The sequence below is a fragment of the Nerophis ophidion genome, linkage group LG04, assembly GCF_033978795.1.
Source record: "Nerophis ophidion isolate RoL-2023_Sa linkage group LG04, RoL_Noph_v1.0, whole genome shotgun sequence".
Taxonomy (NCBI): Eukaryota; Metazoa; Chordata; class Actinopteri; order Syngnathiformes; family Syngnathidae; genus Nerophis; species Nerophis ophidion.
The window spans coordinates 28,036,559-28,108,647 of record NC_084614.1 but is presented as its reverse complement, the minus strand read 5'-3'; the positions used below and the strand labels follow the sequence as shown (position 1 = coordinate 28,108,647).

The 72,089-nt window shown below is 40.6% G+C and overlaps 3 protein-coding genes across 5 annotated transcripts in view; 1 reads left to right on the top strand and 2 right to left on the bottom strand.

The window, feature by feature from the left end:
• The window catches only part of rraga (Ras-related GTP binding A), a 10,139-nt gene extending 5,398 nt beyond the window's left edge, over positions 1-4,741 (top strand). The window contains exons 7-8 of the mRNA XM_061897776.1: positions 4,113-4,228; positions 4,298-4,741. Of these exons, the coding sequence (XP_061753760.1) occupies positions 4,113-4,228; positions 4,298-4,401 (220 nt within the window). The 3' untranslated portion in view covers positions 4,402-4,741. The remainder of the gene's footprint in view (positions 1-4,112; positions 4,229-4,297) is intronic.
• Positions 4,742-28,482: 23,741 nt separating this feature from the next.
• cnga2b (cyclic nucleotide gated channel subunit alpha 2b) lies at positions 28,483-39,824 on the bottom strand. Its single transcript, XM_061899517.1, has 6 exons — positions 39,468-39,824; positions 38,107-38,217; positions 36,839-37,015; positions 33,691-33,798; positions 33,191-33,297; positions 28,483-29,948 (listed from the first exon to the last, which is right to left on the bottom strand). Exons 1-6 carry the CDS (start codon positions 39,566-39,568, stop codon positions 28,483-28,485), a joined length of 2,070 nt encoding a protein of 689 aa, XP_061755501.1. The 5' UTR covers positions 39,569-39,824.
• A 10,413-nt stretch (positions 39,825-50,237) lies between these two features.
• On the bottom strand, positions 50,238-68,166 carry pls3 (plastin 3 (T isoform)). Of its 3 annotated transcripts, none has more exons than XM_061897773.1 (16): positions 67,827-68,166; positions 64,193-64,298; positions 63,959-64,110; positions 62,593-62,722; positions 59,581-59,713; positions 58,718-58,799; positions 58,481-58,646; positions 58,235-58,377; positions 56,935-57,030; positions 56,659-56,854; positions 56,405-56,483; positions 52,650-52,767; positions 52,439-52,569; positions 52,087-52,210; positions 51,876-52,000; positions 50,238-51,219 (listed from the first exon to the last, which is right to left on the bottom strand). In XM_061897773.1, the coding sequence occupies exons 1-16, from the start codon at positions 68,016-68,018 to the stop codon at positions 51,087-51,089; spliced, it is 2,106 nt and encodes a 701-aa protein (XP_061753757.1). In that variant the 5' UTR covers positions 68,019-68,166; the 3' UTR covers positions 50,238-51,086. The 3 variants fall into 3 exon arrangements, with proteins under 3 accessions (XP_061753757.1, XP_061753758.1, XP_061753759.1); XM_061897774.1 differs by lacking the exon at positions 67,827-68,166 and adding an exon at positions 66,833-66,950; XM_061897775.1 differs by lacking the exon at positions 67,827-68,166 and adding an exon at positions 64,435-64,453.
• Positions 68,167-72,089: the final 3,923 nt, after the last annotated feature.

Sequence of the window (72,089 nt, the reverse complement as noted above, 5' to 3'; positions counted from 1 at the left end):
GCAACACTTCCTATCCTACTCAGTGGCCTAGTGGTTAGAGTGTCCGCCCTGAGATCGGTAGGTTGTGAGTTCAAACCTCGGCCGAGTCATACCAAAGACTATAAAAAACGGGACCAATTACCTCCCTGCTTGGCACTCAGCATCAATGGTTGGAATTGGGGGTTTAATCACCATAAATGATTCCCGGGTGCTGCCCACTGCTCCCCTCACTTCCCAGGGGGTGACCAAGGGGATGGGTCAAATGCAGAGGACAAATATCATCACACCTAGTGTGTGTGACAATCATTGGTACTTTAAGTTAACTATCCAATCTGATGGGTGTTTGGGGACAAGGAGGAATGGGGAAAACTGCCCAAAGATAAGTGTGCAAAGGTTTTGGCATCATATTCGTAAATGCTTGAGTCTTAATTGTTGCTAAAGGTGCATCAACAAAGTATTAAGCAGCGGCTGTAAATACTTATGTACATGTGATTTGTTTAGTGTTTTATTTGTAATACATTTGCATAAATTAAATAAAAAAAACTTCACATTATGGGGAATTGTGTGTGGAATTTTGAGGACAACAATAACAACGTATTCTACTTTAGAATATGGCTGTAACATAACAAAATGTGGAAAAAGTGAAGTGCTGTGAATATTTTCCGGATGCACTGTATGTGTATTTACTATACCGACTCAAGTTCTTGTGAGTCGTTCGTTCGAGTGAATCTAATACCCCTTTTAAAAACATGTTATTTGTGCTATATTTAAATAACACCCACACAAAATAATGCTGCGCACTTTGTAGGTAAAAAAACGAGGAACATTACCTCTTGAGTGGACTCGAGCTTAATTGCCTCTAGTTAATGTTACAGTTTTCCATACCAACAAAGCAAGTCAGCCTGATAGAAAACTCTGTAACCTGAAGTAAGCCTCCAGTGATCCAAAGTGTACAAATTGGTACCGTTTATTACGGTATCAATTCAAATGTGAAAGCTACCCATCTCTACTCGTGTGTCAGTGAAACACACAGGATTCAAATATCTGTGAGTCCATGTGAAGCTTGTTCATCCAGCACTCGTGTGTCATTGAAACTCTGGGTGTCGAATACCAGAGAGTCTGTGTAGCTCACAGGCTTCATTCAGCACTCGTGCGTCTTTGTTTAGCACCTGTGTTACAGTGAAGGTCGCTGGCTGAGCGAGGGAATCATTAGAGTTTTTTTGTTGTTTGACGCATTACCTGCTCCCCCGTTTTCATTTAGCTATAGCTAACAGTGCAGATTAAGTAAAGAAATGTGCAAATTTTGAACATCTTTTTCATGCAGTGTAGATCTGAGGTCTTCGACAGTTGGTCCATGACACCAGGGTGAGGTTTGTAAAAATAATTAGCTGATTGGAATTTTTAATATACTGTATGTTAAGTTGAAATGTTTTTAAATACACAATAACATCAACCCAATACACTGTAGTGTTTATAAATAGCATTTTCATGGACACCCTACTCACCGTACCTTTTTAAAATGATAACATAAGACAATTATATTATTGTATTCATGTTAGTATTCAAGATAGCTAACGATTAGTGCACCAGTTTCTAGCTAGCGATTTGCTGTCTATTTGCTGGCTAGCAATTAGTGGTGTAGTTTTCAGCTAGCGATTAGCTCTTTAGTTTTCAGCTTGTGATTAACGCACCATTTGCCAGCTAGCAATTTGCGGACTAGTTGATAGCTAGCAATTAGTGGCACAACTGCTATTTTTTTAATATCTTGGTGCTATACCAATATAGCTATTTTTTTTTTTTGTATTGGACCAGAAGATGGCATAGTTTAACAATAAAATGAAGGACTGCACTAGAAACACTAATAATAACTTTTTGGGTTTTCCACCTATAAAACAAAGCTGAAATGTAAGACACACAAATAATTTTCACTTAAAGTGGATCTGCACTTTTTGGGGGGAATTTTGCCCATTATCCAACCTTCGTATGTGAGACAAGAACACATGTGTCGTTCCATTTTCTGTGCATTCTAAATAGTAAAAAACTGCTAGCAAGAGGCTGTTCACAATGCAGGTAATTGATTTATTCCGCATATAATTCCCTCTAAAAACCTCCAACATTTTATATACAGTATATAATAGCAAATAACATGTAATATTTGCAGTACTTTGGTGCATTCAAACATTAGTGAATTTCTATCCTGGGTGCATATATTTCACAAAGCGGATAGCAGCAAACTATACTTTCGTCAACAAAATCAAGAGTGTTCTGTGTTTGTTACCACAGACTTCGTAAGAAACAATCATTTTGGGACAAATAGGGATCTTAAACGAGAGAGTCGGCATGACTTGGTGTTGTAAATGTGGAGCTTGTCAAGCCATGCCGACAGAAATTGGCGACATACAGTGTTAATGAAAATGCGTCTAGATTCTGGCGGAGAGGACACTGAAAAATTATTTGCGCTAACAAACCCTGCAGTGGAAGAAACTGTTTTCCATCCAACCAACATCAACTGAAACATACCAGCTGGACCAGGCAGACAACTGTCTACCGAGAAAATCACCATGATATTGGTTCTGGTAGATGACGCACACTTCTCTTGATATCACAGCTGTATACACAGTCGAACTAGCCGAATACAAACAAAATAATGGAATATGAGCTCATTCATAGGATTATTGTTTCTCAGTCAGTACAAATTGTTGTCCTATCGCATTCTATTGTAAGTGAGGAGCAAGGCAATGTATCACTACGCCAGAAAAGTAGTTCCTCTGTGTTAGTTCTTACATTGTCGCATAGCTTGGTTAATATTCAGGTCACGCACGGCATGTCAATGGAGTGTTGTTGGAAGTTTTATTGGCGCAATAGATTACTAGTTTTTTCCTTTTTCTAGCAGTTTATCTCTATTTAGAAAGCACAGAACAAAGAAAGCCATGTGTTTTCGTCTCAAATATGGACTGGATAATTCCCCCAAAAAGACGCAGTTCCCCTTTAAGTGTGAAGTTTACTTAAGGGTTAAATCAGGTACTTACCCAGCAGATCCAACAAATGGAGCAGCAGTGAAAAAAACTTGCTGTGTGTGTGTGTGTGTGTGTGTGTGTGTGTGAGTGTGTTTGTTTGTGTGTGTGTAATGCTTTGTAATACTGCCACCCAATCATATGAACAGGATTGTTCTGACTTGGTGGACGTCTGAGTGACATTCTATTAAGGCTGCACAATTTTAAGAATAAGCCTAATTATGATTTTTCTCTCCAAAATTGCGATTGGGAATTGATTTGCGATTTTTATGTTTTTATGCATAAAAATGCGAAAATAACAAGTGAAGTTACGTTGAAGTTACATGTTATGTTTAGACTGTCAATTAACATATTCTTCTGTCAGGGTGCTACCCATTAAAACAATATATAATAAATTACTTTAAAAAATATTTGCCATTACGCAAACTGACTCGGAGGTTTTGTCTACATCATGCTCTTTAACTGAAGAAATAATTAACTACTATACAGTGTTTATAATGTAAAGTAATCATAATATATAATAATGCAAGTAACCATTTAAAAGGATATTAGCTTTAATTTTTCATTACTGTAGAATGTTTTGCTATTGTACTGTAGTTGTTGTCCTAAACAAAAAAAAGAACAAAAAATAAAATGGACTAATTTCTGTAAGCAAACATTTTCACTTAAATGAATATGTAAAACGAGGTCTGACGTTGACGTCATGTCATCACGGCATTCTCACTCGTTCGTCCGTGTTGGTTGGTTCATATTGCCCATCCTATTTGAAGCTGAGAGGTTACCACAACGGGACATATGGCTTTTTTGAAACATTTGTTTTCTCCTCATTTTTGTTACTCTGGCGTGAGTCGTAGTAGGGGGCTGTCTGTTTGTGCTTCCTGTGTGTGTAAACTTGTTTGAAGCGAGAGACGAACAAATGCGAGGCTCAACAGCTCAGTTTGGCGAACATGGCTGTTGCTCAAAAGCCGGTGGCGGTGAAGGAAAAAAAAACGTCTCTTGCGGTTATGCACTAATTAAAACCTTGATGTCGATTCGTTGTTGATTAACCATTCAGCTCTACATTCTACTAGTTCCATACTGTATATATGTAAAATTACAAGTATTTGTTCTGTATTTCAGTAAACTGGCGGCCTCGTTCCAGAGCATGGAAGTAAGAAACTCCAACTTTGCGGCCTTCATCGACGTCTTCACCTCCAACACATATGTCATGGTCATCATGTCAGACCCGTCTATTCGTAAGTAATGCATGATGAACGTCACACATCCGTTAAACACATCTTTACATCTTAGTTTTTTCTTGACAGCATCTGCAGCCACCCTCATCAATATCCGTAATGCTAGGAAACACTTTGAGAAGTTGGAGCGGGTGGACGGACCCAAACACAGCCTGCACATGCGTATGCGCTAGCATGCATATTTTTGTCCACAGCAGATCCTCTCAGCCAATCAGCTCACAGGTCGTCGTGAAGGAGTCCTGCATCCTCGCCTTACTTTATCCTCACATTCAATCACTCTTACTATGAGGAAGAAAACCCCACATTTTTCGGTCTAATTTCTTAAGTGATTTTGGGAAGGCAAGTTTATTTTGAAGGGTGGTATACGGTAATGTACCTCGCTGTTGTAGACAAAGACCCCAGTGATCAGGGCATCTCTTTTTCCGCATGAAATGCAACAGCTAGTACTCTTGCGTAAAGTGTGCTGTTCTTTGAAAATACAAGCAATATAGTTTTATTCAAAAATACCAACAATGTGTGTATGTTGTTATTACTCTTTAAGACACCACTGCATGATTTAAAACTGGCTTGTGTTTGAGCGTCATTTGATGCCATTTTAAGGACAGTATTGTATTGGAAGGTGTAGGAATTTCCAGAAAAGCCCATCCATTTCTAGTTTAGTGGGAAAATGAAAGATTAAAAAAAAATCTAATATACCCTTTGAAATGAGCAACAGTCAAGCGTTGACTCAAGTCAGATGGAAGAGGCTCCAGCAAACCTATGACTGTGATGAGGACAAGCGGTATAGACAAAGAATGAATGAAACGACACACTACAAATAAAGGTGAGCACTGCCACAAAACACCCCAAACATGACAGACAAGCTGCACACTTATTGCCACAAAAACAGTTTGTGCCTTTTGCTTGTAACTCTTAAAAATAAACATACATTTTTGTATTTTTTTGAAGGGGCCATTAGTAAGAATCTGGCCAGAAATGGTACCGTTATCACTGTCAAAATTCAGTGGTCCCCTCCCTCTCTCCCTGACTGAAGTTGCCAGATACGCAGCCAAATCCAGCTCAACCCAAAACTTAAGAGGAGACATTTTGCCAAGGTATGCTACTGTTTCAATATTTCAGATTGCCATGTAACTTGGTACATGTAGTCCACAATATGCAAACACAAATGAGGAATTATTTTATCATGTGATTTGGCTGTCTACATACGTTTCACATTGCCATGAGGAAAGCAGTGCTAATGTTGGAACCCATTTCTTATCATGTGATTTGGCTGTCTACATACCTTTCACATTGCCACGAGGAAAGCAGTGCTAATGTTGGAACCCATTTCCTCCGCATTTTAAGAACAAAATAGGCACTGACACTACCCATATCTACATAGGTTTTATTAGTCCAAAATATATTTTGCTCTCTCAGTTTGAATACACATCGAGATACATGCTAACGGGCATATATTTCCCCTTTTAGCCTATATGTTGATGTGTCATTGACCGGGCTAGCATTACACCAGTGTGATGTTGCTTCACTCATTCAAGCATTCGTTGCACGAACATACTAGCTTTGTTAGACAAGATCATAGACTGTATTGGACAATATATTTCACATACGAAATGTCCATATATCACAAGTCATAAAACGTTAATGCCTGACTTACCTATCAAGGAAGAAATTAGCAAGTTTGGCGTCAGATGTAAAAATCTTCTCCGCCTTCAATTGTCTCCATCTTTCAAAGACGTCCCCGATACAAATCCTTGTTTTGTTCTTGGCTTTGTTATGAATAAGTGGAGAATCGTAACAACGGCTTTTAGATTTACTAAGGTCTCTGACATGTTTAGTAACTTTACCAGTGGCAGTAGCTGGACGAAGAGGTCAGTGCGTAAATGGCAACCTGGATGTGACACACTTATAGACTTTCTTATTGGTTAAAACGATGGAGGGCGGGACATCGAAAAGAAAACAATAAGATTTCGGGGCTGTAAATCTAATTTTGAAATGAACATATCCTGGCTGAACTACTGTTATTAGTTATAGAGGTATTCAAAAAGAAAATGATTTATTAATGCCTTTTGACATATCAGGTCCATTTAATGATTACTTGACATGCAATTCTTACATATGGCTCCTTTGACTGCTAAAACACATATTGAACAACTCAAAATGAGTATTAGCCTGTGTCAGGCAACTTTTGTCATTTTTTACACGGTTGCTCTCCCATAAATGACTAAATGGAGTAACAGGTGGGAGTTTTATCATTAAATTAGAAAATACTATACAGTTGTCCCTCGCTACATTGCACTTTAAAGATAGCGGTTTCACTTTTTCTGCAGAATAACATTTTTTTTTTTTTTTTCATTTTAAGCACAGTCTTGTGTATTTTTGGCCATTTTAAAGCAAAAATGGCGAAACCAACTAAAAAATATCAATACTACTGTAGTATTTGTCATCGGAGGAGACCAAACCAATCAGAGTAAGCTGTTAAGTATTGTGGCCCCTGATTGACTCAGCCTCAGGCACCATAACTATATTGGATTAAAAGTGTTTAAAAGTGTGTGGGTATTATTTAAAGACAAAAGCGTACTTAGAATGTTGTAAAAGTTTTTTTATGCTCTATTTTGAAATTATTTAACCACAATTTAAAAAAAACAGCTGATGGATGAAATCAAGCCACATGGCATTTCCTGCTAATAGCATGCTGACACTAATTACTGTGATTTAACAGAAATATATAAAAATAATAAATGTAATTAATTTAATCAAAAATAATTTAGGTTACAGGAATTTGTATTTAATATGTTTTGGTGTAAATTCTGCTCCATCGCCCCATTCTTAACCTTAAGGTAACAGGACGAGATAAAAACAAGACTATAGTGTAAAATTTATATTGTTTTCAAGAAATTAAAAATAGCTGGGATAAGGAATAATACAAATGTTTAAAGAAATTGTTCTCAAAGATTTAAATTATATTTTAGAGTAATGTCAAATTTTATTACATTCCACTGTTCAATGTTCTTTCTATTAAATGTGCAATCAGATCTAAGTTTGCTTAGTAAAACAAATGTTTTAAAGTTTATACATTATGCAAACATTTTATTCAATAGAGATGCAAATGACAAGTTTATACCTACTATAGTGACCTCAATATATGATGTTATTTTACCAGAAAAAAGTTTGGGTTGGAGAATCCAAGATGGCGCCATGAAGGGTCTTACTTGCAGGAGTAGCATCTAAAAAGAATATAAACTTGAGAAAACGGCTCGTGTACGATTGAAAAGAAACCTGATAGTTTCCCAATAGTCTGTAGTTCCTTTTGTGTTTCGTTTGGCTGGACCTTGTAGGTTGTTCCTTTGAACTATCGTCGTCTTCTGGCTCGAAAAGAAAATGTGTGGCGAGGAAGATGGCGGAGAACTGGAGCCGCAAACCTGCTAATTGAGAACTGCCATGACTATTACATCGATGAGGACAGCATGAAAATGTGTCCCATGAATGAAGAAGACTTTCCTTCCCTGCCAGTAACAACGGAGAAGCCTCCCACCAAAAGAGGAAAGGATGGAAAGGACAATAGCGACATTGTCGCTACGCTATCCGCGCTAATCAATGCCCGCTCGGACGAGCTGTAGAAGTTAATCCAGACCAACACCACTTAAATTGCCAGCGTGAGTGTTTTAAGTCTGCAAACAAGTGAGCGAGGTTATTAGGAGAGTTTCTGGGCTGGAACTGGCTGTGGAGGGGAATAAGAAACTAATCTGTGTACTTCAAGATCATGCCAGAAACCCGAGGGTTCCTGGTTCGATCCCCACCTACTACCAATCTCGTCACGTCCGTTGTGTCCTTGAGCAAGACACTTCACCCTTGATCCTGATGGGTCGTGGTTAGGGCCTTGCCTGGCAGTTCCTGCCATCAGTGTGTGAAAATGTGTGTGAATGGGTGAAAGTGGAAATAGTTTAAAAGCGCTTTGAGTACCTTGAAGGTAGAAAAGCGCTATACAAGTACAACCCGTTTACCTTTTATAACTGAAATGGAGAGATGTTAATGACAATTCACTTGATAGATGGCCACCAGGCTCTCGAAATAGTGTCATCCTTTACCTGGTCTAATAAGTCAGGCTCAAGAAAATCTAGAATAGACATGTGGTTAATTTGTAACGCACTGCAAGACAATGTTACTGTTAGAATTCTCTCCACTCCTTTGACTGATCACAAGGCTATAAAAATTCACATCTCTCTATGTCTGTTTCACAATTGTCCAAATAACTCATACTGGAAACTCAATAATGCCGTTTTATGTCATGAAGCAGTTAAAATGAGGATTAAAGAACTAATATTTTTTTTTTAATAAAGCCAAGACCCCAAAAAAATATGGTAGTAATTGGAAAGGTAGAGGTAGGTACATTTATTAGAAAAAGCGATCTGAGAAAAAAAATGTGATTTCCATCATTACTGCATTATCCTCTATATGCCCTCCCGGTAACAGTTCGAGATGCCACCTCAGTAGAAGCATTTAAGTCTCACCTTAAAACTCATTTGTATACTCTAGCCTTTAAATAGACTCCCTTTTTAGACCAGTTGATCTGCCGTTTCTTTTCTTTTTCTTCTATGTCCCACTCTCCCTTGTGGAGGGGGTCCGGTCCGATCCGGTGGCCATGTACTGCTTGCCTGTGTATCGGCTGGGGACATCTCTGCGCTGCTGATCCGCCACCGCTTGGGATGGTTTCCTGCTGGCTCCGCTGTGAACGGGACTCTCGCTGCTGTGTTGGATCCGCTTTGGACTGGACTCTCGCGACTGTGTTGGATCCATTATGGATTGAACTTTCACAGTATCATGTTGGACCCGCTCGACATCCATTGCTTTCCTCCTCTCCAAGGTTCTCATAGTCATCATTGTCACGGACGTCCCACTGGGTGTGAGTTTTCCTTGCCCTTATGTGGGCCTACCGAGGATGTCGTGGTGGTTTGTGTTGTGGTTTGTGCAGCCCTTTGAGACACTAGTGATTTAGGGCTATATAAGTAAACATTGATTGATTGATTGATTGATGTCCAGATATGCCGGCAGAAGAAAAAAAAAAGCTCTTAGAGAGTCAATGTAAATAAGACAAAATGTATCAATCGAAAGCAGAAGGAGCCTTTGTAATATCTAGGAGACAATGTTTGGAGGAAGGTGAACACGATTCCGCGTACTTATTTTAATGAGAAAATTTGCGGTGTCAAAATAACAATTGATCAACTGAACATAAACGATATGGTTTGCAAATTATTGTTCTCAAGTTTACAAAAAATTATACAATAGTCAATATTGTGAAAGTGATGCTGTTTCGTTTATGGAAGACTTAACTGATACTGAATCAAGCAGCCCAGCTGACCAATAATTCTGTGACCGTCCAATCTGTCTCAAAGAGGTAGTTGAATCAATTATTAACTTAAAATATAACAAATCTCCTGGAGTGGATGGTATTACGTCTGAATTCTATAAATTATTTTCAGAGGAGCTAGCTCCCTTCTTACGAGAAGTGTTCTGTGAAAGTATTGATAAAGGTGTCCTTCCTCCAACTTTGACACAAGGCCTCATTACACTCATAACCAAACCAAACTAAGATTTGCTAGTCATTGATAATTGGCGTCCAATTAGCCTTCTAAACAGTGACTATAAGATTGTTGCAATTATTTTTGCTAAATGTTTAAAAATGGTTCTGGACGACATCACTGACGAGACACAGTCAGGAATTATGAGAGGGAGGCAAATATGGAATAATATAAGGCTTGTACTTGACATACTGGATTACCCAGAGGTCATTAATGATGAAGGCTTCATTCTTTTTTTGGACATCAACAAAGCCTTTGATTTGATCAAACATGAATTTATCTTCAGGACACTTGACAAATTTGGCTTTGGCAATTTTTTCTGCAAAACAATTAAGACTTTGTACTGCTATGGTAATAGCTCAATAAAGTTAAAATCTGGTACATATCCAAGGTTCAAATTAAAACGTGGGATACCGCAAGGGTGTCCTATATCTCCATATGTATTTTTGTTAGCCACTCAATTGTTATCTATTCATATAAAACTAGTCATTTAAAAGGGATCTCTATATTAGACAGATAAATAACTATCAGCCAACTGGCTGATGACACAACATTCTTTTTTTGAAAATCCCAATTAAGGAAAGTATTAATTACCTAGGAATAATTGTTACAAAAAATCAGAGTTCTAGATCAGTTCTGAATTTTACTCCAATGGTGAAAAAAAACGTGAACAAATTTAACCAATGGCTGCAGAGAGATTTATCCTTAAAGGGCATAACATTACTCTTCAAAGCAGAAGATATCTTTAGGCTTACATATGCAGCTATTTCTTTAGACGTAAACCAAAAAAATTGTACGACTTCTGACAAAATATGTGTTGACTTTATTTGGAAAAACAGCATTCCTTATATTAGGAAATCTGTTGTAATGAACAATTACAGTCAGGGTGGTCTAAATTTTCCTCAATTTTTACTACACTAAACAACACCTTCAAGATTAATTGGATAAAGTTAAAAAGTACCAATGATTCTCACACACATACTAGATGTGGCGAAATTATTCTCTGCATTTGACCCATTACCCTTGATCACCCCCTGGGAGGTGAGGAGAGCAGTGGGCAGCAGCGGTGCTGCGCCCGTGAATCCTACCTCAGTTTGCTCCTGTGTTTTCTTATCCTGGAGGCCTAAAACTTTAGTTATTGTGTAACTATAATAATAATAATAATAATAATAATGATAGGATTCCTGTGTCTCTTCCAAACTTCCATAAACAAGCCCTTCTGGCATGTTCTCTTCTCTATAACCACAATTTCTCACCTACAAAATGCTTCATTTGGCACATAGAGATATGTCACAAATGGAAATCACTTTTCCTCAACAATTGATTCAAGAATGGTATTGTTTTGATAAGTCAGCTTTTCAATAACGAAGGTAAACTTTTTATTTGCCAATAATTTATCAACCATTTTAAGGTCCATGTGACTCCAAAACAATTTTCCGTTGTATTTGATGCCATTCCAACAAGTGTTGTTATGTTGTACAAGGGTTATTAATTTCCTCTTTCTGCTGGAAAAATTGTGAATGAGCCACTTGACAATCCTGTAAGGAAACTTTGTTTTGATCAGAAAAATCAACAGCTTATTCCAAAATGATTGTGTGTCTGTCTCCTAGGTAATTGTGCTCTGGAATAATGTTGTGAAGGACATCTGCTGGGTCCGAACGTGGTCTTTGTCTAACAGGTACTTATCTACGAACAAATTCAAAGAGATTTCTTTCAAAATCCTTTATCGTTATTACCTTGTAAAGACTGTGATGGTTAGATACAAAAAGGACTTTGATGTTACTTGCACCATATGTAACATGCATCCAGAGACTGTTTACCACCTGTTTTGGATTTGTGAATGCACCAAATCACTTTGGCAAGGCATCTGTCATTTCATCTTGGACTATATTTGTGACATTTTTTTGTGCTTTGTCTTAAAGATGTGCTATTTGGATTTACACGGTATGACAAAACATCTGAAAATGAATTTTTATCTTTGCAACCTCATTATACTATTGGCTAAGTTTTATATTCATAAATGTAATGTTCTCAATACCCAACCTGTTTTTTTGCCTTTAAAAAGAGTTACAGCTTTACTTTAAAATGCTATCTAACTTTAACAACCAAAATAGCTGTGAAAACTATGATGCTATGCTCCAAATTTAAACTATTTACATAACTTGTGTGAGCCTATAACTATACACATTACTACATATATCTACATATTTATATTTTACATTCTACTATAATTACTTTATTGAATTAAAAATCCCCTGGCGCTGTATTGTACTGTTTTTGTACTTCTTTTAATTGTCCTTGTTCATATGTTTGTAAATGTTGAACTTTATATATAAAGGTATATAAAAAAAAAAGTTAGGGTTGTCTGATATTCGGAGGGAAGCCATTTATACAAGCACAACAACAGGTCACACCAAATGACCTCTCCAAATGAGTCAAAGCTTTTCTTCCTGTCACTCACATAAGCCAGTAGTGACACAGCCAGGACAGACCTACTCAATTCAGTGCAATATTTGCTGTCATTTGGTTGGGTGGAACCTTTTCAAGTAATGTCTGGGTTCCTGTTTGTACCAGATGCTACTAAATTCACAAAAAGACACAAATTAAAGTCCAAAGTGAGTGCACACACACACGCACACACACACACACACACACACACACACACGGCCTGTTGAGAACTGCACCAGTTGTTGTGTGTTCGCCATGTGGTGACCAACGGTTGACATGCTTGTGTGAAGAGGGGGGAAGGTATCGACACCTGTTGAAGGGTTCACCAGTGCCCCTGCAGCAAGTAACAAGCTCATTTGAATGAATTACACCAAATAACAGCTGCATGTCATTCAGTATGCGTGTGGGTTTTACCTGATTTAGTTTAGTGGAAAGTTTGTGACGAGAGCAGATGCTGAAAAGTGCAGGACATATCTGAAGATTTTGGACGGATTATTGGACTGCCAAATATAATCTGTTTTGGCACGTGAAGTGACCTTCTTGAATAGAAAAATAGCTTGCACCTAGATTCACCACACCTAGTGTATGTATGACAATCAGTGTTATTTTAACTTTAACTCCTTTGACAGATTAATCGCTCATCCGCGCGGACCGGACAATGGCTGGTGGGCAGTTTAGGACGGATTCGGCTCTCTTGGTTACTTTGTTGGGTTTGTTTCGTCTTGGGCCGTGTGGCCCCCTCACTTCTACATATGATGGAGTTAAGCACTGCGGAGGCCACCGTAGTGTTGTGTTTTTGTTTTGTTGTTTGTCTGTGCTTGGTGCAATCGTATGTGCGCAATATGTATTATGTATTGCGATTTAGGGACACGCAGTAGAAAATGGATGGATGGACTTTGTAGCTGTATGTAGAAATGGCACCGCTGAAGCTCTATGTGCTTTTAATTATTTTTTTATGTCCTTTGTGATCTTTGATTTTTCTCTCATGTTTTAATATTAACATTTCAGAGGCTAATTGTGAATACACCTCTTTATGTACACATGCACCTTATGTGTCTCACTAATACAACTACTCCATCAACTCCAATTCCTCCTAGATGTCTGTGAGCATGCATTTTAAAGCCCATTGAATTCAGTCTGGCTGTTTGACATTTGAGCCAGCCATCATCTTCACTTGTCATTTATTTGCTAAGACAGTAATTTATTCAAACTGTGGCACACAGGCACTATCTAGTGGTAAGCCTAAGACTCACCTGATTAAAGTACAGTGTTTTATTTTCCTATATTCAAACACAGTGTTACTGTTCTAACTGCGTAATGTTACAGTGGCCAAAATGTTAAATATACTGTAATTGTTAAATAAAATCGCTGCCTTGTTTTTATTGAATACTCGGGCCTACTACGCTACTGCATTTTATTGTTGCTCATTATGGTGGTACTTGGAGAGCCAAGAATTTCTGAGTTGGTACTTGGTGGAGTAAGTTTGAGAACCACTGTTTAAGACGACGGACAAGAGATGAAGGTATGGTCCCTGGTTGACAGTCCTGCAGTACGAGACGATCTATCTGTGATCTCTCAGGCTGCAGAGATACATTACCTCACTCATTACTGCTGCAGACATTTTGTTGCAGCTGTGCTTATCGACACAGCTTGTAAGGTTGAGTTGCATCCTGGAATGTCAAGGCTTAAGTCCAATGGAAATTCCCCAGTCATGGTTTTCAGAGGGAGAAATTGCAATTAGACTAAATGTAGAATGAAAGTCAGTGGAAACACACAAGTAATCAATGCCTCTCTTGACATTATTTGTATTCTACAGTGTTGGGAACATTATCTTGGATCATGCTCTAATTTTAATAGATTTACGCTTTAAAAACCTAACAATAAAACATGCGCCGTTGCATTTTAATACACGATTACTCTTAAATGAGGACTTTGTGGATTTTGTTGTGTATCAAATAGATTTCTTTTGTGTATCAAATAGATTTCTTTATACTCTAGACAAGACCCCCGGACTGTCTTTGCTCCGGGAGACGCTGAAGGCGTACATTGGGGGGGTGATAATCTCTTATATAAGTTATGAGAAAAGACTCAGGAAGAATAAATTGACTGAGCTGACACCAGAGGTGGGTAGTAACGCACTACATTTACTCCGTTACATCTACTTGAGTGACTTATGGGATAAATTGTACTTCTAAGAGTAGTTTTATTGCAACATACTTTTACTTGAGTATATTTATAGAGAAGAAACGCTACTTTTACTCCGCTCCATTTGTCTACATTCAGCTCGCTACTCGCTACTGATTTTTACCGATCTGTTAATGCACGCTTTATTTGTTTTGGTTTGTCAGACAGACCTTCAAAGTTGAATCTATTGCAGACCCGGGAAAATTAAGGCCCGGGGGCCACATGCGGCCCGTTTAGCTTTTCAATCTGTCCCGCCGACATTCCCAAATAATTATTTTTAGATGTTTAAGATGGAAAGTGGAGCTGCCATTATGATGTGCAGTGATATTTTCTAATGACCAGAAGTCTTCAACTATACAAAGTATTTCAATGGTTGGAATCAGCACTTTTGCATGATATTTTAGTGACTAGTGTTGTCCTGATACCAAAATAATTCTTATACTTTTCGGTACTTTTCGATACTTTTCTAAATAAAGGAGACCAGAAAAAATTGCATTATTGGCCTTATTTTAACCAAAAATCTTAGGGAATTGATTTACGTGGACAAAATTAGGAACAAGTTAAAAAAGTTAAGTTAAACAAGTTGAAAAACTTATTGGGGTGTTACCACTTGGCGGTCAATTGTACGGAATATGTACTGTACTGTGCAATCTACTAATAAAAGTTTCAATCAATCAATCAATGGCGGACCGTTGCTTTTCAGAGTACCTAATATGATTAATTGGTATCACAGTACTATACTAACACCCGTATACCATACAACCCTACTAGTTACTATGGTAATCTACATCACAGCAGGTCAGACGAAGCACCAAGCAGTGTTGGTGGGGAATGTTTCAGGGACAGACGCGGAAGGAGATTTTTACAAAAAAGTTCTAAAGCTAAGTGATGTATCAGATTGTAGATGTTTTTTACCTTTTGCTTTCATATTTCGCCATGTTTGTTGCATTTTTGTTCCTTTTGATTGTAAAATATGGAGATGGAGAGGGGGTGTGACGTTCATATGTTCTCAATATTCAGGGTTTTATCCTTCATAGAAAAAAATTAAATTCCATTCCGTTTTTAAGGCAGTCTGTTACAACATGTTTAGCATTCAATCAGACATTTTTGTGAGGTTTTGTATTCATTTTCCTAAAAATAGATATACCGGCCCCCAGACACATTTTTTCTCTAAATTTGGCCCTCAAGTCAAAATAATTGCCCAGGTCTGATCTATTGCATGCCTGCGTTTCACCAATCAAATGTCTTCACTGGTGACGTTGGACTCCGTTTCACCAATCAAACAGAGCCAGGCGGTCACATGATTAACTGCACATAAGGTTTCAGCGGCAAAAAACAACAACAATGGCAGAGACAACAACGAACGCAAACACCTCTGGCCTCACATAAAATTGATGTTCACGCTTCAGACAACAACAAAAAAACATTTATGTATTGCGTTGTCATATGTGTCTCCCCAAACAAGTGGATATTTCAGCTTACATGAACTCAACGTCAAATTTGAGGAAGCACATCACGGTAAGTAACGTTAGTAGATATTTTAGCTGGTACTGTAGGCTAATGTTAGCTTCCCTGCTATGAATCACTGTCAAATGTACATCGTGTGGGGACATTTAACGCACTGCAGCTGTCATATACAGACAGACAGACAGAGACACACTCACGCATGCATATAAACACCAATCAGAAGTGCACATGTGTTCCCAGGTGCAGCCCACACCTATCAGAGTTTATGATTTGCGTAAAGGCTAACTTGTTATTTTCCTTTGTAATCTCTGCCTACTGAGCGTATGGTTCTGTAAAGTTATTGTGGCCCAATTGGCCTTAATTTTTTTTTTTTTAATGTTTTTTTATTTAATATATATTATTGTCTCCTCTCTGAGCTGCAACCTTATCGTGGTAGAGGAGTTTGCGTGTCCCAATGATCCTAGGAGCTATGTTGTCCGGGGGCATAAAGCCCCCTGGTAGGGTCTCCCAAGGCAAACAGGTTCTAGGTGAGGGATCAGACAAAGAGCAGCTCGAAGACCTTTATGAAGATGAAAAACCATGGACCCAGATTTCCCTCGCCCGGACGCGGGTCACCGGGGCCCCCCTCTGGAGCCAGGCCCGGAGGTGGGGCACGATGGCGAGCGCCTGGCGGCCGGGCCTGTTCCCATGGGGCCCGGCCGGGCACAGCCCGAAGAGGCAACGTGGGTCACCCCTCCAATGGGCTCACCACTCATAGCGGGCCATAGAGGTCGGGTGCATTGTGAGCTGGGCGACAGCCGAAGGCAGGGCACTTGGCGGTCCGATCCTCGGCTACAGAAGCTAGCTCTTGGGACGTGGAACGTCACGTCACTGGGGGGGAAAGAGCCTGAGCTAGTGCGCGAAGTCGAGAAATTCCGGCTGGATATAGTCGGACTCACTTCGACGCACAGCAAGGGCTCTGGAACCACTTCTCTCGAGAGGGATTGGACCCTCTTCCACTCTGGCGTTGCCGGCAGTGAGAGGCGACGGGCTGGGGTGGCAATTCTTGTTTCCCCCCGGCTCAAAGCCTGTACGTTGGAGTTCAACCCGGTGGACGAAAGGGTAGCCTCCCTCCGCCTTCGGGTGGGGGGACGGGTCCTGACTGTTGTTTGTGCTTATGCACCGAACAGCAGTTCAGAGTACCCACCCTTTTTGGGAACACTCGAGGGAGTACTGGAAAGTGCTCCCCCGGGTGATTCCCTTGTCTTACTGGGAGACTTCAACGCTCACGTTGGCAACGACAATGAAACCTGGAGAGGCGTGATTGGGAAGAATGGCCGCCCGGATCTGAGCCCGAGTGGTGTTTTGTTATTGGACTTTTGTGCTCGTCACAGTTTGTCGATAACAAACACCATGTTCAAACATAAGGGTGTCCATATGTGCACTTGGCACCAGGACACCCTAGGCCGCAGTTCCATGATCGACTTTGTAGTTGTGTCATCGGATTTGCGGCCTCATGTTTTGGACACTCGGGTGAAGAGAGGGGCGGAGCTTTCTACCGATCACCACCTGGTGGTGAGTTGGCTGCGATGGTGGGGGAGGATGCCGGACAGACCTGGGAGGCCCAAACGCATTGTGTGGGTCTGCTGGGAACGTCTGGCAGAGTCTCCTGTCAGACAAAGTTTCAATTCCCACCTCCGGAAGAACTTTGAACATGTCACGAGGGAGGTGCTGGACATTGAGTCCGACTGGACCATGTTCCGCACCTCTATTGTCGAGGCGGCAGATCGGAGCTGTGGCCGCAAGGTAGTTGGTGCCTGTCGGGGCGGCAATCCTAAAACCCCTTGGTGGACACCAGCGGTGAGGGATGCCGTCAAGCTGAAGAAGGAGTCCTATCGGGTCCTTTTGGCTCATAGGACTCCGGAGGCAGTGGACAGGTACCGACAGGCCAAGCAGTGTGCAGCTTCAGCGGTCGCGGAGGCAAAAACTCGGACATGGGAAGAGTTCGGGGAAGCCATGGAAAACGACTTCCGGACGGCTACGAAGCGATTCTGGACCACCGTCCGCCGCCTCAGGAAGGGTGAAGCAGTGCACTATCAACACCGTGTATGGTGCGGATGGTGTTCTGCTGACCTCGACTGCGGATGTTGTGGATAGGTGGAAGGAATACTTCGAAGACCTCCTCAATCCCACCAACACGTCTTCCTATGAGGAAGCAGTGCCTGGGGAATCTGTGGTGGACTCTCCTATTTCTGGGGCTGAGGTCGCTGAGGTAGTTAAAAATCTCCTCGGTGGCAAGGCCCCAGGGGTGGACGAGATCCGCCCGGAGTTCCTTAAGGCTCTGGATGCTGTGGGGCTGTCTTGCTTGACAAGACTTTGCAGCATCGCGTGGACATCGGGGGCGGTACCTCTGGATTGGCAGACCGGGGTGGTGGTTCCTCTCTTTAAGAAGGGGGACCGGAGGGTGTGTTCCAACTATCGTGGGATCACACTCCTCAGCCTTCCCGGTAAGGTTTATTCAGGTGTACTGGAGAGGAGGCTACGTCGGATAGTCGAACCTCGGATTCAGGAGGAACAGTGTGGTTTTCGTCCTGGTCGTGGAACTGTGGACCAGCTCTATACTCTCGGCAGGGTTCTTGAGGGTGCATGGGACTTTGCCCAACCAGTCTACATGTGCTTTGTGGACTTGGAGAAGGCATTCGACCGTGTCCCTCGGGAAGTCCTGTGGGGAGTGCTCAGAGAGTATGGGGTATCGGACTGTCTTATTGTGGCGGTCCGTTCCCTGTACGATCAGTGCCAGAGCTTGGTTCGCATTGCCGGCAGTAAGTCGAACACATTTCCAGTGAGGGTTGGACTCCGCCAAGGCTGTCCTTTGTCACCGATTCTGTTCATAACTTTTATGGACAGAATTTCTAGGCGCAGTCAAGGCGTTGAGGGGTTCCGGTTTGGTAACCGCAGGATTAGGTCTCTGCTTTTTGCAGATGATGTGGTCCTGATGGCTTCATCTGACCGGGATCTTCAGCTCTCGCTGGATCGGTTTGCAGCCGAGTGTGAAGCGACCTGAATGAGAATCAGCACCTCCAAGTCCGAGTCCATGGTTCTCGCCCGGAAAAGGGTGGAGTGCCACCTCCGGGTTGGGGAGGAGACCCTGCCCCAAGTGGAGGAGTTCAAATACCTAGGAGTCTTGTTCACGAGTGAGGGAAGAGTGGATCGTGAGATCGACAGGCGGATCGGTGCGGCGTCTTCAGTAATGCGGACATTGTACCGATCCGTTCTGGTGAAGAAGGAGCTGAGCCGGAAGGCAAAGCTCTCAATTTACCGGTCGATCTACGTTCCCATCCTCACCTATGGTCATGAGCTTTGGGTCATGACCGAAAGGATAAGATCACGGGTACAAGCGGCCGAAATGAGTTTCCTCCGCCGTGTGGCGGGGCTCTCCCTTAGAGATAGGGTGAGAAGCTCTGCCATCCGGGAGGGACTCAAAGTAAAGCCGCTGCTCCTCCACATCGAGAGGAGCCAGATGAGGTGGTTCGGGCATCTGGTCAGGATGCCACCCGAACGCCTCCCTAGGGAGGTGTTTAGGGCACGTCCAACCGGTAGGAGGCCACGGGGAAGACCCAGGACACGTTGGGAAGACTATGTCTCCCGGCTGGCCTGGGAACGCCTCGGGATCCCCCGGGAAGAGCTAGACGAAGTGGCTGGGGAGAGGGAAGTCTGGGTTTCCCTGCTTAGGCTGTTGCCTCCGCGACCCGACCTCGGATAAGCGGAAGATGACGGATGGATGGATGATGGATATATTATTGTTTTAGTTGCTTAAGAGATATTCCTGGCTCTAAATTTGTTCATTGCTATTTTTATGTTTTTGTGCATTATTTATTGCCGTTATCATTAAACGAACAGGTTACTCATCAGTTACTCAGTACTTGAGTAGTTTTTTCACAACATACTTTTTACTTTTATGTCCGATAATGGCTTTTTTTCCCGATATCAGATATTCCGATATTGTCCAACTCTTAATTACCTATACGGATATCAACCGATACCGATACATACAGTCTTGGAATTAACATGGAATTAACACATTATTATGCCTAATTTTGTTGTGATGCCCCGCTGGATGCATTAAACAATGTAATAAGGTTTTCCAAAATAAGTCACCTCAAGTTATGGAAAAAAATGCCAACATGGCACTGCCATATTTATTATTGAAGTCACAAAGTGCATTATTTGTTTGAACATGCCTCAAAACAGCAGCTTGGGATTTGGGACATGCTCTCCCTGAGAGAGCATGAGGAGGTTGAGGTGGGCGGAGTTGAGGTGGTGGTGGGGGGGTTAGCGTGGGTGTATATTGTAGCGTTCCGGAAGAGTTTGTGCTGCAAAGGGTTCTTGGTATTTGTTCTGTTGTGTTTATGCTGTGTTACGGTATGGATATTCTCCCGAAATGTGTTTGTCATTCTTGTTTGGTGTGGGTTCACAGTGTGGCGCACATTTGTAACATTGTTAAAGTTGTTTATACGGCCACCCTCAGTGTGACCTGTATGGCTGTTGATCAAGTATGCCTTGAATTCACCGCAAAGGCAGTGCCTTTAAGGTTTTTTGGCGCTCTGCCATTGAGCCTCTGTTAATAGCGCTTCTTGCCAATCTGCGTATTACAGATATATGTAGGCAGGATGTGCAGGTGAAAGTTTCTCTACGCAGAGGACCTCCTCTTATATGTCATAGACCTCTCTGTCTCGGTCCTGGCTTCCCTAAGTACTCTTCAAAGTTTTGGTCATGTGTCCAGTTAGAAATTACTTATGTAAAAGTGAGATATTTCATATGAACTATGCTATTAAGAAATATCCTCTGCACAATTTTCCCTTTAAAATTGCTTCACAAAATTTCCCATACTTGGGTGTCCAGGTTATGCGATTGCTTGCAGAACTTTATAAAGCCAACTTTGCTTGCTTTTTGTCCAAAATCCAGGGAGACTTTGATCGCTGGTCTTTACTTAATTTATCTACAGTGGCTCTATGTTTGTTTGTTGTACAGATGGAGCAGGAATAGCAAAATTGAACAATATATCAACCTGTCATTGATCAAAAGACACAATAATCATTTTCCCACGTATCTAGGATTTCCTTCTGGTTCCTGTCTACGGCGGTAAGCTCTCTGGGTAATGTAGTATATAAACATTTAGCAACACATTGATGTCCTGACTTCCTAATTGACCTGTAATTATATATTTTTATTTAACCTTTTTTTTTTTTATCCAGGATTAGGATCATTAAGAACAGATTTTCATTTGCAATGCTGACCTAGCAAATTTACATTTCAGAGATGCTGATTTGTGATGATAATCTCTCAACATCTCTCAAATGCAGAGGACAAAGTTCACCACACCTAGTGTGTGTGTGACGATCATTGGTACTTTAACTTTAACTTTTAATTTACCAACAACAATTGGCGCTTTAGATTGCTCTAGTCTCTACAGTTCACAGCTGATCCTTATGTGCAGGGTTGAATGTGTTAGAACATGAAATTAATGTTTAAGAATGGCAAACACTTTTTAAGCATGAAACATACGCGGAGAATGTTTGCAACTTGTGGACGACGGAGCAGACAGCGGACAATAAGGAAGCCTTTGGTGATGTTTCTTTCTCTAATTAATTAAAACACCACCGTGGTCTGACAGTGAGTTCTGAATATGTGCTTTTACTGCTATTCAGTGTCAACTTTTAAGTCTGAGTGGTATAAGGTAGGTAGGTAGGTTTTTATTGTCATTGCACAAGTACAACGAAACTTTGTTTTCAGCACAAACCCGTTCAAGATTAGACAAACAAACAGTGTACAGGGTTACAGAACAGGAATGCTGATGGGTCGCCACAAGCCGCCCCGTAAAAGATGGGAAATAAGTAAACGCTGGGGGAGGATAAGTGAAAAAAAAAAATACAATCAAGACTGGGCTCCTAAAGGGGCCAAGTCTGGAGTGAGAAAAACAACAACTCCATAGCAAAGCACATACACATATTACGACATACATCTCGAGACTTGCAACAGAGGGTAGGGAGTGGGGGCTACAGTGGAAGACTACAGCTCTTCAGGCGCTGCCCAGTCTAAGGGATTCGTGTCAAGGGCGTTGGATGCGGGGTGGGGAATGTGTGTGTGGTGTATATTTTTTGTGGATGCATGTGTGTGTGTGTAAGCCTGCCGCACGTCCTTGTTCCATTGCCTTGGTGTTTTTGCTCGTCAGTCCAAAGTCAACAACAAGTGTGTGTCCATGAGACGAAAGAAAGGAGTTTGTTGTGTCTTTGCTGCACTGTTCGTCGGGAAAGTCTCGAAGCCAGGGAAATAATCCAAGTTGGAATGTTTTGTTTTGTATGCGAGTGAAAATAGAATTGGCTTTTCACTCCAAATTGTCTATAACTGGTCCTCAAATTCATCGTGCAGGGCAGACAGTCCGATGTTATCCAGATCACAAAGCGTCCACAGCTCTGCCCGCATCCTCCAATCATTTGTGGCAGCTTCGGGGTACTTTGAAGACTGCCAGCAACTTCCAATTTGTCGTCAAACCAGAGCAACACTTACTCCAATCAGCAGATATCCTGTTGTCATAATTCCGAATAGGTGGATATCTTTACGTCCTCGACTGAAGGGTCGCCAGGCACGTGGCACTCCTTCTTCTCCCTAAGAGTCCGTCGTGTGTCCAGCAACAACAAGCACGACAAGCAGGCTCCCGCAAACCCAAGATCTTCTCAATTTCGTTGAGGCCAGTTAAATAGTTCCAATGGTTAGATTTGTAGAGCAGTGCAAAAAGAGGTAACAATAAAGTTAAGACAAGACAAAGAAGCAAGCAGGAGAGATAAGGAAGAGGACAGGGGAGCGTCCGCCCTCGATGAGTGCCAGTGAGAAATAAAACGAGTACAACATCAATACAGTATTTGTTTACCAATTTGGGTGTGCTTTGTAAGGTTAATGTTACAAGGAACACTTAAAACATTAATATAAATTTATAAATTCACAAGTTTATTCAATGTTATTGGAAAAAACATATGCCTCAAAACATTGCAACTTTTGTCCCAACTTTCTGAAAAGGCTGCCATGAATTCTTGCATTTTAAGCAACAATCACATAAAAAGCCATTGAAATCCTGAAGGAACAGAGTAATGACTTCTTCCCTTTTCCTGTGTTTTATTAGGCTCGTTTCAGTGGGGTAGGGTATTGTTCCTCTATTAAAAAATATATACTTCAAAACAAAATAAAGTGCCTCAAAGCATCTCTTAACTGCTCGGGATTCCCATATAAGTGACACGTTTCACTGTAACGCTGCTATAGTCCACTTCACGGTTAGATACTCCCCCTGCTTAATGCCAAAATCCGTCATTCTTTCGACGTAGCTTTGTTGTCTTTGTTGTAGGCGTGACCTGGAAACTAATTGTGTTTGTGAACTCAAAAATCACCTTCCACTGACTCCCCTTATGGACTCGGTCCCCAAGAGGGCCAGCCAGCGATGAAGTGTTCAGGGTGTCTTGAGAACTAAATCTCTGTGCTGATGCAACCAAACATTCTGTGTTTACGTAAGCGGCACAATCGACTGGACCCAAATGATCACGGTCATAGTTCCTGGTTGACTGGGTCACTTACACTTTTAAAAAATCCTGCACTGCGAGGTTGGACACTTTGAGCAAAAAAAACACATCACTGATGCAATACTTTTACTATTACACAATGGGGACCTTGTGCTTTGTGATGATTCGCGCGCACACACACACACAAAGATGATCTGTTTTTCCAACATTAAGGAAAAACTGAACTTTTAAAAAAATGTTTCCTATCGTTCTTAATCATTATGAAAGACATGATGACAGATTGAAGAGTGGCCGTGTGCAACCCGAGGGTCCCTGGTTCAATCCCCACCTAGTACCAACCTCGTCACGTCCGTTGTGTCCTGAGCAAGACACTTCCCCCTTGCTCCTGATGGGTGCTGGTTAGCGCCTTGCATGGCAGCTCCCTCCATCAGTGTGTGAATGGGTAAATGTGGAAGTAGTGTCAAAGCGCTTTGAGTACCTTGAAGGTAGAAAAGCGCTATACAAGTACAACCCATTTATCATTTAAATGTTAAATAAATGCGATCAAAAGTAAACTTACATTGACGCCTATGAGAGCCACTCTATTCTGCCTATAAAGCCCTTAAAAACATCCAAACACCTCCATTACGCTTTTTTGTACATGATGTAAGTATATGTAATGTAGTAACAGGCACATTCCCAATAACTTTGATGTTTACTTATTCTCTTTTTAAGCATACGCGGCGCATTCATTTAAAAACGCATCACGACATTCGTTTTTTTCCCAACAACATCACTTATTATTACCGTATTTCCTTGAATTGCTGGCAGGTATATAGTATGCGCCTGCCTAGAATTACTGCCGGGTCAAACTCGTTTCGCAAAATAATTTGCACATGCTTAGCATTACCGCCGGCTCAGGATTAACGCCGGGTCAAACTCCATCCATCCATCCATTTTCTACCGCTTATTCCCTTTCGGGGTCGCGGAGGGCGCTGGCGCCTATCTCTGCTACAATCGGGCGGAAGGCGGGGTACACCCTGGACAAGTCGCCACCTCATCGCAGGGCCAACACAGATAGACAGACAACATTCACACTCACATTCACACACTAGGGCCCATTTAGTGTTGCCAATCAACCTATCCCCAGGTGCATGTCTTTGGAGGTGGGAGGAAGCCGGAGTACCCGGAGGGAACCCACGCATTCACGGGGAGAACATGCAAACTCCACACAGAAAGATCCTCAGCCTGGAATTGAACCCAGGACTGCAGGACCTTCGTACTGTGAGGCAGACGCACTAACCCCTCTGCCACCGTGAAGCCCCCGGGTCGAACGCGTTTCGCAAATTATTATTTTTATTAGCGCATGTTTAGAATTTCTGCTGGTTCAAACTCGTTTCGCAAAATAATTAGCATATGCCTAGGATTTCCGCCGGGTCAAACTCGTCATGTCACGAGTGACACTTCACCTGTCATCATTTTCAAAATGGAGGAGGCTGATTTCAATAATTTGAAATCGCATAAAGGGAACACGATTAAGAGCTATTGGGAAGGATTTAAGATCCAAGCTATATATGCTAAAAATAACAGTAAGCAACTATGTATTATTAATAAATGTCAAATATGAGTCATTAAATGACTCCTGCCTCCTGGTGGTAGAGGGCGCTAGTGATCCTTCTTGCGACTACTCGCCTGCAGAAGAAGTGACAACAAGCAGCAAGAGTGAGCAGCGTGTGTTTATTTTTTCCTCTCGCTTGCACTTTTAACATGGAGGATTACATATCTAAAATAAAACAGTTTTCTAAACTGGGCTTTCAAACAAAGCAGGAGGTAATAAAGGAAGATCTCCATCGAGACAGAGAGACTTTTAAAACTGAAGACAGATAAGGAAGACTTCTATAGACAAGTTATCGATGCTTTTGATCAGAAGGAGCTGCGCATGGACTTTATAAGTAAAGGTAAGACCATAATAACTTTTTTTTTAAATTAAATGTGCCTTTCATGATGTTATACTTACATCACACTCAAATTTTTAAGCGCAGGCCTAAATTTACCGCATGCCTTTGGTAAGTGTCAGAGTGATAAGAGGATTTAAAATAATTAGCGCATGCTTGCCTTTACCGCATGCCCTTGGTAAGTGCCGGAGTGAGAAGAGGTTTTAAATTAATTAGTGCCCATTTCCGGGTCTACATTGGCTGTCAAAGTGGACCAACTTGTCGATTTGTATCCTCATCCTTCTATTGCCCAGGTTAGAGGCAATTTCAATGATCAACAATACAGTTTGACGAGCAAAGAAAGGAGGAAGCAGCTGATTAATCGATTGTGTCAACACTGATTGACACACAAGGTCATGATCACGGTGCTATCGTTTGTCTGCGTTAGCATAATAACAATATCACTAATACTTGTTAATAATCAAGTCACGGAATGTGAATGGAGTAATTTTGGGGGGGTTTTGGGTGTTTTTTTTATTTGGGTTTTATGGGCAGAATATAGGACCTCCCATTGGCTTCGCTGTAAACTGAGTTATATTTACGAATTAGAATGCATTAAAAATGTATATCTGTTGTCATGTCTTGAATAATGATTGTGAATTAATTTTCCCCAAAAAGTACAGTTCCCCTTTAAGTCTAAAAGGGCTTCGACCATATAAGACAGGTTTATTCAACTGGCGGCTGGGGGACCAAATCTGGCCCGGTACTGACAACATACCAGCCCTTGAGTTCAGTTTAAAACTTGTGAGACAAACATTTTTTGCAGCAAATTCCTAAAAATGCCAGAGTGCTCCTGTTGTATAGAGGAATTTACACAAGGACAGATCTTTGCATTGACATTTTAATCTGGCTAGCAAACATAGAACACTTGGATCCAAATGTGTGATTTACATAACTAAGGTGTTCCTCAAGGCACCCCATTAAAGGCCTACTGAGATGAGATTTTCTCATTTAAACGGGGATAGCTGGTCCATTCTATGTGTCATACTTGATCATTTTGCGATATAGCCATATTTTTGCTGGAAGGATTTAGTAGAGAACATCGACTATAAAATTCGCAACTTTTGGTCGCTAATTAAAAAGCCTTGCCTGTACCGGAAGTAGCAGACTATATGCGCGTGACGTCACGGGTTGTGGAGCTCCTCACATCCTCACACTGTTTACAATCATGGCCACCAGCAGCAAGAGCGATTCGGACCGAGAAAGCGACGATTTCCCTATTAATTTGAGCGAAGATGAAAGATTTGTGGATGAGGAAAGGGAGAGTGAAGGACTAGAAAAAAACAACAACTAGACGGCGGAGCGATTCAGATGATATTAGACAAATTTACTAGGATAATTCTGGAAAATCCCTTATCTGCTTATTGTGTTACTAGTGTTTTAGTGAGATTATATGTTGTTCGTGTACAACCTGAAAGTCTGAGGGGTGTGGCCACGGGTGTGGTGAACGCCAGTGTCTCCGAGGGAAGCCACGTTTCTCGACGAAGCGAAGGCTGCCGGTGGGGCCGGACTGAGATTTTTTTCCCCCCCTCCTCCACGGTGGAAGCATCTGACGGTCGGGGGTGGCCGGTGGGAGGAGGCAAGAGGGTCAGCTGCCTCTTTGAAAGGTGAAGGAGGAATGACGCAAGCTCTCCGCTCATGTCTACGGTAAGAGACGACTTATTATCACCATTTTCTCACCGAAACCTGCCGGTTGACATGTGGTAGGGAACCATGTTCGCTTGACTGCTCTGTTCCATAGTAAAGCTTCACCGTCATCTTTCGGGAATGGAAACAAAGAAACACCGGCTGTGTTTGTGTTTCTAAAGGCGGCCGCAATACACCGCTTCCCACCTACAGCTTTCTTCTTTGACGTCTCCATTATTAATTGAACAAATTGCAAAAGATTCAGCAACACCCATCCATCCCATCCATTTTCTGCCGCTTATTCCCTTTTGGGGTCACGGGGGGCGCTGGCGCCTATCTCAGCTACAATCGGGCGGAAGGCGGAGTACACCCTGGACAAGTCGCCACCTCATCGCAGGGCCAACACAGATAGACAGACAACATCCACACACTAGGGCCAATTTAGTGTTGCCAATCAACCTATCCCCAGGTGCATGTCTTTGGAAGTGGGAGGAAGCCGGAGTACCAGGAGGGAACCCACGCATTCACGGGGAGAACATGCAAACTCCACACAGAAAGATCCCGAGCCTGGATTTGAACCCAGGACTGCAGGAACTTCGTATTGTGAGGCAGACGCACTAACCCCTCTGCCACCGTGAAGCCCCGTTCAGCAACACAGATGTCCATAATACTGTGGAATTATGCGATGAAAAGAGACAACTTATAGCTGTGAACGGTGCTGGAACAAAATGTCCTCTACAATGCATGACGTCACGCGCACGCGTCATCATACCGCAACGTGTTAGCATGATACTTCCGCGCAAAATTTAAAATTGCAATTTAGTTAACTAAACCGGCCGTATTGGCACGTGTTGCAATGTTAAGATTTCATTATTGATCTATAAACTATCAGACTGCGTGGTCGGTAGTAGTTGGTTTCAGTAGGCCTTTAAGTCCTCTCCTTTTTGCCAGTTGCTAATTTTTTCATGATGTGATTTACATAAATAAAGTCTTGAGGTTGCTTGTTAAGTTTGGATGCAGTCAGTACTCATCTGTTCATCTTCTTTAGTTACACTAGAAGTGATCCTCAAGGTTCCATCTAGGTCCTTTCTTTTTTATCAAGTGAGTTAAGTTAAAAAACTTGAGAGGCTCACATTTTTGCAGTAGATTCTTAAAAACAAAAGAGTGCTGTCATCGAGAGGATCTTTGACTGGCTTTTATGCAGAAGGTCCTTAAAAACAGCAGAGCGCTCCTGTAGCTCTGGAAAAATATATTTGCAGAATTTACGTACAAAATAGGATTGATAGTAGAGGAATAATCTGGCCCTCGGTCCTTAGATTTCTGGAAAAATGGCCCCCAAAACAATTGAGTTGAATATCCCTGATACATGGTCAACAAGCTCATATGATTATATCATCACTGTCTGAATCAGTACATGTTAAAAAAAAATGTTTTTACATTGGGCTTTTAAGATTTTTGACTTGCAAGTTATTCCCACGAGGAGAACCATCGAGGTGAACCTCACTGGCTGATTCCGTATCCGCACCAACGTCATGGCTGGCTTCTGTGCCGCAGTCCGTTTGATTCATCTGCCTCTCCAGCAGCGTGATGCGCTGCTTCAACTGCTGCTGAGTGTGCACATACTCGCCGAGAAGACGCGAAAAACGAGTCTGCAGTGTGTCGAGAGAAGACTCCAGCCTTTCCACCTTCTCCTCAGTGTCCTCTTTGTGGAGCTCGCCACTTTCGCCATTCTCATCTAGGAGACCCTCTTTCATCAGGATCTCGCGGCCCCTCTCCTCCAGGACCATCTTGGCGTCTGGATACTCGGTAACGGCCTCCATTAGGTCGTCCTTTGAGAGGCAGAAGAGGTCAGAGTATCCCAAACTGCGAATGTTGGCGGTCCGACGGTTTCCCATCTTACTGCCCTTGATATTCAAAATGCTGATCTCTCCGAAGCAACTCCCGGCCGTGAGGAGGGCGTACTGCGTGATGCCATCATCTCCCACCACGGCGAGCTTGCCTTCTTTTATGATGTACATCTCCTTGCCGATGTCGCCTTTCCTGCAGATGTAGTCTCCTGGACTAAAGACTTGTGGGCGTAACTTGAGCACCAGCTCCACCAACAATCCTGCCTCACAGTCTTGAAAAATACGCACCTTCTTCAAGGTTTCCAAGTGGACGTTGATCGCGATCTCCGCGCGGAGTTTGTTCGGTAAATTCTTCAACACTTCCTGCTCGTCCACGGCTTGCTTGTTGGTCCACAGGTAGTCGAACCACTTGATGACGCGTGTCTCTAGGTCTTTGCTGACTTTGCGGAAGTGCATGTAATGTTTGATGGCGTCAATCCGAGCTTGAAACTCAGCACGGGTTGCGTTCATGTTGGCAATCATTGAACCCACATTCCCCACAATGGTGGCAAAGATCAGCACGCCAACTAAAAAGTCAAAGACCACAAAAACGTACTCTTCATCTCGCACTGGTGCGGGCATCTCTCCAATAGTGGTTAGCGTGAGAGTGGACCAGTACAGACAGTAGACGTAACTCCGAGTGAGAGAGGAATATTCCGGTTTGGAGATGTTCGGGAACACCCAGGTGTCTGAACCAAAGCCTAAAGATTTGGATATAGCGTAGTAGATGCAGGCGTTCCAGTGAATGATCACCAGGATGTAGAGCACCAAGTTGCAGATGCGGAACATATTGGGGTAGTTGGTACGCGTCTCGGTGCGGTCGAAGAATTCGAACATTCGAGGGAAACGCAGCAGACGGTTGAACCTGAGTTGGGGCGTGTGGATGCCGGTGTAAAAGTAGAACAGGTCTGTGGGCAAGATGGACGCTACGTCCAGCTTGAACTGTAACGTGCGCATGTAGCTGTCCCTCAGCTTTGTGTGGTCCTTCACCAGAAGACCTTGTTCTAGGAACCCTGAAACCCAATAACAATGTTGTGATGATGGTTCACATCTCTACTGCTTATCTTGTTCAGGGTTATGACGGGCTGTCGTCTATTCCAGCCACCCACTGGGAGCCCATCATACACAGGGCACATAAAGAAGACATAGTTGCCAATCCAAAATTAAATGCACAGAGATTTTCCAGTACTGCCAGTCGCTACCTTACCCGATTTAGGTATCACTGGGATAGGCTCCAGCCACACCCGCAACCCCGAGAGGCACAAGTGGTAGAAAATGGATGCAATGTGCATAATTACAATGAAATATTTTTTTCAAGTTACAGCACTTTTAAGGGATACAGGAGTGTGACTCGCACATTATCGTCTCAATTTAAATTCCCGTCTCTCTACTGTCATTGCACAGAATGAAGCATGTTGGTGCAACTGAAGTCTAAGAAGTGGATTTTTCTTAAATGTAAATTTTTCAAACAAACCAGTTCACTCAAACTTATTAAAAAAAATAGACTTTGCAATTGGCAGTATTGTTAATTGAGAAAAAAGATTGATAACTTTGTTTAATTTTCGTTCAAGTTTCTTTCGTCGTAACTGTATTCTTGAGACAGTATATAATGTTTATTTTGAAAGTAACGTCCTTCCATGTGGTGGTGGGGGGCTGGAGCCTATCCCAGCTGCACTTGGACGGCAGGGTTCACCCTCAACAAGTCGTCACATTATCGCAAAGCCAATGTTTTATATTTAATTGTTATTGAAATCAATATTAATAAAACAAATGGAACCATGGTAACATTAACAGAGTGCAGGAAAATAACAGCCGTACAATAAGTTGACAGGAAGTGACGATGCGTGGCTCGATTGTGACTTCTAGTTCTAATCGTGTAGCTACAGGGATGTCAGTAAAAATATATAATTTTCCAGAAGTCTTCCACTGAATCCGAAAGAGTTGGCAAGTCTGAGCGTGCGTGTGAAAACCAAGGTTTCTGAGCATGCCTTGTTGTCTTTAAAATAACAACTTTTGACTGTATTGTCGTGCATTTTAATGTTATTTTCTGTAGTGTTTTCTCCTAGCCTGTTTGGTACACTGGGCAAGAACCCCCTCTGTTTTATAATCATTACACAAATGATCAAGGACTTATGTTGACGGTGGCTATGTTTTTTCCATTAAACTTGCTGGAATGTTACACACATGTGCTTGTCACCCCTCTAGAGTTACAGTTATCGTCAAGGTTTGAACCCAGCCGTGATCGCAATGCATACTTGGAAATCGGCGATGCTTACAACAATCTTAGTTTAAGGGGAACATTATCACCATTTCAGACGGGTTAAAACCAATAAAAATCAGTTCCCAGTGGCTTATTTAATTTTTCGAAGTTTTTTTCAAAATTTTACCCATCATGGAATATCCTGAAAAAAGGCTTTAAAGTGCCTGATTTTGGCTATCTTTAAATCCATCGTCCATTTTCCTGTGACGTCATTTAGTGATGCCAACATGGCGGATAGCACAGCAAGATATGGCGACGTTAACTCGGATTCAGACTCAGATTTCAGCGGTTTAAGCGATTCAACAGATTACGCATGTATTGAAACGGATGGTTGGAGTATGGAGGCAGACAGCGAAAACGAAATTGAAGAAGAAACTGAAGCTATTGAGCGGTTAGCTATTGAAGCTATTCGGTGATCGCCTTCTAACCAACGATTGAGTGTCGCAGGGTATCCATACATCTCTGTGCCATGTCTGTCGTAGCATCGCAGGTAAAATGTGCAGGAGCAACTTAAATCTGTCGATTGGTAAGTGTTTGTTTGGCATTAAATGTGGGTGGAGTGAAAGGCTGGATGCAAATATATCTACAAATATACATACAGCGTGCTTAAATAGCCTCTTAGCATCGATTAGTTGGTAGTCATGCTGCGACCAAATATGTCTGATTAGCACATAAGTCAATAACATCAACAAAACTCACCTTTGTGATTTCGTTGACTTTATGGTTGGAAATGCATCTGCTTTGAGTGTTGCAGGGTATCCATACATCTCTGTGCCATGTCTGTCGTAGCATCGCCGGTAAAATGTGCAGACGAGGGACTTTCGGATTTTTTGACCACTGGTGTACTTGAATCCGTCGATTGGCAAGTGTTTGTTTGACATTAAATGTGGGTGGAGTGAAAGGCTGGATGCAAATAAACTACAAATGTACATACAGCTAGCCTAAATAGCATGTTAGCATCGATTAGCTGGCAGTCATGCCGCGACCAAATATGTCTGATTAACACATAAGTCAATAACATCAACAAAACTCACCTTTGTGATTTCGTTGACTTTATCGTTGGAATTGCATCTGCTTTGAGTGTCGCAGGGTATCCATACATCTCTGTGCCATGTCTGTCGGTAAAATGTGCAGACGAGGGACTTTCGCATCTTTTCGACACTGGTGCAACTTGAATCCGTCGATTGGTAAGTGTTTGTTTGGCATTAAATGTGGGTGGAGGAAAAAGCTGGATGCAAATATAGCTACAAATGAGGCATAACGATGCAATATATATATATAGCTAGCCTAAATAGCATGTTAGCATCGATTAGCATGCCGTATTAATCGATGCACACTCCACGTAAGTCAACTTGAATCCGTCCCTGATCGTGTTGTTACACCCTCCGACAACACACCGGCGAGGCATGATGTCTCCAAGGTACGGAAAACAGTCGAAAAAACGGAAAATAACAGAGCTGATTTGACTTGTGTGTGTAATGGCGGATTGACTACCTAGGTGACGTCACGTGACGTCATCGCCCCGAGAGCGAATAATAGAAAGGCGTTTAATTAGCCAAAATTCACCCATTTAGAGTTCGGAAATCGGTTAAAAAAATATATGGTCCTTTTTCTGCAACATCAAGGTATATATTGACGCTTACATAGGTCCGATGATAATGTTCCCCTTTAAAAGTCAAAATGATTTCTCTGAGAGAAGGGAGGGCACTGATGTGATGTTGCATTTTTTTTTCTCCTGATCTTTCAGGATTGGCCTATAAAGTCCCAAAGACCGACTGTTTGATGGCAATCGGCAGGTTGGTGGCCCTTGCCTTAGAGTTACATCGGGAGTTTTATACATCGCGTTGAGCTGTGTGAGAACACTTCACTGTTCACTCAACACGGACGCCATAATTTCATCAAAGCTCACGTTTATGCCCTCTGGGCATGTGTGTAAATATTGCAAACAGCCCCTTTAATAACCGCATTAGAAAGTGTGTTGTAAAAACATGTCACCTGTGCGAAGTCGTACACACGTGTCCATGATGTACACCGTGTCGCAGATGTAGTCCAGCACCAGCCAGCAGATGTAATTGGTCACCTGTAATCTATCAAAACACGCCCTGTGAGTAAAAAAGACAAAGACTAATTAAGTGATAGAGGTGGGTGATTAATTCGATACCATGTAAATACAGCGCCAGTATCGTCGATACTTTTCACTTGGACATTATTCAAGATCTTTGAATGACCTCGTGATTTTTTTCACCCATCTATCAATCAATCAATCAAAGTTTATTTGCATAGCTCTTAATCACAAGTGCCTCAAAGGGACACACTTATTATTACATTTTTTCTAAACATAACTATGTGTAAATCATGCTGGTCCGGTTTTCACCTGGGAAATATATACCACATTACTGGTATCAATAATATAAATATTTCGCATAATATGCCCGTCGCCCACCCCCATGGATTTATTTAACCACTGAGGTGGGACATGACGTGTCTGTTATTACCTTGCAACAACAAGGAACCAGTTGTAGAGCACGGCTGCGGCTATGACAAACAACCAGCGATAGTACGCATCATCAGATGGGGAAACCACAAAAACATCCCAATTGTTCCTGAAAGCATCAAAACATTAGGAGTTAGCTGGGCGTAAAGTGTCATTCCGCCAAATCATTGCCACTTGCGTCCCCAGGAAATAAGGTAGAAAAATGCACTGTAAAATTTACCGTGAAGTAAAAAACATATTTTATAAAGCTAAGTTTCCTGCACATTGATCCAATTGCATTTTTAATAAATGCATTTTTAAAAGATAATATTTTTGTTTAAAACATCATTAAACGACCTCGAATAAAGGGAACATGTGTCACATTTGACTAAAATTAGTATCTACCATATAATATATTCATTCTAATCCTACTGGAATGTTATACTTTTTTATACATTTCGGTTAGGTTACTCCTTATTTTAATGATTATCATCCTTAATTCACATTTAAGTCTTGTGCTTGGGTTTTTGCTCAGTCCTGTTACCCTAATACATTTGCCCCCACAACCTTGTATATTTCTGTATATTCAATATTTTAATTATGGCAGACTGTCCTGTTACTTACATTTTTTAAATATCATTTGCTTATTTGTTCAATCACTGTAATGTGTTTAGTGTCAACAATCCATTAGCATTTACAGTGGGGCAGAACACAGTAAACAGTAGGTCTGGTGTTCTTGGGGTGCAACTCAGTATTCTTCTTCCTCCAAACACAACGAGTTGAGTTTATACCAAAAAGTTCTATTTTGGTTTCATCTGACCACATGACATTCTCCCAATCTTCTACTGTATCATCCATGCATCCATTTTGGTATAAACTCAACTCGTCGTGTTTGGAGGAAGAAGAATACTGCGTTGCATCCCAAGAACACCACACCTACTGGGAAGCATGGGGGTGGAAACATCATGCTTTGGGGCTGTTTTTCTGCTAAGGGGACAGGACGATTGATCCGTGTTAAGGAAAGAATGAAAGGGGCCATGTATCGTGAGATTTTGAGCCAAAACCTTCCATCAGGGAGAGCTTTGAATGGTTGACCAAATACTTATTTTCCACCATAATTTACAAATAAATTCTTTCAAATTCCTACAATGTAAATTCCTGGATTTTTTTTTCACATTCTGTCTCTCAGAGTTGAAGTGTACCTATGATGAAAATTACAGACCCCGTCATCATTTTAAGTGGGAGAACTTGCACAATCGGTGGCTGACCAAATACTTTTTTGCCCCACTGTATGCCATGTGATTATTATATTTCATGTTTTACCAATTCAAAACTAAAAATTCACCGCTGTTACTTTCAGCCCTGTTACTTAAATTAGTCATCTTTATCTTAGAATCCTTCTAAAAAATATAAAATAATGTTGCCTGAGATAGGCCAGTATACATTATTGATGAGTAGTGATGATTAATAAATGATTTACAGTGTTTCAAAATGTGTATTACCACATTTAGAGTTGAAAAAAAGACAGATATGTAAGTTTAACTTGGAAAAAGTTACAATGAGCAAATGGCACTGTTTTGGTCCAATACATCTTAAAACCACTGTGTTTTAAGGCTTTCCTTGTTTCTTTTTTCTTGTTTTTTTTAATGTACAGTCATGGTAGAGTATTTAAGTTGTATTGTTTTACACAACACACAGTTCCAAAGAAATGTATTGTTATTTTCTATATACAAATCAAAATGGCACTGGGTCACTTGTATTAGAAACTAGTTTAACACTTTTATTTAGATATAATTCTACAACTCTTACAAAAAATACCAAGCTTATGCTAACAATGCTAAGCCCCTATGTGCTAAACCCTGTTGAAATAGCAGAAATATTCATTGTTATATTTTTTTGTCATATCCTGAAATACAATAGTTTTAGTGATTGTACATCTACTACATACAACTCTAAATAGTATTGTTAGCACTGATGCTAGCGCTAGCGCAACACGAAAGCTGTCATGGCACCAATTTAGTTTATTTAACGTCCCAATGGAAATGAAAGATATAGTTTCATTGTGAAACTTAAAAGTTAACAGATAATTAGCTCAAAATGATGTTTTAAAACACAGGGATTGTATTTACTTTTATGACAGAAAACTGCAAAACATGTAGGCTACTTTAACAGAATGTAAATATTGTCATATGTTTTACATTTATATATATATATATATATATATATATATATATATATATATATATATATATATATATATATATATATATATATATTTTCCACCGCCAAAAACAAGCACCTGGGGATAGGTTGATTGGCAACACTAAATTGGCCCTAGTGGGTGAATGTTGTCTGTCGCTGAGATAAGCTCCAGGGACCCCGAACGGGACAAGCGGTAGAAAATGGATGGATGAATGGATATATTGTAGCGTCCCGAAAGAGTTGTGTTGCAGGGAATTCTGGGGATGTGCTCTGTTGTGTTTAGTTTTTTGGTGTGTTGTGGTTCAAATATTCTCCCGAAATGTGTTTGTCATTGTTATTTAGTGTGGTCTCACTATATGGCGCATGTTTATCACAGTGTTTGCGTTGTTGGGAGAGTTGCCGTGCCAGCAATCTGAGGGTTACTGGTCCGATCCCCACCTTCTACCATCACGTCCGTTGTGTCCTTGAGCAAGACACTTCACCCTTGCTCCTGATAGGTCCTGGTTAGCGCCTTGCATGGCAGCTCCCGCCATCAGTGTGTGAATGTGTGTGTGAATGGGTGAATGTGGAAATACTGTCAAAGCGCTTTGGGCTCCTTGGTAGAAAAGCACTATACAAGTACAACCATTTACCATTTACCATTTGTTTATACTGCCACCCTTAGTGTGACATTTATGCCTGTTGACTAAGAATGTCATTCATTCACTTATATACCAGATTGTGGTCAAAATTAAAATGACCATTAAAAAGAACTAAGATCATTTCGTGTGACAGCTTTTCATGATATTTTCAACTAAAGACCATTATTACCCAGTCTAACGCTACAGTATATTAAGGTGAAAACTGATCTATTGTTTTAATTCACTTTATTTCCTCGACAGGACTGGAGCAGCCCAGCTAAAGGTTTTATTTACCTTTTCATCCTCTGATGTGAAACATATGTTGAAGTGCTTTGCTGTGGTACATACCTAAAAGTTCCTTTGGCATTGTTGCCGTTGGCGTCTGTTTGTGTGTTGCTTGCACGACTGGGTGCATTTCTCAGTTCAGGGCCTCTGAAGCGCTCCAGAAAGGAGTCCGGTCTCTCCTGCTCCTGGACCAAACTCCTGTGAGCCCATTCCCTCAGTCTCACCACAATGCTCACCAGTCTAACATACACCAACAAAGTAGGACTATTATACCCATTCGAATATTGTTAAAACATTTGCATTTTTCATTTTCACAAAAGAAAATATTTTTCGTGGACATGTCGAATGTTGTCTGTCTATCTGTGTTGGCCCTTTGATAAGCTGTCGACTTGTCCAGGGTGTACCCCGCCTTCTGCCCGAATGCAGCTGAGATAGGCTCCAGCACCCCCCGCGACCCCGAACGGGACAAGCGGTAGAAAATGGATGGATGGATGGATGGATGTCCACTTAAACCATCTAGATGTCTTTAGTGTCTTGTTTGTTATTCACCATTCAGAAATGTTCCAAAGTTGTCACGGCCCGGGCACACTCCAATACGCATTTATCTGTGCGCTGCGCTACTCCGGCGGCAGCAGGCGGCTGCATTCAATAGCTAATCAGTCAGCACTCAACACACCTGCCGCTGATGAGCTCCTTGGGCTTCTTAAGCCAGTTCAAACCTGCGATCCAGGCCAGAACATAGCGACCTGTTTCAGTACAGTAAGCCGTAAATCTCTAGCTCTATGCACACTTTCTCTCTCTGTGTTTCTCCCCCTCCGTGTTCATTTGTCTCGTATCCCTTGTCGTCATCCAGCAGCGTTCCACCGTTCCCGCGTCACAAGCTGTGTGTCTCGTCTCCCCGTGTTACCTTTGGTTCCCTACCTGCCTCTTGGATCTTGACCTCCCGCCTGGACACGGACCTCCGAGCGCGTCTTGCCCCCCTTTGACTTCAGCACCTTGCTCAACACTCCTGGTAACACTCAACCGCTAATCACTATACATAGTCACACACACTCCATACTCTATGTAAATATAATAAATAGTGCTAAACTACGTCCTGCATTCTTTGCCATCTTCTTCCCTTGTACCGCAACAAAAGTCTTAATAGGTAACCACAGCATTATTGTCTTTTAAATCCACAGCAGTCTTGTTGACATAAAAACATAATTAGCCGTACAGATGCAATTTGCAACTTTTTCAAAGATTAAAAAAATGTTGTAGTCTGTTAATCTAGAGAAACTACCGTGGTTGTTTTTTGTTCATCTTCTATGGTTTTGTTCGTGTAGTGTTACCTGGAGACGGCTCCGGTCCTTTGAAAGGAATTCCTGGAATTGCAGCCATGAGGGTCAAGAGCAGCAACCCTTTGAAGCTCCGAGGATGTGTCATCGCACACCGATGGAACCCTGAAAGGCAGGTTGGAAAGCAAAACGCGCTGAAATCTAGCATGTGCAAATATGGCTGAATATTCACGACTGAGATCGACTTTCAATCTGTCGTCATTTCAAAACAATGACTTCAACAGGTATCAGTTATATCCGTTCATCTGTAATATATCTGTTCATTTATTAATCTGTTAGGTGTTTAAAAAACTTGTTTTAACTGATCTTGGTATTAAAAGTAATAAACAGTTTGGCTGTTACTGTACAAGTTCAAATGTAAATATTCGCGTGTCAAACAGGGGAGTTACACTCTCACTTATTGAGGGCCACATCGCTATTATAGCTGCTATTAGAGGGCCGTATGAAACAGTGAATATATAGGAATATAAACGTGTAATAGCCTCGTTACATAAATTACATGACATGCCAAGTAAAATAATGTGCGGACAACATAAAATTATGTGACGAGCCAGATAAAAAGATGTGGTAGGCGTTGTTAAATTATTTGGCCGACCACATAAAATAACACGGCGAAACACATACAATGTCATGCAGGCTACATAGAAGAATTTGAAAGACTACATAAAATGGCATGGCGGGCCACCATCAGTGATATGGCGGGCCAGTAAAATGATATGGCGGAACACATAAAATTGTGTGGCAGGCCACATTAAATGATATGATGAGCGACGTTAAATGAAGTGGCGGGCCATATAAAATGACATAGCGGAACACATAAAAAGGCATGGCGGCTCACATAGAAATATTTGGAAAACAACATAAAATGATGTGGCGGGCCTCAATAAATGTGATGGGCCAGTAAAATGACATCGTGAAACACATAAAAGGGCCTGGCGGGCCACATAAAATGATGTGGTGGGCGACATAAAAAAGATCAAATGGCGTGGCAGGTCACATAGAAGAATCAGGAAGACAACATAAAATGACAAGGCGGGCCACACTAAATGATGTGGCCGTAACTACCATTGAGGACGCCAAGGTCATGTCCTCTGTATTTTTTTTTAGGTGACAAAGGGTCATCATCACACTTTCACTGGCACACCTAAAACACAATTTAATAGATGCTTGTTTTGTCACACAAAGTTTGGTTGCATTCCAAGTTGCATGACTTTTGGTGCATTTCACAAACAATAAATCCTGCATTTGGAAGAAAATCTAGAATTTGTGCCAGTTTAGAAGCTTCCAATCAGACCGCCCCCCCCCAAAAAAAATAACAATGACACAAATGTCTAATACGTATTTGTTCTTCTCACCTGCTTAGAATACTCTCGGTTCTTTCGATCTCCTCCTCCAAACTGGTCTTGACTGACAGGTTGTGGGGTGAGCGACCTCTTTCAGCTGTGTGGCCTGTCATCCTCAGACTTGATGAGGCGCACACACGCACACGCACACACACACACACACACACACACACACACACACACACACACACACGCACACACACACGCACACACACTGAGTGAAAAATGTTCCTTGTGATGTCAAAGGAGGAGAGGTAATATGTTGAATATGTCAGATTCCATTCGGGGGACAAAGCAATGTCTACCACAGTCACTTCTCAAACTGGTTACCATGGTGACCAAGGAGAAACACTGAAAACATGAATTATTTAAATCACATGGAAAAAAAGAAAAGTGGAAACAAAACAGCAGCTCACGTCTTGTGAGGCGGGAGCAGTCAGCTTCAGAGTTTACCAGAGCGGACTGACGGGTGTTAAAGGATTGTTACCACCGTGTGACTAATTGGAGCATCATTAATGAAAACACACACTGTCGTCTTGAAGCTCTGTGGCTCCGAGAGCAAATCAGCTGCTCTCCCTCGGGTGCTGTGTCACTTTGGTAACCACTTTTCTGCGTATACTCCAGTCAGTGTGTGAGCATGACAAGTCTGTCACACACACTGTACTGTATATACAGTATCCTCACTGCCATGAGACAAACATAAACAAACTATCTGCAATAACCAAGCTATAACTTGAATCTGTGGGTCGCAAGTCATAAAACAATCACATCATTTCAAATTAAAAAGGAAGGTAGAATAGTACATTTTTAACTAACATAAAATAAATTCAACTGAATAAAAACTTAGTTCACAGTAACCAATTACTTCTGAATTCTGCATTTTTGGGGATGTGTTATTATTATCATGATGATTGTATTGTACCGTATGCCGATTGTATTGTACCGTATGTCCCGGCAAGAAATCTGCGTTCAAAAGACTCCGGCTTATTAGTGATTCCTAGAGCTCAAAAAAAGTCTGCGGGCTATAGAGCGTTTTCCGTTCGGGCTCCAGTACTCTGGAATGCCCTCCCGGTAACAGTTCGAGATGCTACCTCAGTAGAAGCATTTAAGTCTCATCTTAAAACTCATTTGTATACTCTAGCCTTTAAATAGACCTCCTTTTTAGACCAGTTGATCTGCCGCTTCTTTTCTTTCTCCTATGTCCCCCCCTCCCTTGTGGAGGGGGTCCGGTCCGATGACCATGGATGAAGTACTGACTGTCCAGAGTCGAGACTCAGGATGGACCGCTCGTCGGGACCCAGGATGGACCGCTCGCCTGTATCGGTTGGGGACATCTCTACGCTGCTGATCCGCTTCAGATGGTTTCCTGTGGACGGGACTCTCGCTGCTGTCTTGGAGCCACTATGGATTGAACTTTCACAGTATCATGTTGGACCCGCTCGACATCCATTGCTTTCGGTCCCCTAGAGGGGGGGGGTTGCCCACATCTGAGGTCCTCTCCAAGGTTTCTCATAGTCAGCATTGTCGCTGGCGTCCCACTGAATGTGAATTCTCCCTGCCCACTGGGTGTGAGTTTTCCTTGCCCTTTTGTGGGTTCTTCCGAGGATGTTGTAGTCGTAATGATTTGTGCAGTCCTTTGAGACATTTGTGATTTGGGGCTATATAAATAAACATTGATTGATTGATTGATTGATTGATTGATTGATTATGATGATGATGATGATGATGATGATGATTATCATCATATGATTTACTATGAATTGGAAAAGAGGTAACAACAAATAAGCTCTGCTTCTTCCTACTCCTTTTTTGGAAATGTTGAAATGAGCACCCGGAATAATGTCATTATGTATGCATGTTTGACCAACATCATTATTATTAACCATAACTGAATAGCTGAATAACTAAATATTATTATTATTATCATTGATAATAATAATATAATTGTTGGTTGTTTCTGTCATTATTATTGTTATCTTCATTTTATTATTTTAGATGTTTTATACTTTTTAAACAATAATAATATTGTTAATAAGAATATTTGTGGTTTTTAATTCATTATTTTTGTTTTAATGCAAAAAATTCAATAATATTATTATTAAAGAATGTTTTTATTACATAAAAATGATAATAGTATTAAATTGTAATAATAATTACTATTTAGTTTAATAACAATTATATTACAGGTTTTAATTTCCTGTCCTGTTCCAGTGAGAATCAAAACAATAGTTTTAACTACTAATATAATATCAGATAATTGTCAATATTTCGCAAACTAAATATTCATTCACATTTTTGTAAAAGTAGAAGACAAAACAATATTGCACATAAGATGTATGTAAAGAAACAGATTAGGTATTTTTACATGCAGAAATCACCCGAAAAAAACAAACCACACCCCTATTATTAAAACATAACCAGAGGAATAAAATATAATCATGAAACTATTTAGGCCAAATGTCTGAAATGAACACATCCCAACATAGTAGTTCCTACCTTTTATTGACTTGCTGTTAGTCCAATAAGTAACATCTCCATGGTGACTTCACACAGGCACACTCCATCAAGCAGTCCATACTGGCTGGAGTGAAACTATACAACTCCCAAATTCTATCAAATAACTCCAATTGCATCTCCTGCAACATTAGCGCTCCTCCTGCTCATCCTCTTCAGGAGTTCCACCTGATGCGTGGGGGCAGGAAGGATAAGAGGTGCAGCATAACATGTACATGAAGGGTGGGGAGGTGGCTAAAAAGGTGGCGAGAGAGCAGGTTTAGACGGTGTAGGAACACCATCGTGTCTCTTTGTGCTCTGTTTCGGGGCGACTTACTTCGTAAATGTCCGAATCTGGACATTTAAGTTTTAATCTCAGCTGAAACATTTTAGATTGTGCACGTTTCTGACCTGTGTGAGATTTGTCTTACACATCCCAAATATATGTTAGGTTATTTGGAGACGCTAATAAATTATTCATAGGTGTTTAAATGTGAATAATGGTTTTATGGGCCAAGCTGTTACGGTGTGTACAGGGGAAAAAGACGCCACAGACAGCAGGGACGTCGTTTAACTCTATATTTATTTACATACAATAATATGAAGTGTGAAGTAACCAAAATAGGTGTATGGTGTGCGACTATGTGTGGGAATTAAATGTTAAGTGTTACCAGTAGTGTTGAGCAAGAGACAGAAGTCCAAAAAGGGCCAAGGCTTGCTTGGAGGTCTGTGAGCAGGCAGGGAATCTGGGGCAATAGAGTGTTGTCAAAGTCTGTGTCCAAGCAGGAAGTTAAGATCCAAAAGAGGCAGCCAGAGAACCAGAAGGGAACAAAGGGAGACGAGACACACAGCTCGTAATGTAGGAATGTAGGTAGGCTGCTGGAAGACGACAAGTGGGACACAAGACCAATCAACACGGAGGGGGAGAAACACAGAGAGACAGTATGCATATAGTTTGTAGAATTTCGGCTTACTGTACAGGAACAGGTAGCTACGTTCTGGCCCCGGATAGCAGGTTGTGTTGGCTTAAGGAGGCGGGTCTTCTCCTCAGTGACAGGTGCATTGATTGCAGACGATTGAATGCAGCCGCTTGCCGCAGCCGGAGTGACGTGCGCCCAGCGCAGCGCGCGAATAAATCTGCACTGGTATGCCCCCGGGCCGTGACACAACCGATTCAGAAAATGGGTGGTTTAGGTTAGTTTCTGTTTTGTTTTTGAACACACTTAAAAAAGTATTATTGAAGTACAGCAGGCCCACTGCAGGCTAAATTATGACCCTAAACAGAATTTTATTTGAGCCCCATACCCCATCACCTTCACATTACCAAATTTTTTCACACTTTTGTACATGGGAGACTATTTTTATACTTTATCGAATCAAACTTACATCCATCCATCCTTCCATTTTCTACCGCTTATTCCTTTTGGTGTCGTGGGGGGCGCTGGTGCCTATCTCAGCTACAATCGGGCGGAAGGCGGGGTACACCCTGGACAAGTCGTCACCTCATCGCAGGGCCAACACAGATAGACAAACAACATTCACACTCACATTCACACACTAGGGCCAATTTAGTGTTGCCAATCAACCTATCCCCAGGTGCATGTCTTTGGAAGTGGGAGGAAGTCGGAGTACCCAGAGGGAACCCACGCATTCACGGGGAGGACATGCAAACTCCACACAGAAAGATCCCGAGCCCGGGATTGAACCCCAGACTACTCAAGACCTTCGTATTGTGAGGCAGACGCACTAAATCCTCTGCCACCGTGAAGCCCCCTCAAACTTACATTTTCAGGGGAAATAATTTGTTTATTTCAACATCATTCAAACAGAGCTGAGATAGGCTCCAGCACCCCCCGCGACCCCGAAAGGGACAACCGGTAGAAAATGGATGGATGGATGGCTCAAACAGAGATTTATAAACCTTACTACATCAGCTCGGACTAAGACTTAAACCAAGTAAATTCTGTCTTACAAGCACAATAAGATCCACACAGACATCTGCCATTATCTGATTGTCAATGACAGAGCAGGAAGTGGCTGGGTATACGTTTGCGGTAACATTTCATAGGAGGCGCCCTGTCATTCATCAATTGACATTTTACATGCACTTATTCACACAAACATGGCCCCCAACGGTTTTACGCACAGTGCGTGGCATGCATTTAGGGAGGCGCACATGTTTAGTGGGAGTAGAAAGAAGCAGGTTTAAATCATGAGCTCCCTTAGTGTGTTCAACATGTACCAGGTTACGTTGCTTTAATAGTGCAAGAGAAGGGTATAAAGTGTAACAGCCAAATTCATAGTTTGCAGAATAAAATACGCTGGGTGTGCAAAATTATTAAGCGAGAATAAACCTTTTTATTGAACCACTACAGTGCTCTCAGTCAATCCAAAATATTAATGGACCTAAACCTGAATGTTTAGGAAAGTAAAAATTAGGTTTTGTCTTATTTTTATCAGGCAACTATTAGTTTGAAGAATTATCATGCAATGAAATGAAACAATTTGGATTCCGGCCCAAACATTCTACTGAAATGGCGGTGGGCCAGTTCACCGAAATGATCAAATGTAGTTTGGACAAGGGTAAATATGTTGGAGCAGTATTTTTACATTAAAAAAAAAACTTTCGACACTGTAAATCACAGAGTTGTGATGACAAAAATAAAAAAATTTAATGTATCAAAGCAAACTATAAATTGTTTCAAATCTTTTCTTGAATTGCGACAACAGTGTGCTCAAATAAATGGTGTAATAAATTCGGATTTTGGTGTGCCACAAGGATCTATTTTGGGCCAGCTGCTTTTCACTATATATATATATATATATATATATATATATATATATATATATATATATATATATATATATAAACTACCTCCCCAATAATTGCAAAAATACAATTTGCCAAATGTATGCAGATGATACAATCATTTATGTGGCAGCCAACAACCCCGCAACAGGCTTCAGAGGTATTAAACAGACAGTTAGCTGAAGTAGCAACATGGCTTCAAAATAACTGTTTAACCCTGAACTATAACAACACAGTCTCAATGTGTTTCTCTTTAAAGAAACAATCATTAAATGAAATTCAGGTCAACATTAATCAAAATAAAATAGAGCAGGTAGAGGAATTTAAATATCTCAGTGTTATTTTGGACCCGAAACTAAAATGTGTTGGCCATATTATAAAAAATGACTAAGACCATAAAAAGAAATATAAACTGTTTCGGGCTTATTAGACCTTGTTTATCTGTTCAAGCTGCACAAGTTTACATGCATGCAATGATTTGATCCCATATGTCTTATTTTGCCATGGTCTGGGGACCGGCCACGAAATGTGTAGTGAAGCCCCTATTTTCATTATATAACGATATTTGACCAAAAATCTATGAAAAATCAATCACTGCCATATTACGCAAAAATATAACATGAGTTTTGATATTTTTATAAATTTCTCATTTGTAAAAGCTATTTCTAAATGTCCTAATTGACTAGCCCCTGATGAAATACAAAGATACAGTGGAGAAGGTGTGCAGAATCCAGCTTCAGTCAGTGGGAGCTGTAGAGTTCCACATCTGTATAACTCTTTGCCACAGGAGTTAAAGTCAGAGTCTGACATTTAACTTTTCTCCACAAAACTGAAAAAGTGGCTTAAGGAAAATCAGAAGTGTGAGCACTAGAACTGGATGTAGTACGGACAAATGGGGCCAATTATGTTTTATGCATTTTTATTTTGTACTTGTCTTAATCCTTTTGTGTCTGTTTTTCACTTTGCTCAAATTTTCTTTAAAAACCTAACCAGGGACGAGGTTTGCAAATTAGCCTGTGGCTAGAACTCTTATGTACTTGATATCAGTTAGCCTACTCAGTGGCCTAGTGGTTAGAGTGTCCGCCCTGAGATCGGTAGGTTGTGAGTTCAAACCCCGGCCGAGTCAAACCAAAGACTATAAAAATGGGACCCATTGCCTCCCTGCTTGGCACTCAGCCTCAAGGGTTGGAATTGGGGGTTAAATCACCACAAATGATTCCCGGGCGCGGCACCGCTGCTGCCCACTGCTCTCCTCACTTCCCAGGGGGTGATCAAGGGGATGGGTCAGAGGACAAATTTCCCCACACCTAGTGTGTGTGTGACAATCATTGGTACTTTAGCTATGGGTAACAATGTTTAATTGTACTGTCTGTCAAATAAAATAAAATAAAAAACATTTTCCGATGTTACTTGTTTACTTTCTACTCAGCCCATTAAGCAGAGACACGCGTCATTTTGCGGCCCCCACCTTAATATGAAGGTCTAATGTTAGTGCGGCCCGCGAGTTTTATATGAATGGCGCTTGACAGCGTTGTGTTATTTGGCTCCAAAATGGCTCTTTCATCGTTCTGGCTTGCCTAACCCTCCGTTAGTGGAAAAGCGGCAAATGAGTGGAGGCGACAGAGATGTTGCCATGGAGACGAGGGTTTTCTTACGTGCCCGGCTGCATTCACACCGCGACACCTGTGCGTCAGTAATAACAGTCTGGAATATGGCAGCACTGAAGTACAATGGGTTTTTGGTAGCTTCACGATTGATTCTACCTAATCTTTGGTAGTTCATTTGCGTCTTTTTTTTCTCAGTACCTTTCCCTGTTTGCTATTTGCAACAAAATGCTTGATGGTTCTGTGGTTACGCCCCAACATCTAAGCAATTTCAAGAGTGCTATGTCCCTCTGAAAAACTTTCTACAATTTATTACTTTTCAGAGTCTGTTGAATCTCTTTTTTGTCCTTTTTTGCTTGAGGAACAGAAGCTGCCTATAGTAATTATGCACATTTTGATATAGAGTGTTGAGCTCCTTAGTCCACTCCCTCACTCATCATGCAAATACACATTACCTGGTATATGCAATAAGCACTCAAGTATATACAGCTTGAAGTTGGAAAACATCCATACATACTGTATGAGTTGGCCAAAAATACCCACTTGCCAAATGTGTGCACAGTGTACATAAAAGAACAAAGAGGGAAAAATAAATAAATAAAATAGTAAACTACATGGATGAGTAGATATTATCTCAGTCTTGGGAGAGCTGGAGCCTCTGCAGGAAACAGGGTACAAAGCCAATCACAAGACACATATGGACAAACAACAATCGAGATTACAATCTCCAATTAATCTAACATGCATGTTCTTGGAATGTGAAAGGCAGTTGGGAGTAGTTGGAGAAAAATCTACTGGAAGGACATGCAAACTTCTCGCAGACACGCTCATAAGGATATTCAAAACCTTACTCTTATGACTGAGGTCAATGTGGCGCCAATATCAACTTTAAAAACATTAATATTGGCGTGTATTCTTTTTAAAAAAAACTTCTATTATACACCTGAACTTTTTCACTGCATTAAAAAATAACTCCTCCACATTGCACCTAAAATAACGATAAGACTAGACTTAGAAATCTGTGAGTAGTTAAAAAAATAATAAACATAAAAAGACATGTAAAAGTGTTTAAAGCGTGTAATGATTGACATCTTCTGCACACATTGAGTAACATTACCACTCATTTTCTGTAGTGGGTTTAATGATTAACACGAATCCTGCATCAAAGCTGTACTTACATATCTATTTTTGGAAGTTTTCTTTAAACAACCGCTTATCGTGTTTTAGGTCTCGGTTGAGCAGCCTTTATCGCCACAAGTGCAGTATTTACGGTAGTTTAGGGTACTAAAGCATACAGGTGAATACATGATATAGTCTATATAACAATACTTTATTATAAAGAGAGTGGGAACTTAGTGTGATAAACCAAGTAAATCTAATAAAACATAGGCTAATCTGCTGTAATGTTATTACAGTTATATTGTTGGTCTGTGTCTGAGAGTGACAAATGCACACAGGCAATAGTAAATAATAATTGGATTAGATTTATATAGAGCTTTTCTATTGACTAGATACTCAAACCACTCACAGATAAGTGAGAACCCATTATCCATTCAATGACAGGAAAGTGTCAAAACATCAAAGCCTCCAGGATGATTTAAAAGCAGGCTAACGTCTGAAAAAGGAGCTGTAATCTGGAGGTTCCTTACTGTGGTTCTGGAGGATAACTCATCTAAAATTACTTTAATGTCCTCGATTATGCAAAATTGACATTTCTTTAAGTTCCCGCCATCGAAGTCAAGTGGTGCTCAATGTGCCTGTTTCAAGTTTTGGGATAAGCGCTGTCTCTTGGCTTATTGTTGCACTCTGGTTGCAAGCAAAACATTGGAGTTACAAGCATGGACACACCATGCAGTTGTTTAGGGCCGCTGGATCAAAAAGTCTGTCCACGTTTATGTCAATTTAGTTGTGCGCGGTTTATATTTTTCCTAGCTTGTGACATTTGGAGCCTTGAAGTGTTCAATTTAATTAACAACTTATACAACCCTATCCTTAGTAATATAAAAGATGGAAATGAGGCCATGAACCAAATGTTTTGGGCCATAAAAAGCCTAAACCTGGCACTGTCCCTCATGGACATTATACCACCTCTAACCTGCTAGATTTGAAAAAGTATATTTTTTTTAAGTAGGCTTCTCTACAGATCTTAAAATAAAGCTTGTAGCTCTGCTAACTATCTGTGTCAATCAGATAGCTATAGATTGAGGGGTTTATTTTTGTTCAGGCAAATAGGCTAACCTCGCAAGATGTTGCTGTAGCTCACAAAGCCACAGTAGGCTGGTCTTGCTAAGATTTGTGTCCTTTGGCTTAAATAAAGCACTTTTGATCATAAAAATGGCCCTAAATGAATTATAATACAATAGTATGGCGATCAAACCAGAGCATGCTGTTAAGTTTCGTGGGCACAGTTTGGTCCAGCATCAGGCAGCATTAGTATGTGTGATAAGGTTAAAAACTGTTTAGAAGTTCGAAGACGTTTTTTTTAATGCTCCAGCTAGGAAAATGTTGATTTGTAATTCATATTTAACAGTGATAAACGAAGAATTACTTAAAATGGCATTTAAAAAATTTTTTTTTACAAAGCTTCCATCCAAACAATGAAAGCCACAGGCGCTATATGTCATCACAGCCTCTATCTTAGTCTATAACAAACCGGCATGTGTAAAATTTCCAAAAACCTTTCCGTGTAATCCATCAGGGAGGACAGCCCAGAGGACTTCCTGCTTGGGCTGAGACTCGGGCCACTGAACAGTGCACATTTCAATTGCGACCCCATGCAGAACAAGACTGCAAAACCAAATCCTCTTTTATTACCAAGAGAGGAGGTCCGTTATGCCAGAAAAGTTTGTTCTGCATTTTGTGCTAATGTAGAAAAAAAGAAGCATTTTTAGCGATATAAAGAGAATTTTATGAACCATGAGCTTACAAGAGTAGTAACAATAAAACAATTGTAAAAGGGAAGTCAGTGGCAGTAAAATAAAGTGGAAGTTGGGCTGAGGTGTTATTATGAATGTCACAGAGCCAAACATGTTATAAAAGAAGACTTCTGTAGCAGGATACAGCGCAGGTTTCTGTACATATTTATGACTAATGGGATTTTCAAATAAGAAAAATGTAGGGTAAAAATACAGTACTCAGTATATTGGATTTATAGTGTGATACTGCAATACTATATGTCTGTCCTAACATGTTGCTATTTAACATTGTAATTGATAGTTATCGCTGTCGGCCCATGGGAAAATGAGACACCTATGAAGAATTGGTGGGAAATATGACTTGAAATGTCCATTTATGTTGCCAGTGCAGTAAACAAGAAATGCCTTAAATCTTCTGCTGATGTGCAATGGTTAACCAACTTTTTGGGATTACATGGGTTTGTTTCATTTTGGAGTTGCATAGATCAAACAGAAAAAAGACCTTTCTGCAACTGTCTTAGTGGAACATTTCCTTGTATCAGCTTTTGCACGCCCCCGTTCTCATAAGATTAGGTTTTCAACTTAAGTTTCCTTGGATTTTAGCAACTTATTTTCTGTAGCAAAATATGCCATCATTGAAAGTTGCGCTAATAGCCCTTTGATTAAGTAAGGTAAGAAACACTGTTCAATTCAACAAAGAACTCATAGCCAAATGATTGGTAACCAAGTCTTCAATAACATTAAAAGTAATGTTAAATGTTCATCATCCATTTGTATGATTTATTTAGCCCACACCTCAGGGTGGTAACTACAGAAGTAGTGTAAGTCTAAAGTGTAGATAATTGTAGTGTAGATAAGCAGTGAGGAAAAACAGTTTAAACATGCAACCACACAGAAAATGTGACTAATCAAAACAAAAGCATTACGAATCCCAGCGTTGATAATAGAATAATCACTCAAATCACTCAAGTCATGTTTATTGTTTCATGTCAAGCACTTTGGAGTAGAGAAGGCCACAAGCCAAATACAATTTGGTTGTCGCCATAGTAATAATAATATTAATAGCAATTTGTATGTGATAAGGTAAGGTAAAAGCTCAAAAAGTTCCAGTACTACAAGTCTTTAAGATAAGAAGGCACAGCAGAGAGTCCAGTCAGCCTGCTCCTTATTTGAAATAAACAAAATAGAACATTAAGAACAGAAGCCCAGCTCTGACCAGAATTATTACCTCACTAATGGTCCCACAAAACACAAAAAGTACAAAAATACAAGACAGCATATACAGAGAGGTCATCACTATAGTTTGACCTAAATGGCTTCTGTTACTACTGATATGTAGATGACACAAGCATGAACCTTTGGGTCTTCTTGCTGATGCGTGCACCCTCAAAACCGCCTGTCACTGACAAAACAAATCTGAATGTATTGAAGATTTTAAGGCTATGTTATCACTCATAGTGGTGGCAGTAAAATACATGTAAACCTGTCAGCTGGACTATGCATAGATGCTTTAAGAAAATCCTTGTAATAAATGTATCAAAAGAACTGTAGGATTGAAAGATCTCCGCGGCTACTCAAGGTCCACCTGAAATTCATGAATGTGTCATTTTAAAAAGGGAAACAGCACATTTTTCTTCAAAAAGCACCTCTGCAGAGATGCATACAATTTTTCATTCATTTTGATTTCCTTCAAAAAAGAAAAAAAATATTTCTTGAGGCAGAGGAAGGGGGAGGAGGACGAGGGAGATGTTTCAAAAAGCTGATGGCTTGAGGGGGAATAAAGTGTCACAATTACCACAGCCAGTCTTCTTTAGACTCTGTTCATCCCTCGGCCCATCAGGCATGCAAAAACTGTCATCACCATTTTGGGATTGACTTCCACAAGGTCCTCTGGCAGGGCGTAGACACGCGCGCCAATTTTCCTCGCCATGGAGATTGCGTATCTGAGGAAGGCCAGTGAGAAATTTATAACTATGACAAAAGTGGCAATTGTTCCAAGACTGCAAGGGCTTCCCCTAAAATGTCCAATAAATAAATGTTTCAATATGTACTTTTGTGTTTACATTCCAATGACTGAATATGCACTCGCATTCAACTTTTGTTCAGGATGAGCTACTTTTGCAACTTTCTTCTCATACATTGTGGTAGAGTCACAGTGCATTGAACAGAGTTGAAGCTGAGCCTTCAATGACTTCAATAAGAGAGCATAGTGTGGGTTGTTACACTGCAACCAAACTAGACAGTCTAAAATAAATGCTCAGCTTTGTCCCGCCCATCGGACACTGAGCGTCTCTGGAAGTGTATGGAATGTGGGCTGAGCTTCTGCTTGATGTTTGTATGATCTGTCTAAGGCTGAATCCCAAAAAGCAGCTATCTTGAAATACAAACCGCTGCCGGAGCATTTTTCAAGTTTCATTTCTTTGTTTCGTGTTGATAGGTAGAATTTTATAATCCCTTATGTGAAATTTACCATTTAAAATCTAACATATGGTTATTGGACACTGCACCAAAAGTATTTGAAAAGGAGCTTCACCTACTTGAAAGACCAGCAGCCTCAAATGTTTCAGACAAATACTTAGATGAAAAAAAATCTACTCACTTGGCATTCTCAAGCTTGTCCTCTTCAGAGAGTTGGCCCGTTTTAATTAGCTCGTTGTGGATGCTGCCTGGCTGGATGGCGTCGATCAGCTCGAGAACAGCCAAACTGCTGCTGATCTCTTTGTCCTGATGGCCACACAGATGAGCATACTGTGGTGATTATTTTTTTGGGGGGGTAAGATCCCTATCTAAAATTGAACACAAAGGGTTACCTTAAAACTTGAAATCTTGGTCCTCTTTCCAGCGTCTGCTAATGTTTTGTTGACCCACTTGACAATGATGTCATCATTGACCTTCTGACCTTCACCCAGCCCCTCCAGTACATTCAATGTGTACCTGCAACACAAGGGGCAGATTGCTTATGATTCAACACACAGAACAACGTATACTAAAATGACATTATCTTTGAATTTCAACACAAGGCATAGAGCAGCAGTAACAATGTCAACAATTATCCTTTGTGACACGAGCAGCAGCTGAGCTCATGAGAACGTGCTCCCAGTTTGAAGACACTGTGTCAACCTTTCCGTACTTGTCGAGCAAAAATGTGCAACCATTTTTCACCTTCTCATTAGCTGCCACACCAGCGCCAGGGTCAGCGTATTATTGCCGTCGTTCAAGTCCTGCCCACCAATGCCGACGAGGGAGAACTTGGCTTCTTTGCCCAGTTCTACAGCGTAGTTACAGTTCTCCAGCTGGAAGGGAGAGACATTAAGGTCAGATAAACTACATTTGCGAGTCTTGTATGAGGAAGGAAAAAGGAACCAAGCCTTGCCTTCTTCATGTTGGTGCCCAGTTTAGGGTAGGGCGGCCTATTGACTTTGTTATTCCAGTCAACATGCACCCTAATCTTCTCATAGAGCTGAAGAATGACCAACGCATCCTGTAGGTCTCTGAAAGATCACATTTTGCGTGATAATGACACTCATTAATAGAGAAGATGACTGAAACTTAGTTGCATATTGGCAACAATGCTGTTGGGGAAAAAACGTATTGGTGCCTCATTTTGCTGCTAAATGATGGCAGACTTGGCTAATTAGGTGATGTTATGCACATAGAAGCCTGTGTTGGGACACCATTATTTAAAATGCACTGTTGACCTCAATATGGCAAAAGCGGTGATAAGATCCAACACGGTGCACACATTTTGCTGGAGCGCTCGTCAGCAACACTTCCCCATTATGCACCAACCACAGTCATGGCGAACAAGGTGCATTTACGAATCGCGAAAAATCTGAAAACAGAATTCTTTTGCCACCTTTGGCTTCAGATATTGCGACTTAACTATTGCGTTTTTTCTAAACAGATTTATAACAATATCGTATGACTGTTCTTTGTCATTTCATGGTTGACTGCGTCCTATTACCGTATTTTCCAGACTATAAGGGGCACTTAAAATCTTTTCATATTCTCACAAAATGACAGTGTGCCTTATAGGGATCAATGTGGCTCGAATGGTAAAGCTGTCGTGCCAGCAACTTGAGGGTTGCAGGTTTGATCCCAGCTTCCGCCATCCTAATCACAGCTGTTGTGTCTTGGGCAGGTGTATGAATGTGCAGGACTCCCTTGAAAAAGAGGTTCTTAATCTCAATGGGACTTTCCTGGGTAAATAACGGTTAAAATAAACAAAAAACAGTGCGCCTAATGTAAGGATTAATTCTGGTTGTTTTTACCAATCTTGAAGCCATTGTATTTGGTACATTGTACAATAAAGTGTGCCCAGTAGAGGGCAGTCAGATTAATAGATGCTTGGACTGCGAGATGACGCTGGCAAAGCAAGCCTAAAACTTTGATGTTTCATTAGGAATACAGAACATTACACATGGTTCTCAAAATTCTATCATAATGTTTTACTATGACTTTGGTATGCTACAAAGCCGCACCCCTTGATGAAGCGCGGAGGATTACAGCTACCGTAGTCAGGCGTACTGTGTTTCAACATACTGCACGGGTATTATTAGCATTCTGTTTCGCATTATGCAAAAACCAACTTGCCTTACCTATTATTGATACTAGCTGATCTGCACAAGTCCCGAAAATTTGCACTCGTCCGCCAATGTAGTCCACACCGACATAGTCAATATGCTCCTTCTTTTTCTCTATCCTCTTTTTGTGGGGCACTCATCCTCCACCGTTGCCATTTTTAATACAAAGTAGCGTACAGTTTTACTTCATATCTGTCAGTAGACTTGCTACGAAAGCGCTAAGGGCTACCGATATAGTGCAAAGTCGTGTACAGAGAAAGTATGGCCAATCAGGTTTCAAACAATCTCCTCAATGATTGGTCAAAAGGTACTCACATGAACACAGGGCGACATGGGTGCTACAAACTTTGGCTAATGCTATGTGTATGCAGGGCTTCCTCATCAGTTTTGCAGCATGGAGCTGCTGAACCAGCGAGAAATGTGAAAAGCTTTTATATCGCTTTCCCCGCGACCCGTAAAGAAGAAAAGTATGGCAAGAGAAGGTTCGCCATCAACATTGCATAGCCACCAAGTACAGCGTCTTGTTTGAGGTAAACACACGACACGTCTGTGTTTTGTCCAACAGAGAACAAAGAGAAGCTAATAAAAAAAAAAGAATTAAAAGAGATGGTTTGACACAGAGACTATCCTTGAATCTCAGTAAAACTAAGATAATACTATTTGGTAGAAAGTCGAACACATACAAATGGACAGAGTAGACATTGTAAGAGTAAAAGAGACCAAATTTTGGGTGTATAATAATAGATAAGAGTTGATCAATAATGTTAAAAACACAGGCAGAGCACGAACAGTGATTACAAACAATACATTGGAGGAGGCAGCCACCACAGTTGACATTGTTGCTCCAAAGCTAAGGAAGATTATGGCAAAATGAAGGTAAGAAGTAATTTTTATTTTGTTCTGTGTATTATTTTTATGTTTCTTGTGCTGTTGAGTTTGTTATAGAGCCTGTTGGTCACTAAACGCTGCATGAATGCAGCGGCAGAGTGCATGAAATACAGCCGTAAAATGATACTTTAGCGAAATAAAAGCATGTTTAATTTGAAGTTTATAAGATAGAGTATGTTTCCAACTACATATTGACGTATTAGTTTGGTATTTTTCGTCAGGAAAACTAACATCAAAATAACAGCAATTGTATGCATCCGGGCAAAAATTGTGCCTGTTTAGTTGGCCATCCTTGCTCTCTATAAACAACTTTGGTGTAGTAGGTTTACAGAATTCACCCACGGAACTTTAGTTATTCTTAGAGAGTTGCGGTTGGAAGGTTTTTCATGGAACACATTCGCGGTGTTGTTGTTGCACTAGTGAGCCACGGTTGAGGAGATACTGCTCCGTTGTTGATTCAAGCAAACTAAACAGTTAGCTCGCTCCTTTTGACACTTTGTCAACTCCCGACCTTTAACGCTAAAGGTGCACCCGATGGTCCAAAAAATACGGAAGTCTAAAATGTGCATTTTTAAGCATGTTTGGCCAAAATTAAGCATTTTTAAGCATAGAAAAAGTTAAATGGACTTAAAATAACCCATTTAAAAATTGTACTGAACAGCAGGGTGTCCCCCAGATTGCCAATGTATAGATGGCGGTAAAGGCGTTGATAATGTGACATCATTAAATATATGGCGTCATGATATTATTTCTTTAGAAAGGTTAATCAAATGTTTAATGTACATCTAAAAACAATTCGGTGTTATGTATATTTAAAAACAAAGTGTTATTAGAAGTATTCGTTTTTCTTATATTGTTCTTCTCCATTTTTCATATGTTATTGCATATTGTAAAGGTAACACAGGTTAAACTATATTCTGTCCTCGATAAATGTTGGAATTTGGTTGGCCAAATATGTCTTTTGAATTAGAGATGAAAAAAATAACTTGCGGTGGTCTATTGATATTCTCCACAATGAAGTCACTATAAAACTTAGCACACTATGGAAAGTACATTACATATACACATGAAGGCACATACATGTAGGGATCACGCTACAATAATAATATAATTTGGAATAAACTGAAAAAAGCAATACAATTATGCAGGATGAAGGTTGGCTCTAATGCCGCTAGCGCAATGCTAATGTTTAACAACCAAGTTTCCATCCATCCATTTCTACTGCTTGACCCGTTCGGGGTCGCGAGAGCCTAGCTCAGCTGCATTCAGGCAGAAGGCGGCATACACCCTGGACAAGTCGCCATCTCATCGCAGAAAACTAAGTCTGGCAAATCAAAATTTGTTGTGTTTATTTTTGTTTAGTTTTTATACTTAAAAATAAAAGTTGATTCATTTTATTCAATAGTTAAATCTTTAAATTACTTTTCTATTCGAAATTGCATGTCACAAAATTCAGTAAAAAAAGCATTGTTTTTCAACAAAATGCACAAGTACCGGTTTTGGAAGAGTTTACATGCAAGAACAGTTTCAAAAGTACAGATTTGGCACTGGAATATTTTAAAATGCAAACAGTCCCTCTCTACTAATAAAACAATCTTGGAAAATTAGATCTCATGCAGTTAAATACAAAGTCGACACAACGATACATTGTACTTACAAAAACAGATGATTGACATTTGGGTTGACGCCCAGGGAGTTCATCCAGTTTCTGAATGTTCGCTCCTCTCTGGTTTCATCTATACAGCAAGGGGAATGTGATTTTGTGGCTTTTTAGGTGCTCAGGAGTAATAAAGAACATTTAACCAAGCTAATCACTTTATGCACTTGTTAAGCTGTGCTCCTACACATCAAACTAATAAGGGTTAATAATCCTTTATATTTTAATTTAGTTATAGGTCTATGCAAACTCACTTTCTAGCATGTTCCAGTCAATGTCCGTGTTTTCGGGCTTGGTCAGAGCAGGATACTTATTGAAAAGATTGGCCACAAAGGCCAGATTGAGTTTGGGATTCCCACTGACGACGTCGCTTGGGGTGACAAACTGTCGGCAGCCGAGCTTGTCGGCCTGCTGCAGCATAGCTTCTGCCCTCCTCAAATCGTCTCTCTCCTGGAGAGCACACAGACAGACAAGTCCTCATTAGAGACACGGAGGTTGTTAACAATTAGTATGCAACATACTGCACGTACATTGTAACCTGACATGTTGACGTCTATGTAGGGCTGGTTTTCCTCAGTGCCTTTTGGTGCGATCTGGTTTAGGAGGTGGAAGTAGGCTTTGGAGTCCTGGAGAATGCCACAAAAAACGTATTTTCAGTAAACACTGAGCCTCACTAAAGACACATACTCTAAATTTGATTTGCCCACAAAAATGTTCTTATTATCACACAATTACAAGTACCGTAAATTGTACATTTGGCACACCACTTTATCGCTGAATCTTCAAACATGGTTTGTTATATATATATATATACACACACACACAAGGAAAAAATAATATATTAGAACATTTGACATACTCTTTCATGTGTTTTCTATTTTTGTGAGTAAAGGAAAAAACCTCTTTAAACAATCTTTTTAATTTACACAGTACAGTGAACGTCAACTATAAACTCCATAATCACCCTTCCTGACTCAGTCCTGGTTACATATTCATTTGGCCTGCTGCCAACTAATTCAGTCCTATTCTGGGAGCAAAGCAGGCGGATATTGCATGTCTTTGTCTGCAAACATGGTTTGTGCAGACAGAAAGATGTCTGCTAGTGAGTTCAGGCCTACCTATCCTGGAGCACCAACACCACGGCTACCATCAAGAAGGCACACCAGAGACTGCACTTCCTGAGAATACTCAGGAACAACCACCTCTCACAGGAACTGCTGGTGTCCTTCTACCGGTGCTCCATTGAGAGCATCCTGACCTACTGCATCTGCGTGTGGTTCAGCAGCTGCACGGCCGCAGAGAGAACGGCGCTCCAGAGAGTCATAAAGACCGCCCAGAAGTTAATCGGATGCCCCCTCCCCCCCCTGGCTGACCTGTACAGCTCCCGCTGTCTTAGGAAAGCACAGAGCATCCTGAAAGACCCATTCCACCCCGGGCACAGCCACCTGGAACTGCTACCCTCAGGCAGACGCTACAGGGTGCTAAAAGCGAGCACCAATAGACTAAAAAATAGCTTTTACCCAAGAGCCATAGTAGCACTAAACAGGCACTGAGTGTCCATATGTCCATCATGTCCTCATGTGTAATGTTTAAATGTTTTTCTATTTTTTTGGACTACAATGTGAAATAATGTGTTATGTATGTATACATAGATACATCTGTCATCTCTATCTTTTTTTTTTAATTTATTTTTTATTTATTTTTTTATTTTTTTATTTTTAAATTTATACTACCATATTGTATATGCACCTTAGGAGGAGCTGCTCCAATTTCGTTGTTCTTTGAACCTGTTCATTGCAATAATGACAATAAAACTCTATTCTATTCTACCTTTATGTCAGAGCTGAAGTTGTTGATCCTTGGCTGGCCAGCATTCTCCAAGTGGAAGTTAGCCCAGCGCAGCAGCAGTTCTTCTGGGGACAACTTCATCAAGTCCTCCAAGGTTTCGCCATCTCTCAGTAGTGCCGCCAGCGCTGTTGAAAAGCATTGACAATCGGGTAAGTAGCCTCAGTCTAAGTAAATTGTGGGTCAGTTTTTCTCTGTGACCGACATGTCAGTGACAATTATGACCTTTACCTTCATTTCTGCTGAGCTCGATGTCGGCAAACAAACCAATCTTGATGATCTGCCACAGCAGACCCAGCACCAGATGGGGCTTGCCAGCTCTCAGATCTAAGGCGCCAATGTTTACAACGTGGCAGCCGATGGCTGAGGCGGAGTTCAGCGCCAAGTTGAGATTCTCCTGTAAAGTGTCAGCGAGAGGTAAGCTGACAGGAGGTAGGAATAAAGATGCCCGGCATAGATTTAACTGACCTGTGTTGTGAACGGTGTCAGCTTCCTCTTGTTTATGGTTCTCTCGTCAATAGTGTCTGGCACTGACTGGTTGATCATTTTGCTGAGGAACCATAAAAAAAAAAAAAAAACAATCAGAAATACAACATTACATCAGAGACCCAATGACTAACTAAAAATAGGGATGTAAATAATGTGGTAACTAAATTTAAGAGTGTTTTGAGATAACAGCTAACTGGTATCCTTTAAATTACAAGCACACATTTTATTTACAAGCGTCACTGCCATTAGTTGGCGTAGCGAACTTGGCGAAGAAATTTGAGCGTATCATATCACCGCTAGTCTTCAACATACTAAAGATGAGTAAGTCTAACACTAGCTAGAAAGAGATACTGTACTAAGTGCACATAATTACATTACTTCATTAAACTACCATAGAAGATAATCCTATTGTATTGTTTTTCATACAATATGTCTTATCCCCCACCAATTTTTTTATTCTATTTTTTTAAAGGCATGTTACATTTTAAAATGGTACTAATTTAGCGGCCAAACACCAATAAATGTATTTAATTAATTACGATGTAAGACATTCTTTTCAAATACAAGTGTTTTCGGACAAGCCATTCATCACAGAACCAATTAGGTAGGTTGTAAGTTAAGGTACTACGTACTACTTTTTGGTAATTAATAGTTAAATAACACCTAACTACAACATATAACAAGCGTCTATGTGACAGCACTTTGAATATTACATGATATATATATATATATATATATTGTAAGCAATGTGAAACAGCATGCTGGTGTTTGACATTTATGGAAAGGCCACATGGTGTCAGGCAGGAGAAAAGTGTAATTTCTGCTAAGGAAGTGACTCTCACCAGAGTAAGATACCGTCTGCGACTGATTTGAACAGAGAGTCTGTGGAGGGATCCATGGGTAGAACATGTTGACAGTCAGGATCATTTTCCAGCGCAGTGTTGATCCACTTTGCGAAAGCAAAACGCTCCTCCTCTGTGAGGGTTTCAGGTGTAAGTTAGAAGCATCAATATAGGCAAAACACCAATAATGTTGGTCAAAAACCTAATGCTCAGAAGATCAATAATCGCCTTATTACAAGGTATGCGCAATAGAGACGGTTTACAATAAAAATGCTATAACAATGGCCAGATATAGAGCTTTTATATATATATATATATATATATATATATATATATATATATATATATATATATTTATTTATTTTATTTATTTATTTTTTAATCAATGCATGTTGAGAACACTAGCTGTGATTTGCAAATTTGACAGCAACAAGTGAAGGATTGCATTTTCAAAGCAATGTAGCGCTCACTAAAGCTAGCTAGCGGCTAACCTCCCTCCACAGTGCGAGTCAATAATCCTTGCCTTAATGTCGGCATAAAGGCAAGGATTATTCGTTTTTTACACACATCACTGGATGATGAAGAATAGCTACATGCTACATTACACACCGTAGGATACAACAAGCCATGCTAGTCATGAAGCTAGAGCTTTGGAATGCAAACAGAGGTGGGTGACACATGGCATCAGTACATGGTTAATACGACATTGATTAGTTCGATATTTTTACTGTCACAAAATCTATTTTTTTTGTTATCGTTTTTGTTTATAAAATCCAGAATAAATCCCTGAACACAGGAGGGCTTAAGTTAAAAAGAGAAACAATTTAAATCAGAGCCTAGAATAGTTATGTTTTGTTGATTTTGTACTGTTGACTTTTTTTTTGCTCAAATCACAATAAAAGGGAATAAAAAAATAATATTTGACATTGTTACACCCACATACTGTATTTTGTTGTCTGATTATAATTGCCATCAAAAAATTACTAATTCAATTATCTTGAAAATTTTAAGTATGAAGATCAGTATGACCAATACTGCCCCTACAACTACTTGGTATTGGATTGAAACTTAATTTGTGGTATATCCCAAACCTAATGTAAAGTATCCAAACAACAAAATAATAGGTGTTTAGTACATTTTAACATAAGTGTAGATATAACCATGTTACAACAGAGAGCTAAGCAAATATTAACAGTATATTAATAGTTTTAAGAATATAATACAACTGGACATTTACACAATGTTACCGCATAAGTCATCATCTAAATTAGCAGCCTTTGCAGTGCTGTACACGTTTAGCTTTTTCCCTAGTAGCACCATTGCTACTAAATGGAAAAAAAAATAGTAGCATAGAACATTTTTTGTAGCAATATTAATAAATGTCTTAAATATTACAATCTCACTTGTAACACTCAAACAAGGTACACATGCCCTCATACATATAAACACAATGCCATCATATGGCCTACTGTAATGCTCAGTTAAACACAGAGAGCATCCCTAAGCTGTCCTAGCAAAGTCAGTAAAACGAGTGAAGTGCCGGGCGATATGAATCAAAACTCATATACCGATATAGTTTGGCCCATAATCTAACCCATAAATGGAAATATTTGTTGACATAACTAAACATCTCCACCACCATGCCTTGTTTTTAAATTTTTGGGACTGATGAGAGATCCCAAATACACTAAAAAGAAGTACCAACAAGTAAGAAAAGTAGGTTTTGTATAATAGGATCTCTACGAAAGATAATAAAAAAAGAAAAAGCCTTGAAAATAATATAAGAGAGTCAAATAATAAAAACAATTTAGCTATGTTTACTCCTTCAGCTAACAAAAACACAAAATAATTAAATGTGGAAAAAGCGCTCTGGTTACGTCAGCAGCAACATGAAAATAATGGACCTTTAACAATGGGGATTTTACAGCTAAACATTATAGGACATACACACAAATATGTTAGCCAGGAACACCAACCTGCCAACTGCTTCATGACGCCGTGACACGCTGTGTTCTGAAAATTACTTTTTAAAAAGGTCAGTAATTATAGTTACTTCTCACTTTATAAAATGTTTTTTTAATTAGTAATAAAATTACACTTTAATAAATGTAATTATTTACTAAGGAAATCAATTAATGCGTTACCTAAAAAATAAACTCCAAATGTCTGGCATGATGCAGTTGAGACAAGTTTCAGTGTGTGCTTTTTTAAAAAGGCACTGTCTGTTGCCTAGTGACATGTGACGTCAGTGAGTTTACTCAGTAGTCTGAGTTTGAGCTGTTTTCGTTAGCTTAGCAGGCTAGCATCAGCAGTTTGTCAGCTCTGACGACAGCTCTTTTGAAATTTTTCACTGACTTTTGTTACATCTGCTTAATAAATAGATTGAATGTGATTCCATGGCTGTATGTTCTTGTCAACAAACGCAGTATTATTTCAATGGCAAATCTTTCACTTATATTATTGATTTGTTGTTCAATATTCCCCCCAACCCTCATAATTACTATTTATTGCACAGTGCAGTTTGTGTCAAGTGGTGGAGAAAAAAGCCTTTTCTTTTACTGACCAGTTCTTTTGACTAAGATGTAGTTTAATTTCTGTCGGATCGAGTGTATGACCCAGGAGGAGCCGCCCCGCACCCCTCTCTGCAATTTGACTCCAGTTTCATCAAATTTAGATGGATTTATTTTTTGCGCAAAATGCAAATAAGGGGTGGAAATCCCTTTTCGCACATGTGCAACAGTTGTTGTTTTTTTAATTTGGTCTATTTTTAGTCGCATTTATGAGTAAATTTGTCACACCAGCACTGCTTTGTAACCTGTTTTGAAATGGTTGTATTTTCATTTACATAATTTTGTCACACCGTCCAGCAGTGCTTTTTTAACCCGTTTGGAAATGGTTCTATTATCATTTACATACCAAATAATAGGTTGTGTTACATAACTTCAGCGAAGAGGGCTGCAACATATATCACAATATTGATTTTAAGACATAATGCCCATCCCTACTTCTTACCAGAGAAGGAGTGTTGAGTTCCTTCACTTGACAACTCTGATGTTCCTCCAATGGCAGTGATGCCTTGTTTTCGGTTGATGACCTTCCGGAAGGTTTTTGCAATTTCACTGCCCCTGAGCTCTTGGACAATCTGTACCAAAAAGGGATAAAAATAAATTTTATTGAATATAGAAGAAAACAATTTGAAAATAACTGCATAAGACAATTATCCATTGATTGATTAAATACCCTGCTGTACCAGAAGAATTGTTTTAAATAGCTTTATATGACATTTTTTTTTGCAACTAACAATATTTTATTTGTTTTTAATTTCTCAGTCTTATCAAGCCAGAACAATCCAAGTCAGTATGCAGACACTCCAGCATGGCTGGAATGTCTCAGCACTGGCAGGAAGCCATTATCATGCCCAAAGAAAATGAGGCACCACACAAGCCTCTGAGTTTCTAAAAGGCACCCGGGTGTTCATGTGGTGTTTTTAAACCAAACTGTGACTTCATGACACATCTCACTGAAGAATTAGTGTCAGCACAAAAATTAATCAAGCAGAACCACACTCTTTAAATAGGTACTATAAAAAGACCCACACGCAGCGCTGACTAACTTGTCCAAACACTCATTGGGTCAACAATCTCATTCAAATCATTCAGCTCATGTGACTTCATAATATATGAACCACTAAAGCAGCATGTGTGATACATCGCATTAGAAAACGCTTATTCTACAAGTCGTATATGTGACACATGCATAAATTTAGCAGCCAACTTGCATGTTTTGTGCTGCCTAGGCAAAAGGTATAAACGCAACAGTTACATCTTGACCTCGTCCCTAAAGTCGTAGCCATCTAGGTGGGTAATCACTACATAAGTGGCAGCGCACTCCTCTCAAACACAATGGCCCCAACATGTTCAGCAGTGAGTTGGGAGTTGCCGGATGCTGCCCCTCCTTCCAGCACATGCACAGAAAGTACTGGGTTTGTATTGTTGGAAAAGCCTATTAATCACATGCACATTTAACTTGTTTTCTCCACTATTTTCTCAAGGATGGATATCTTTGTTCAATGTCGACATCCATCTGCTGATAAGCTCTAAAAGGGCACATATATCATAGCCATTAAAACACAAGTCATGTCTCAATGGAACCTCTGAAATTGAGGCTATAAGAGTTCTACTGCGCCACTGAAATCAAATACGAGCTGAAAAAAAAACACCACTTTGCTGACCTCACTTCCTCATTCCCGGAATGTGTGGAGGCTTTTCACAGTGCCACTCAAGAGGGTGAGGTGTTTTTAGGCATTGAGGTCAGGGGGCAACAAAGAGTACTTGTCTAGCTAGATGGTACAAGGCGCTCAGAGCGCCACTTGACTTACCGACAAAAACTCAATGAAGCTGATCTTGGAATCCCTGTTACGATCAAGTTTGTGGATTATCTCTCGGACCATGTAACCAGGCAGTGGGTGGCCGGCATCTTTGAGGACTTCATTGAGCTCATAATCACTGATGAAGCCGTCGTGGTCCAGATCTAAAGAGGACACAAAAAGCAGTGTTTAATACAAGACATGAAGCAACCAGGACTATTGTGGTTTTGGATTTAATTTACTCACCAGTCTTTTCAAATATCTCTCGCATTTCCTCCTGCTCCTCTTTTGATATTTTTCCAGACATGTTTCGGTGATTGACCTGAGGATGGTCAGTCAGAGAAAGTTGGGACTGCAGACAGAAAATAATGAAGTCATTATCACACAACTAAGAAAGCACAAAAACACATTTTCTGATTATCAACAACCCCTGATGAGAGGTGATCTGTTCTGTCACATTGAAACACAAAACACTTGTGAAAACTCACTCGATTATTTTTTTAAGCACTTTTTCTTCCGTTTGTCCCAATTCACACACAAACTTGAAAAAGAATAAGGGGGCGAGAGGTGAGGACATTTACTCCTAAAGAGCTTGAAATTGACACAGTGGATAGACAGACTCTCAATAGGAACAACACAACTCAGCAGAGCAAACTTTCTCAAACATTTTTTGCTTGCACAAACAAAAAAAAATCACCATCTGAAAAAAAAAAAAGGAATTCCTTGGAGTAGCTCTTTCCTGACTGTAAGGGGCCAAGGAATATATTGGGCCTTGGACCGATCGGGCTTTACTTAAAGGCAAGGAGGGTGTGCTGCCTCACTTTTCAAGGCCAAACTGGTGTGGTGGCATTCCTCTAGAAACACAAGTGTTCACAAAAACAAAGATGAAGCTAAAACTGCAGTGAGAGTCTCAGATTTTCCAGACAAAAAAAAGGTTCCCGTTTTCTGATTTAAAATCCAGACTGGTGAATTTTAGAGTGTCTTAGTCAGAGAGCATATAGATCAAATTCATTTGAGTGTTACTGATAGCCACAGTAGGCACATTTGCTTTGCAGGGTGTCAGCTTCTCTTTGGCCATACATTCACACAGGCAAAACAATAGACTATATAAATACACTTCCTCTTCCAGTCAAAACCATTAACAGCCTTACTGAAAGATGACTGAACAGCGATTAGCAACTCAGAGATAAGCAAAACGAGTATGATTTAATTCACTGTAAAATCAACTATGGAAGTTTAGGCAGTAAGATTTTTAATGCTACTCTCTGAATCAGAACAGAATGTTTTTCTTCTGTAAAATGTTACTAAATCTGGGCAAGAACATACTTAAAACCATTAGGAAAATAACCGAGTGACGGCTGCTATATTTAACCTCTCCAGAAGGATGTGAAAACCGGCTGCCAAAGTCAGTCCCAGCCACAATAAGGGCCAACACGCATTACCTCATTTGCCGGCCCTTGTAACACACCCTCGACATAGGCGGAGTGAAAACAGAAGAGGGTTTAAGTACATGGAGCAAAGGCACAGATGGCGGCGGACAAATGTGAGATGTGTTGCTGGTGGTAGAGAAGAAAAGAGGGATTGTAATCGCCCAAGCCAACCGTGGCCATAAATGAGAGTCGGGATCTAAAGACAGTTGCCGGTTCTGACAGCTGGACTGGTTTGGAGAGTGGAGAGAACCTTTGTGCTTGTCAGTGGTTGGTTTCATATAAGAGCCATTACCACTGAGTGTAAAAAATACACAAACTGATGATGACCTGTTATTGTGTTTGTTAGCACCCTTAACTCTACCATAACATATTTGTCTGGTACAAAAGGTACCTTGAGAATCTAATAATTGGCTTTACTTTAAAAAGGATTCTAACCGTTTATTATTTTCTGACGGTGTGGATTTGTCCGTCAATTTTTATGAAATCATCAACAAGAGGAACTAGCTTACTGGTGGTTTTCTATTGAACACATTTGTATCTAATATTGCCTTGACAATAAATCTACGACACCTAAAACTGCCTTAGATGGATGTATCATTCCATTTAAAGCCATGTTGCCAGAAGATTGCGTTTAGGAGGAGCCCGCCGACGCACCACAACGTTACGTAGGAACTGTGAGGCACACAAATAGATTTAGGCACCCGTCCCATTTGTGGTCACGTTCATACGCGCACACACACAACACGGTCTACATTGCCTGCAAATCTGAATCGAACTGAGTCATGGACTTGTGAGTGTGTGGTATGTGACACCACTTCCTTTTGGCTTTACATGGATGGATAAGATAAGCCAAACCAAACCATACTAACCGGTAAGGAAGATGCGGCGACAACTACGGCGTTTGAAAGTTCCGCAGCACTGATATTACTGAAAGCGGTCATTTCATCATTGCCATATTCAAATGAACTGGTCTCTTACCAACTAAACAATTTGCTTTACGGGGGACACTACTTAGCAGCCAAATCAAGGATGTAGTAGGTGTAGAAGCAAAGAGGTGTCTTCTCAAGCCATCATTGAGGAATGCCACAGGACAGGTTACTAAGTTTGCTGCTGCTGAATCAGGTGGCGGTTTTCAGCCACAGGTTAGCGGACACACCTATAAACAATTATGAAGTACTCAAGAAAACCAACATAAGGCTTCATTACACAGCATTTGTCAATGCAGTACCTTTAGCAGGGCAGAGTCATCCTTTATTAACACCCGTCCTTCCTAGCAGGGAAAGTAAATACTTTGTGTCTATTTGCTTATACCGCTTATCATTTTCAGGATCACTCCAGCTGACTTATGGCAAAAGCCAGACTACACTCTGGAATGATCAGCAGCACAATATTCCGCTATGTGAACCACTATGCTACCAATGACCAGGAAATAAGCGCACAATGGACAGTTGTTTACCTTTCCCCTCAATTATGGAGATGATTTGGTATTAAGATGCAATGTGAAAAGTACAACGGAGTAAAAACAAGGTTGTTCCTTCTCTGTGCAGAGCGACAAATAAAGGCACCTGCTTCAAGCCCCGATGGCACAGAAACTGGACCGACCTGTTTACAGCCACACGAGTAAGTGTGTGTGAGGACTGCGGGACAAGTCACGCCCTCCTCCAGACAGTCTGGTTTGTCTTTACACAGATAAGATCAAGTATTGTCTGTATTTAAAACAAAAAGAGGCACTCACGTGGTGTGCTGCAGCATGAACAAGGGAAATGTGGACACAAAAAAACAATATGCAGTCAAAGGTAAACCAACCATTTCATTCCCCTTAAATGGAAGCACTTTTTCCACTGAGCATGACTAATGGTCTGCATTCAATTGCCAAAATATGAAAAAAATGTGGCATTCTCTGACACCATTGGACTTTTAGCTCTTGAAACTGCACCTGGTGAAACACTTAACATTTCACCAAAGGATGTATGAATAATTCTGACCAATGTCCATGAGAGGATATGCTATGAAATAAAGAGAGGGAGAGGCACATGTACTCAGTGAATCATTGTCTGGAATAGTGCCAGCGTTGTAGAAGGAAAAAGACAACACAAATCTGTCATCAGAGCAGCTTAAAGTCGAGTTACAAACTTTGGAGCAGCTCATCCTGTCAAATGTTGTCCTTTGTGCATTTCATTAACTGATCACTGGCCGCTCTCAGTGAAGTGTCTATTGGTAAGGCTTCTGCTAGGACAACTTTAAGGCTGCCTGTGATGATGTACAGAATAAAAAAATGGAGCTAAAGCTAGGCGGCTAGCAGTTAACAGACAGGAAACTATCCTTGTTTACTCATGCTAATCCAGGCAGTCGGGGAGTGGAGGGGGGTCAACAAGGCGGGTACGCTAATGGTGTAAATTCGAGTTTAAACTCATCTTTGGCTGGTCAAGAAGAAGTTAATTGGTACTCACTCTAGCTGCGCCTGAAATTCCAGACAGCGTCCAGCTCTCCGTGTTGCCTCCTTCACTCCGAGTCAAAAGTAGTCTGGAGCTGGGCTGCTTGGCCCGCCCTGACGTGGCGTCGCCGCCTACCATTGGACTGTTGGACGGAGGATGCTGTGGAGAGAGGCTTTTCGGCAATGGTGTCCTTTTCTCCGCAGACATGCTTCCTCTGGTCAAACACCGCGCAATGCCGGCTCACTTTTATCACCTGCTGGCTTCAGCTGCTACGCCTGCGATGCTGAGTGTCTCCTCAAATTGTTCCTATTCTGTGGAAAAGGGCCTCGAGTGTTCTTCAGCGGGACACACAACGACTGACTTAGCTCTCTTTGAATACACTTCTGAGACCCTTTTAAACTCTTTTTATACAGTACTGTACTCTTTAAAGTCGACGACGTCACAAAACGCTTTGGCCTCTTCTGTATGTGACGTCAACATAGTCGTCTTTAAAGTTGAAACATTGCATCAGCCAATTGAAAACTTTTGTCATTTTTTCCTGTCTAGATTTGAATACGAAAAAAAAAAAAGAAATACCACCAACACATTACGATTTCCTCACTGATACAGGAGCGAGGTGTCCAAACTACTTACACTATAAGTGCATGAGGCGGCCATTTTGATATTTTTTTAGCTTTGTTAAAACTAACAAGAAGCAAAAAACAGACATTATTTATTTTCAAAGTAGGGGTGTCAAAAATAACAAGTTAACTCACGTGATGAATCACACGAGTAATATTATATATAACTCATATTAATAATAATATATTATATATATTCGGGCTCCGGTACTCTAGGCCCTCCCGGTAACATTTAGAGATGCTACCTGAGTATTTAAGTCCCATAGCTTAAAACTAATTTGTGTACTCTAGCCTTTAAATAGACCCCCTTTTAGACCAGTTGATCTGCCGTCTCTTTTCTGCTCTGCCCCACTCTCCTTTGTGGAGAGGGGTGGAGTGGGCACAGATTAGGTGACCACAGATGTTGCGCTAGCTGTTCAAGGTCAGGACCCGTGGTGGACCACTCATCTGTGCATTAGTTGGGGACGTCTATGTGATGCTGACTTGACAAGATGAACCCTGACTGGGCCCACTGTGGACTGGACTCTCACACTACTAGATCCACTCGACGTTCATTGCACTGGTCGCCCAGGGGGGTTGTCCCCACCTCTGCGGTCCCCTTCAAGGTTTCTCGTCGTTGCCCATTGGGTTGAGTTTTTCCTTGCCCTGATGTGGGATCTGAGCCAAGGATGTGGCTTGTGCAGCCCTTTAAGACACTTGTGATTTAGGGCTATTTAAACATACTTGGATTGATATATACTTTGATATATATGCATATTAATCACACAATTTATTTTCATCGTCAATACTCCTTTACTTTAACCCAGGGGTGTTAAACTTACGGCCCAAGGGCTAGATCAGGCCCTCGAACAGGTTTGATCCGGCCTGCGGGATGAGTTTGCTAAGTATAAAAATTAACCTGAAATTTTTGAATGAAAGAAACAGCTGTTCTTAATGTTTCCACTAGATGTCGCGATAGCAATTATTTGTTTTTTTGTACAAAATAAACCACGTGATGTTAGTACGTCAGTCGAGAAAAATGATCAAACTACATAAATAACATACTGTAATTTATCTGTATAGATGGAAAATTAACACCAACGAGTTGAGCGATGAACATTATCACATCATTTATTCCGGAAATATAAATAACGACAAATATAGAATACCGCAACATGTAAGTGCAAAAAAAACAACATTATAATTTGTACATTTTCAGAATGTGCTTGTTCTATTTTTAAACACAGATCTGAAGTTGTCTTTACTTTTAAGTTATCGTGCCGTGATTTGACCAATCCAGCCCACTTGGGAGTAGATTTTTCACCATGTGGCCCCCGATCTAAAATTATTTTGACACCCCTGCTTTAACCATAAGTTACCGGGAAGGCGACGTTGGTTGTTATATTGTCAGTGATCAGGTCAATGCATATGTCAGTGCAAAGATAAGTAAGGAGACTCCACTGTTCTGCTCACTGGCAAATTTGACTTCATAATACATCCAGACAGGAATTTAGCTGCAACCGTTTTCTGTTACGTTCTGGCCACATGTTAGTGACGGTCGTGTTCCCAGGATGCAAAAGACTGGAAGCGAAAGCTGCAGCGTGCACTAAGAGTCTTTAATGATGGCAATTTAAGTGCAATGTTGGGAAGTGCACAAAAACATATTCAAGCAGCATAACCAAAGTAACAATGACCATAGCGATTGATTGATTGATTGATTGATTGATTGATTGATTGATTGATTGATTGATTGAAACTTTAGTAGTAGATTGCACAGTACAGTACATAGTCCGTACAATTGACCACAAAATGGTAACACCCGAATAAGTTTTTCAACTTGTTTAAGTCGGGGTCAACGTTAATCAATTCATAGTGCGTCAGCCAATAAAGCGTAAACTGTCACGTAAGTCATACAATCGACCTGTGCTGAGTGAACGGCAAGATGGGTACAAACGGGGCGTGATTAGTGGAGACAGCAGGTTGAAGCACTAATCACTAATTGAAGGCAGGTGCATAGAACGGTGCTCAATAAACCAGAAAGTAAACATAGGAAAGAGCGCTGAAACGAAATAGCCCTTAAACATAGGAAAATGATAACAAATACCAAACAAGACATGACCTGGTGACAGGTCATGACAGTTTTCAACAATAAAACGATAACACATTTAAAAATGTTACTATAAGATTTTTTGACAATACAAATATAATTTGTGTCAAAATATTTGGCTCTTTTTTTTAAAGTAAATTTAAATTATGCAAGCGAGTTATTATTTCTTATTGATCATGATAAATCCAAATTTATCTTGATAGATTGAAAATTAACACCGGTGAGTTGACCGATGAACATTATCACATAAGTTATTCTGAAAATATAAATATCGACAAAGATAGAATACTATTTACCGCAACTGCCCAAGAATATACAACAATTCTTCTCAACAAAAGAGGAGATATATATTCTTAGAGAACAATGTAATTTAAAACATCTGTACGCACATACAAAACTTAAGACCTTCAGTATATCACTATTTGGAATTAAATTATGGAATGGATTAAGCAAAGAAATCAAACAATGTACAATATGATCCACTTCGAGAAACTCTTCAAAATTAAAGTTTTTACAAAGAACAAAAAAGAAGAACCATGATAAACATTCTGAATGTATCTCAACCATCTATTCATTTTCAAGATAATCGTACTCATCCCACCATATGACCAAGTATTATTTATTCATTTTTATTGTCATTACTTACGGAGTATATTGTGAATAAATTGAGAACAGGAAGTGAACAAAAGTTTAAGCAACTGCTATGTAAAGGAAAAGGGGTAGGATTAAATAATCAGAATCAGAGTCAGAAATACTTTATTAATCCTCGAGGGAAAATTAAGATTTTCAGCACAATCCCATTCAAGATCAAACAAACATTACAGGGAGACGGAACAGGATTGCTGACGGGTCTGCCAACTTCCGGCGCCCCTTACAAAAAAGGTGAAATACAGGTAAAAAATGGGGGGTGGGTGTGAGAAAAAAAAATCTGGGCCCCTGAAGAGGGGGTCCAGACTGAGGCTAAAGAAAAAACAACTCTTAGCCATAGCACACATCCCTCTTACATGTGTGTAAGAGGGAAACATCAAATAACAAAAAGGACATTAAAAAGAGCAGAGCTGATGCAACCAGCCACCTCTACATACAGCTATGAATAAAAAGTAAAAGAAACATATACTGTGGTGGCCTCTGTGGTGTTTCACGCCATCGTCTGCTGGGGTGGGGGGAGCATGACCCAACAAAGCAACCAAGAGAGCCGACTCCACTCTTGGCCGCCCACTAACTCGGCCAGTGTCCAGTCCGCATGGATGAGCGAGGATGCGTCTAAGGAGACTGAGGTACGTGATACCTGCTCATTCAGCCAAGACACTGTGAAGCCTGTCCGTCCTGGCGCTCAGTGTTAGCTCCACAGCCCTGTCTCTTCATCTGCATTTCCTCCAGTCTCTCCAAACGGACTCTGGTGTGGCAGACACCCGGCAGAGGCAGATCCAGAAGTCCACAAAAAAGCACCTCAGAAGTCACAAAAGTGCCACCCCTTGTCACACAGTCCCAAAGGGTCCCAAACCAAAAGGCAAAAAAATGTATATTTATATATATATATATATATATATATATATATATATATATATATAT

Excerpts from the sequence above, each read along its gene's own strand:
- cnga2b (XM_061899517.1), bottom strand. The coding sequence starts at position 39,568 with ATGACAGGCCACACAGCTGAAAGAGGTCGCTCACCCCACAACCTGTCA. Across the intron at positions 37,016-38,106 it reads AGGACCGGAGCCGTCTCCAG|ACTGGTGAGCATTGTGGTGA; the intron begins GTAACACTACAC and ends GGTGTATGTTAG. Across the intron at positions 33,799-36,838 it reads AATGCCAAAGGAACTTTTAG|GAACAATTGGGATGTTTTTG; the intron begins GTATGTACCACA and ends TGATGCTTTCAG.
- pls3 (XM_061897773.1), bottom strand. The coding sequence starts at position 68,018 with ATGTCTGCGGAGAAAAGGACACCATTGCCGAAAAGCCTCTCTCCACAG. Across the intron at positions 64,299-67,826 it reads GAATTTCAGGCGCAGCTAGA|TCCCAACTTTCTCTGACTGA; the intron begins GTGAGTACCAAT and ends TTCTGTCTGCAG. Across the intron at positions 57,031-58,234 it reads ACTTCAGCTCTGACATAAAG|GACTCCAAAGCCTACTTCCA; the intron begins GTAGAATAGAAT and ends GGCATTCTCCAG.